The sequence below is a fragment of the Zosterops lateralis genome (assembly GCF_965231275.1).
Source record: "Zosterops lateralis genome assembly, chromosome: 24".
NCBI lineage: Eukaryota > Metazoa > Chordata > Aves > Passeriformes > Zosteropidae > Zosterops > Zosterops lateralis.
In genome coordinates this window covers 2913778-2985098 of record NC_139784.1, presented here as the reverse complement: position 1 = coordinate 2985098, position 71321 = coordinate 2913778, and the positions used below count along the sequence as shown (strand labels likewise).

The following is a 71321-nucleotide window of genomic DNA, read 5'->3' as shown; positions in this document are numbered from 1 at the left end:
TGAGGTCTCCCCAGAACCTTCTCCTCTCCAGGCTGGGCACCCCCAGCTCTCTCAGCCTTTGAGTTCTAACTCTACAGGCTGGAGGCAGAGCTGTGGGATCATGGAGATGTGGTGGGAGAGTTTCCAGGAGCATTGCAGTGAGGGAAGACAGGCTGGGAAGGCAAGGAGTGGGCATTGTCTTTTCTCTGAGAGAACTGCTGGAATTTGTGCTGTGGGATGTGCAATGAACCAGCTGACAGCAGATGGGTCGGGATTAGAGGCCACATCAGCAGTGGGGACACTCTGGTAGGGTGGCTGCTACACATCACCTGATGGGGAAGAAAAGGCAAGGCCTTCTTGGGACAAATGGGACATTTCTGGGCTCTGGTCCTCATGGGGTGCTTGAAGTGTCTCAAGTGTCTGGTGGCAGGACAGCACAGCCGACCACACACACTCAGGAGTTTTCTGCAGTGTGCTGATGCAAACCTGCTGACACAGGTGGCTGGTAGGAGCTCCTTCTTGCCAGTGAGGAAGAATTGGTGATGGATGTGAGGTGGTCGGGGTGGCCTTGGCTGCAGTGACCATGCACTGTTTGAGTTCAGGATCCAGGGGGAAGAGAGCAATGCAAAAACAGGACTGGAGCCCTGTGCTTCAGGAGAGCAGAACCTGGGCTCTTCAGGGATCTTCTGGGAGGAATCCCATGGGTTATGGTCCTGGACAGAGGAGGGGTCTAGGAGAGCTGCTCATTATCAGGGATTATTTCTTTGATCCTCAAGAATGGTTCTTCTTGACAAAGCAGTAAATCAAGCATTGTGTCAACTGTCCAAAACGATGAACAAAGTGCTCCTGCATAAACTCATACAGGGTAAATACAAAGCAACCATAAGTGCTTCTTCAGCCCCTTTTCTGATGTCTTTAACGGAGAGGTTCCTAGTGGGAAGTGCCATTTCTGGCATCCACGTCTTGTTCTTCATGCAACTGCTTCGGGCCATTGTGGACCTGAAATTGAAAGCATCTTTGTTCTTACCCAAAATCCTCCTCTGTGCTCTGAGACAAAAAGAAAAACACAATGATGAACTTAAATGGAAATATCTAAGCATAAAAGGTTCCTGCCCACTTGTTCAACTGGAGCTGGTGATCAGATGTCTAAAATGAGCTGTTTGCAAGAGCCAAGATCTCAGGCTGAATGGTGAAGAAATTGGTCTTGGAAAACAGGAGAGGTTTTTCTGCTGCTTGAGTAATTCTGGGAATCAAATTGGTGGATGTGCACAGAGTTGTCTGAGGAAAAACAGACAAGGTAGGGCCACCACGTTGTCCCCCTTCAAGAGAAGGGAGGGAGACAGTTTGTGTGTGGTGGTTCAGTTGATTTTAATCACTGTGATACGTAGTTCACACTGTGCTAGATGGTTCTACAAAAACATTTGTGGGTTTTTTCAGTGACAAATAATGTCTCCTCTTTCATGTCTTTGAGGAGCTCCTTTTGTTTTCCTGTCTCTCTACATTGCTCAACTTCTGAACATCTAATACTGTTCCAGAGGATTCTCTGCACTAAAAATAACATTATCATCCTTACTTTTCTTGGAACGTTGATTAGTTAGGATTAATATCAATAAATTTTTGCCCTGATTTGTATCTGGGGAGTAGTCACTCAGGCTTAATAACTTTATATCTATTTTCATTCTGTATTCCTTAACGCCTTCTGGAACTTCAAGCACATCTGTCCTCCATGCCTATCTGCATGCCAAAACAAAAAAAACAAACAAAAAAAAAAAAAAAAAAAAAAAAAAAAAAAAAAAAAAACCAAAAAAAAAAAAATCTGTCCATGTTTAGAAATTGTTCAGAAGATATTTTTGTTCAGCTGATGATGCTTTCATTGACTCTCTTTGCATTAATGATCTAAAGATGCTTATTTACTCCGCTATTTAATTTTTAGTATTTCTGATTTGAGTTCCATTTTTATAAAGGTCATATGAGTTTTGTCCCAATTAGATCAACCTTTTTTCCTCTTAAATATTTTAATGCTGTGAACTGATTATTTCACCACCGAGTTTGCCATTGTTTGGAGTCTTCATTTATTTGTATGTGCTTTTCAATGAGTTTCTAGGTGGGGAACATCTCGTTACAGTTGACTGAAGTTGGCTTTTAATTTGATTCTTTTCTTACTTTAATCAATTTGAATAATGGTAACTTAGAATTGTGGAGTATTATGCTAATCCTCAGATGCTGTTCTAAGACAAAAAAGCAAATAGCATGATTTAATCCTATTTGCACTGTTGTTGTTCCCAAGGATAGAGGTGTGTTTCTCATTTTTAATCAGTGGTTATAACAGCAATGTTGCTATTTCCCATTGGTAACAAGGGCATCTCCATCTGCTGCTCCCTTGACTGTGTCAAATGAGATTTCTCTTCCTTGTTGCTTGAGTTCTGCAGGAAAGCTGTGGAATGTGCTGATGTGCTGTTACCAGTCAGTTCAACCCGTGGTATGAAGAAGAAAACAAGCCCTATACACCTCCTGCCACAGGCCTGGGCACACACAGATGCTTCTCACATCCCCTGCCCTGCCTGGCAAATCTTCTCAGAACAGTCAGACCTCACCCTGCTCCTCACTGAGACCTCCCAGCCTCTTAAACAGCCTTTTTTCCATTGCAGTGGCCACAGAGACACACCTGTGCTCACAGCCCCCCACAAGCCACACATGCTTGCATTTCTTCACTTTAAAAGCTCAGTTCTGCCTTCCTTTTTGCTATCAGTGTCTTGGAACAGTGTCTTGGTTTGAAAGGCAAGTATCTGCCCTGGGAGGTGGGAACCTCCCTTGGAATGGAGAATATGACCCCCTTTCCTCCAAAAACATAAAACTTTGAAATTATGGGGCTTTCAGGAGAAGATATGGGAGAAGTAATAACAATTCTTTACTAGAATATACATAATAAGGCAAACAATCAACAACACTGGCAGGAACAGCAAACAGCCCTAGACCCCCAGTCACAGCCTTCTCCCGGCTGCGGGCACTTTCCCGTTTGGTACAGTTCCAGTCACAGCCAGCAGGGGCGCTGGTGGCTCCTGGCCAGGCAGGGTGGGTGCGCTGATTCCCCCGAGCCTGCAGGGGGCGCTGTGGCCGAGCTCAGCCGTGTCTCCCTCAGGCGATGATGGCGGCTCAGGCGACAGAGGAGAGGGGAGGTGGCTCCCTTTGCAAAACTCACGGGGAGCAGCTGGCCCCCGAGCCACTACGGGTGGCGAAATGAGCTGTAGCTGGGGTGGCAAGCTTGAACAGCAGAACTGAGCACACCTAGGTGGAAAACATAGTGTAGAAAAATCTCTGAAGCTGTGGCAGGAGCCATGGGTGGACACAGGATGTGGAGTTAAAGTGTAGCAAAAAGGCTTAAGCTGTGGCGGAAAACAGTGGGACTCAGCAGCCACGGCTGGGCTCCCACAGGCAGTGGGGGACGCTCCCTGAGGGAAGGGGGAGAGGTTCAGGGTCCCAGGTTTCCCCCAAGGCACCCGGACAGATGGTGAGGGTCCCTCCCCATGGGGTCGGGTGTAGAAAAGGTCCCAGTTCAATGGCTGCTCTTGCCAGCAGAGGCTCACCCATGGTAAGGAGAAGCACTGAAGGACAAAACTCCACAGTAGCAGCGAATTGACCCTTCAGAGAGACAGACAGACAGAGAGACAAAGGCCTGAGCCCAGCCCCTGATTCCCAGCCCAGTCTCGCAGTATCTCTGCACTTCCCCAGAGAAACCCCCCAGCTAAAGAGGCTGCATCCCTTCCCCATCCTCCCCATCCTGGCCACATCTTTTATCTCCTTAGTATCGTTGTTCACATCTCTTGGGCAACAAATGGGAGAAAAAGTCCCTGAGTGAAAGAGAAAAACAAGGGAAAAATCGTAACCTCCATCAAAAGGAAATGAGAACAGAGGGAGTCCCACTTTCCCACTTTCCATTACAAATGGGTCCCTAGGCAGGGAAAGCACATTTTGGAGGTAGTTTGTGCATGGTTGTTGGAATTCTTCCTTCAGCCCTTGCTGAGAGGTCAACACTTTCCAAAAGAAACTATCCTGGCCCTTCCAGCATAATGCTTCTTGCTCCCTGAAAATTCTCCATTTGTGTCTTAACAAAAATTTCTCCTTCTTAGGGGGTAGGGTGGGTGGTAACCAGCTCACTCTGAGCTTCTGTCCCAGCACATCCACCCAATTCCATCACACATTTACCAGAGGCTGTGTCCAAGGTATTTATTGATGGTTCAGGGATATATCTGTCAAGAAGGCAAGTTTTCTCTTAAAGGCTATGGTGGGAATTATGTTCTTCCCTGGACAGAAATATCCTACTCCTCCTTTCTGACAAATCAGAGAAAAGTTACTGGTGATGGATTCCCTGAAGACACTACAGGTGATCATAGAAAACTAGATGTTAAAAGTGAAACAGTAAATCACAACATCAGCTGTGGAGAGGACAACTAAAGGCACGGATTTGAAAAGTGAGCAAGAATATCTGCTTGGGGAAGTGCCTGGGCTGCTGACACCTACAAGAGAAGAGGGAGGTGACAGAAGAAATCCAGTGGCATTATCTTTGTGTTTGTAGCGTTTGTGAGACAGATGACATTGGCCTGGCAGGCAGTGCTGTGTCAAATGACTCTGAGATTAATCCACTGCAGAAACCCTTCCATAGGGCTGGAAGGGAGAATGACAGGGGCCCTGTGGGCAGGAACTGGGGACACAATGAGAAGAAACTGAGGAGTTGTATTGGCATCTTGACAGCACTTAGAACAGTTTGGAAATTATAGGGTAAATGACAGTTGCTGGTCTCTGGATGGAATGCAGTTGGCATGACTGGAAACCTATTCCACCATGTCTCCCCACACACACCTGCTAAGGGGGGATGGAATGGAATGGAATGAAGAGTGGGGCAGACAGAGTTGAGGCACCATGGCCAGGCTCTGTTGGAATCCTTGCAGGGAGGGGAACTTGATGGTATTTTGCAGTTGATAAACCACATTCCACCTGTCAGCCATTGGAGGTGGGGGAAGACATTGTACTGCTGAGCCAGCAGCTGTGGCAAAATCCGTCTCCTCAGATGAACGTGCTTCATTAAAGGCTAATAATAATATTAATGAACTCCTCCATCCCAAAGTTATCTCCCCTCACTGGGCACCTGCTCTGTGCTCTTTCTGGCTGTATCTTTAAAAGCAAAGCAAGAGAATTTTACAGTCATCCGTAACACAGGAATGCATGACTACAGTCACTCAAGCTCCACCTAAACACAAAGAAATAGTATAAAAATAGGTGGAGAACGGAAGAAATGTTAGGGAAGACACCATTATAGCTGCTGGGATCAGTGAATGGGCTGAGTCTGTCTTCTCCCACACTGGGACACCTATTGGGTCAGAATCCTCCTCTGTGTGCATTGAATGTTTTACTGGGGATTAGAGCTTGTCTGTGCATTCCTTCAAGGATACTTTTGCAGTCACACAATACCATCAACATCTTTGAATCTTAACCTGTCATAACTTTATATAAATAAGGAGTGTTACTCTAAAATTGTCAGTGTGAATCCTTCCTGGGTGCTGGCAGTCACCAGCAGCAGGGAACACACTTCAGTGAAGGGGAATAAACCTGCTAAGGGGTCTCCCTGAGGCTGATGGTGATTCCCTGGCTGAGTTAGTCGAGCTGCCCTCCAATCCAGCCAGACAGCCCAGGGCAGGGTCCCCTGAATTGGACACTGACAGGGGGTTGAGCACAAGGGCCTCAGCTTTCCTGGGGCACTGACAGACAAATTGAACACCAAGGGTTGAGGAAATCTCCCCACACTAAGGGTTGAGGAAGCCTCCCATTTGCATATGACAAGGCCAAAGGTGGAAACTGGGGCAAAGCCTGGGGACAACTGCCTGACCCTCTGGGTACCTGGAGCTCCTGGATAGGATGCCTCGGGCACTGTGCTCAGGAACACAGGACCATGCATGCATTTGCATAGGTCTCCTCATGTCTTCCATGAAAGCCTACACTCTTAAATAAAGAAATGAATGCTCAGTGCTCAGAAGAAGAACACCTGTGTTTATTCACATGGAGCCAGAGTTGGGAGTGCAGGGAAGGAGTTTTTCATCATGTCCTGTGAAGGTCTGTCAGGATAGACAAGAGATGGGACCACTGAGAGACATGTCAAAAGGACGATTTATTGCTATTACGTTCATCAGTCTCATGAGAGGGTAAGAACATGCTCACATCAGAAGTCACAGGTCATAATTTCTCTAGTTACAATGCCTTAAAAAGATTTATTAGCCAATAAAATACTGCTACAAAGTTCGTTAGTGTCTTTGCACCAATCGTTAATTGTTTTTATATGTTTTACCCACTGCAGGTTTTCTTAACCAATCATATAATACCACACAAACCAACATTGCTACACCTTATAACTCCTTACTATCTTTATAACTAGTTCTATAGCTAAACTTTCAACTCTAAAACTTTCCACTACCTAGCTAAATATGTTTCTGCTTACACTACAAATCCACATTCTTGCCTCTGGTCTCTAAATCTGGAAGCCTCTTCCAAGGTTTTAAATCAAACCCTGTATTCATTTTTATGTCTTGGCCTGTAGGCACAAGATTTTGGGAGTCTGTGTACCTTGATTTCCCACAAAAGTCTGTCTTAGCAGTGAAGTTCCTGGGAGGGAGCAGTGCCCCTCTTTCCTCAGGTACAATTAATTGACTGTTATGTGTCACTGCAATGTTTGTGAGACTCCCTAAACATCATGGAGTACCCAAATGTGGTTAAGTTCTGCCTTTCCATGTAAAAACTGCAGCTCTTTCAGTGCCCATTGTGTTTCTTTGTCTTGGTGTAATCACAGATGGCAACTAAGCACCACAGGGCTGCTTGCTGCTTTCCCCCTCATTGAACTGGGGAGAGAATTGAAAGGGTAAATGTGAGAAAATTCATGTGTTTAATAAATAACACTTTAATAAATAAAGCAAACATTGCATATGTGAGCAAAGCAAAGCAGGGAATTAACCAACTCCTTCCCATCCACAGCCAAGGGTTCAGCCTCTTCCAGAAAAGCAGAGCTCCATCATGCTTAAAGGTTATATGGAAATACAAATACCATCACTCAATAACTCCCCTTTCCTTCCTCTTCCCCATCTTAATATGCTCAGCATGATGTCCTATGGCCTGGCTGACCCTTTTAGTCAGTTGGGGTCAGCTGAACCATCTGTGTTCCCTCCCAAGTTTTGTTCACCTTCAGCTACTCACTGGTGGGTGGAATGAGGAGCAGAAGAGGCCTTGACTCCATGTAAGCAGTGCCCAGCAATAACTGAAAAATCCCTCAATTCTCAACACTTTCCAGCACAGATTCAAAACATAGTCCCATTCTAGAAGAAAATTAACTCTACTCCCTGCCTTTCTCCTGTCCCTTTTCCAGTCTCTGCCCCTGCCCCTGTCTGTCCCTCTCCCCTCCTGGGCTGAGCTCCTGCCTGGCCATACCTGAGGCTCTGTGGGAGCTGCAGAGCATCAGAGCAGAGCTGCCCTTCCAGTGTTTTGTCTTTGCTCCAGGGTATTCTGAGCTGGGTGGAGTCTCTGGGCCTTCAGAACAACAAATGCTGAGGTAAAAGTCTCAGGCAGGACTCATTCTTCTAAGCACCAGTATTGCAATTAGCAAGGAGGAGGATTTAGAAAGGAGGGGCTGGAGGTGCTGCAGAAATGAGAGCAGATCATCCCCATCTGCCCAAGGTTCCAAGGTTTTGTCACTCTCAGCTGGTGGGGATTGGTGGTGCAGCAAATATTGACCCTGCAGACAGTGCAGGACCCCACACAGGAGCAAGTGGATATGACCTGAAGGAATCAGTGACTCCATGGAGAGCTCCCATTGGAGCAGGGTCCTGACAGGAGCTGTGGTCCCATGCAGTGAGTAGCCCACACCAGAGGAGGTTTTCTGGCAGGACCTGTGTCCCACAGAGCAGCCACAGTGCCACAGTCTGTTCCTTAAGGGCTGCGCCACATGGAAAGGACCCATGATGGACATGATTTGAGGAATTGCAGCCAGAGGGGAGAACCTGCATTGGAGAAGTTGCTGGAGAAATATCATCTGTTGGTTGGACACCGCATTGAAGCAGGAGAAGAGGATGAGAAAAAAAAATGGCAAAGAAAACATGTTTTGAAGTGATTTCAAGCCACATTCCCCATTCCTGTACAGTGATCATGTGGATGAGATGCTTCATGATTTGTTTTTATTTCTCATTAACTTACTCTGATTTTGATTGACAGTGACTTAAATTCATTTCCCCAAGTTCATGTGTTTGCCCATGATGGCACTACTGGGACTAACAAACATTAATTGCATATTTTCCCCCTCAACCACAGAGGAGCAGGACTGACACAGCAGTTGCGGAGCCCTTGGAGGACAACCAAAGTCAACACACCACACCTTCTTGCTCCTTCCTGATCATGAAGGATGATCAGGAGCTCTGTAGCAGCCACCCAGAGCAATGTCATCTCTGCTGATCGAGCTTTCCTAAACAGCCTGTGTGGCTCCATCCGCCACAGCACTCTGGAAGCTACAGCAACACATCTCTATCATCCCATGGCTCTGCAGCCAAGGCACAGAGGAGAAATGAGGCTGTGCTGGACAGGAGCCCAGGACATGTGCACTAAACCTGCACTTCCCGAAACAGCCTCTGCAGTTCCCAGAACAGACCCTTCTGTACCATCATTGGGACCAGCCTTTTCTATCACTCCTCCCTCCACTGCCTTTCAGTGCCACCAAACCAGAGGGATGTTTCCTGCACCTGCCATTGCCTGAGAAGTGCCCTGGGGAGGAGCTGCTAGAAAGAAGTGCTGAGAGATCTGTCTTCCCCATCTGTTGGTTTTTTGTTCACTCTGCTGCAGAGCTGCTCCAGAGTGTTGCTTGCTCTACAGAAATAGGTTGCTTCATCCTCTGGTTTTGCTGCCAGGATCTGCAGTGGGAATTTGCTACTGAATTTCAAATCTCTTATCTTAAAGCGATCTTGGAAACCTTGTCCATAGGTACCATCCTCATTGTAAATCCATTCCTGAGTGCCACTTGGGCCCTGACGGTACCAGGACATGGAGTAGTAGCGCATAGACTCATCCTTCATGGTGCACTGGATGGTGACCGGATTTCCCTCTCGCACGGTCAGTTCCTTCAGCTGCTCCAAGCTGGCTGCACCAGCGAGTGAGACTGCTGCAGAGAGCAAAAATAAGCCACGATCACTCCAAGATTCACTGAAAGTCAGGGCAATGCTGGTGGGGCTTTGGAATGGCACTGGACCAGTGGGAGAACAAAATCCTCCTCTCTGAAGCCAGCTGACACAGATGGGCACAGCTGGTAGCAGCTATCAAGGCTCACAAGGAAGGAGACTCCAAATTTCCCTCCCTCCATTTCCCTGTCAGACAGGAAGCTTTGCCTGATTTTCCCCAAAGAAGCAGGGAGGATTTGCACAATGGAGAGACAAATCCCTTTGTCCTTGTCAAGACAGGGTGGTGAGGAAGCCACTCTCCTGTCCCTGGAACTGCTCTCAATGAGGCCAGCAAAGACAAAGGCTGTCGCGGGCAATGGGGCTTGGTCCCTGTGCTGCCATCCTCCAGCTGGTGTGTGCCACAGGGGCCGCAGTGGCCCAGGAGCACAGTGTCCAGTGGCAGGGCAAAGCGCTGGGCCCCAAGATGGGAGTGCAGCAGGGAGGTGGGCTGCGTGTGCCCAGGCTGCAGAGGAGGCAGCTTGGATGGAGGTGCCGAGCTCAGAGGCAGGAGAGGAGCAGGGCTGCTCTCCCCGTGCTCCACAGGCATGGCTGGGCAGCTGGAGGCGGGGAACAGGAGCGGCTGCAAGCGCTCAGCACAGCTGCCCAGAGCCCTGCAGAGCACAGGGCCACAAGGCTCAGCTCCTGGGGCCAGCAGCCCTTGCCTTCACTTACCTACAATGGGCAAGAAGCCCACGCACAGGGCACTCCACATGGCCAGGCCAGCTCTCTCTGGCCTCTCTCCACCTTCTCTCTGCCTGCACAATAGCTCTGCCCACACCTGCCCTGCCTGTGCCTCTGGCACTGCACTCAGGCCCAGTCCCTCCTGGTCCCTCCCTCTGTCTGTGACAGCACTGAGGGGGAGAGGTGGGGCAGGAGGAGCACAACTTGAAGCTCTCAATGCTCTCCTGGGGGTGTCTCTCACCCTGTGTGGTTCCCATCTTTCTTTTAATTCCTCTCCATATTCACATTTTCTGTGATCCTCTGCAAGACCCTCAGGCTTGGTTTGGAGTGGGTCAGTGGCAACACTAAATTGGGAAATACCATTCTCAAACCACAACAGCCTTATGTGGCATTCAGTGTGGGGCATGAAGGGTTGAGATAAGAACAGAACTGCCCAGAGTGGGTTGGAAACACACCTGATCTAAGCATGAGTTGTATCAGGTGTGGGGCCACAGGTGACAATGCTGCTTGGGCTGTTCCTGTGGCTGTGGTACCTCACCCTGTGTCTGTTCCTGTAGGTGCTCCTCATGATGATATTGTGCAGGGCTGGGGGCATTGACAAGGGGATTGGGAAGAGGACAGAAACTCTCAGCCTCTGGAGGTGACTCCTGTCAAGTGTGAACAGAAGGGATTCTCTCAAGGATGATCTCCCAGTGCTCCCAAGCAGGTGGAACACCATGGCCAGACACTGTATTTGTCATCAAAATAAAACAGGACGTGCAAAATGCCTGTTAGAGATGGCCACTTAAGGAAGACTGGGGTGTCTCTACTCTGTCTCCTTGCAGATTATGTTTCAATACAGGTCACAAAAGAGGAAGTGCCCTGATTGTGGGAGGCTTTGGCATAGCCAGGAATCATCTAAGGCTCTCCCTCGAGAAATCCCTGACTTGACATCTATTTTCAAAGCTTTGCTTTGGAAAGACAGACATTCCCAGGAGCACTGCACTCCCCTGTCCTGAGCAGTTTTGCAGGGGAAGATCAGGTTCCCAATATTCAGTTCAGACCATATCTGCTGACTGATACATGAGGGAGAAAGAGAAAGAGACCCTGCAATAGCAATCACATAATTAGCCATCCTCTTAATGAGTTTCTGTGATGGACATGCCCATTTCAGCTCTCTGTTGCCTCTCCTGAGTTCTTCTGCTCATATTTAAGTGGATGACTTGCTTATGGGAGGTTTTCCGAAATGCAGTAATGAAGATGTCATGGATGCAACCGCACAGAGTTCTCCTTCCTACACCCAGTCAGGGCACACATCATTCACTGCATCCTGAATAAGATCCTGATCAAGCCAACTCTGTAGCTGAATTACCACCACATTGTGGTGCTCACTTGGGTGTGCCTTGGGTTTCCTCCTGTCATTTTTGACTAACCACTTTTCATTGCCACCATTCTCCTTCCCTCCAGTATTTTCTGACATTTGGCAAGGAGAAATGCTTGTCCCAGAATTCAGCAAAACCACAGTTTCTCACCTGTGAATCCAATGCAAAATCAGACAGAAAACAGCATTGTGATCACAAGTCAGGAATGGGGACTTACTAAGAGATTTAGCCTGATCTCTACAGAACCCAGGCAGGAAGCCCAAGTGTAGGACTCCTGCAGTATTTGAGATGGAGATTCCTAAGGAATTTAAAAAGCAGTGCCGCAAATACTTCTCTGATTGTACTCCATTTCTTCTGTTACAAATCATTTCCAGCTCTAACCCTGCTTTAGTTTGAAGTTTCAAATGAAGCTTCTCTGAATCTACCTTCAGTTCTTCAGCACTTTCATCTTCCTGATCCTGGACTTTCCAAAGCCTCTGTGTCACTTAACAATAGTTTCCAGCGGCACCTGCTGGCAGGGGCAGAATGCCAATGAAGAGCAAAGAAGTTTAATTTGTGCCATGTGCAAACACAACACTTCTTGTGGGCTTTGGGTGGTTTCCTTGGTTGGTTGGGTTTTTGTGGGTTTTCTCCCTGTTTGAGCTATTTACTAGAATTCATGACATTGAAAATGTTGTGAGAACGATAAACACTTTGGCCAGAAGGTAGCAGGAGAGATCAGAGAAAGAAGTTCAGTTTACATCAGTAGATCTAATTTTACCAGGAACATTTTAGTATTTCAGGTCACAAAACAGACAGGTCAGACTATACCCAACAGATGCAGGAACATGATTATTACATTGTATTTTTAATGCTGTATAAGAAAAGAGAAGGATTTAGTGGTACAAAAAGCTATTTCATATTGCCCATATTGCTCCATTGCTCATGGAGTACTTCACTATGCTTTCTCATTAAACGTTTATTGTGCATTGTTTTGAGAGAGGTTTATTCTTTCAGGATGCTTTTAATGTTGTCTGCCACTGGAGAGAGCTCTCAGCATTTTGACTTGATCAGCAGGACAGATGTCAGATACCACACTCGATGTGTGAGACTCACCAAATGGGAGGAAAAATAAATTCAATGTGCTAGAGGTGCAAATTTTCCTGAAATGACTTCTAAAGTTTTATTGAAGTTCAGATTGTGGGTGGTCTTTTCCCTGAAACTAAGGGAAAAGCAAAAACTCCCCAACAGCATTTTTTAGTGTTTGAAAATGAAGGCATTACTTCATTCTGGGCAAGATGTGCAACAGAAATAATTTAATCCAAGCATTGCCTGGGTTGTGCAGAGAAAATCCTTCCATCACATGTGGTTTTCACTAGGTTTTTCTTGTACTTACACAGTCAAAACACAGAGAAATTAATTGGTTCAATGTTCATTGATCCCAGGTTACACAGTTTGTAGTATTTGGTTTCCTCTTGATCCCTTCACCTTCCATGATAATGAGATTCTCATTCTTTGTGCTCTTATTGATCTACTCTCAAACCAGGTGTCTCTGACCATGCCAGGGGTGATGTATGGAGCTGATGTGTGTTAATGGTCATTATCTTTTATGTACCTTTTTTGCTACTCACAGTCTGCTGGGATGTTAAGCTCATCAGGCCTTGAATGCTGAAAGAGTCCTTTGGAAAGAAACTCCAGTTCCTTTCCCCCTGGGCAAAGGTGAACAAATCCCCTGACTAAAGGTATAGAAAGAAATTTTAAACTTCTCATCATTTCCCACAATATAGGAAAGGTGTCACAGCAATACAGAACGACTGAGGTTGCAAGGGACCTGCGGAGGTGACGGGGTCTCCCCTGCTCTAGCAGGATTGTCTGGAGCTGTTTGCCATGGACCATGCCCAGGTGGCTTTGAATATCTCCAGGGACTGGAGTGGCTCAAATGCAAATGTGCTTCTTTTAAGAGGGGGTATTTCAATGTGGAGCACAGGTTCTCTACATTACATTCCTCAGCTGATGGCAGCTGGGAAAGCTGCAGATTCTGTCCTCTCCCGTGGAATTAACCACACTAACACAATCTTATTATTGGTCTGGAAATAATTCAATTTTCCAGCTTTCTTTAGCTGCAGGTTCAGCACTGCCAATGCAAAGTGAAAAGCCGCAGCTCGGTGGGGGCAATCTGGGACCCCATCATGAAATGAGGGCTTTAGGTCAGTGAAACACTCACTGTCAGAGGTGTCAGCAAAAGCAGCTTTAATACAAATTTGCCCAAGTGTGGCACAGTCCAACAGCAATGCTCACTCTGCAGCTTTACTCCATGGATGAATCAGGGACAGGAACATTAAATTAGAATTAATTTGGAAAGATTGATGCAGAGACCGGGGGCAGGAAAGGGGTAGAGCTGTAAAGGGAAGTCCCTCCCTTTGAGTCATGAGGTACAGAAAGGACCCCCCTGCTTTGTAAACTCCTTCTCAGAGGAGGTGGGGATGGATCCAATCCTAGTCCCAGACTTCATTAAGACTTTATGACTAAGGGATTATAACAGCACTTCATCATTGACCTTTCCCTCCTGTCCATCTGATTCCAGTCGTTTTGTCTAAGGGAGTATTCTCAAAATATGAATCTGCCTGAGAGTTTGGGAAAAGGTGTGAAATGCTTGAGAAAATTGTTCTGGGTGTCATTGGAAAATCAGAATAAAAATACTGAAGAACTGTTCCCACTGATTTATGTTATGGTGGTAGAATGCATTAAATAAACATTTTACTGGACTTGCATTTGCCATGTAAATTTCACACAGCTTCTGCAAGGGCTCAGGGTCTTCTCTGGGGGTCTGCAGGGCCTGAGGGTCTGACCTGACCAAGCTGAATGCAACACACCTTGCTGTGTCCTCTGCAGAGGCTCTCTTAAAGCCAGCAGGAACTCAGCCAGGGAGAGAAAAGCCTTCTTTCCCCTCAGGATGTGGTTAACTTGTTTTCTCAAAAGCAGGGGAGGGTTAATCCTGCCTGGTGTAAGTGAGTCAGAAATGGTGACCACAGCATCCTGCCTGTAGCTTGTGAGAGGGCCATGAGCTGGGGAAGGTGTGTGCTGGGCTCTCTTAGGTAAGAACCAAGTTGCCATGGGAACTATCACTCCATCAAACCACTTGATATTATTTTTCTGGTGGCCCCTTTCTCCTATCACTGAGTGCAAACCAACAGCAGTGTTTCTTCTCTGCTGATATGAGCATTTTCCTGCCTCATGCCTTCAGCAAGGACTCTCCTCACTGAGGCTTTTGAATGTGCCAGAGAGACACTTCCAGACAGAGTCTGGAAAAGGCAAATTCAGCCAGCAGGAAATCTATGTTATCAATCCCATCTTTCTAATTCATGTGGGCTTTGGGTGAGCTGATTTCAGTAATCTCCATAACAGCTTTAGAAGAAAAGGCACAGAACACCCACAGCATTTTGGCCAAGTACAACTTTATTTTCATCACTACTACAGGAACTCAAAATGCGCATAAGCTATATTTGGCAGAAGAAATACAGGCTTAATAAAGAAATGAACATTGTGTTGTTGAATTGAATCACTTCTGATTCTACACAGCTCTTCTCATCTGCAATACACACTTATTGTTATTAAATCTAACCCAAAGCTCCAAATGGCAACTGCTGGGCTTGAATTCCCTCAGCAGTAATACTCCAGTTCCACAGGCAGTAACACAACATGCCTGGGAAAGATGCTTTTCAAAGGCCATGTATCTAGAGGGAGCATTGCAGTTTTCAAAGCTATTGAAGCAGGTTGGGCACTTGTGTGCAAATGCCAGAAGAGTGGGGAGATCTGCTTAGCAGGAGGATGAGGAAAAATCCACTGTCCTCAGTTCTCAGAGGAGAGGAAACAGCAAAAGCACTTCAAACTCTTCAGTGTAAATCAGCTGGCCAGGCAGGAGTGAGCAGTATTCAATGTCTTCAGGGGAAGGTGCTGCCTTGTGTCCTGGGTGGTCTCTGTCAGCAGCTCTGCCCCTGCTTGTACAAGCCCCTTGTGCTGCTGATTCACCTTCTTTCCTGCTCTGCTTTGGGTTCCTCTTGCCTTCATTCTCTATGTCAGGAAGAGGAAAAGGAGGTTTAAACTACATGTAATGAAATTGGGCCTAAGAACCACTGTTTGGTATCTGTCAGATCAGGACAAATACACTCACAAAAGTTCAGCTGGACTATCTTTTGTGCCCCATTAAATACTTTAGTTTAAAAATCCTCCCCCTTCCCCTTGTTACTCTCACATGTTTGTATTTTGGGATGCTTGTCTTTGAATCCTTACTTGTCTGGATTTTACTCCAGGCTTTGTACTCTGCCATTTGAAATAGTCAGAGATATTTCTTAGGCTGTTCGTGTAATGCCTGAGTTTCTCTGGCAAACAAAATTTGGTTTGGTCATTGTTGTTTCCTTTTCCCCCAGAAATGTGCAAGAGCTGTTAAATGGAATCAGGAGCAGATGAATAGGCATGGTTCCTTGTGGGGCTGGGGACACACACAGGGACAGGCAGTCACTGCTGGCATGTGCTTCCCTGTTTTCTACAAACCAAGCTGTGTGCCTGCTTACCTCAGAAAAGAAACAACTTGATACTCATGAGGGTATTGACGGCAATGCTCTTTGCCAGCAGGACTCTCAAACCCAACACAGCCATGGACAGCATGTTCACTCTCTGCTCTTTGGGATCTGCTCAGTGACCAGAAAAGAGAGGAGAGATCATGGTCTCCGTTTTGATGTTGTGAACAGTGGGCAGAAAGTGGGAAAATCCACAGGAGACAGTTTAAGGGAAAGGAAGAGCAGCAAAGGAACAGACAATAGAGAAAATGGCAACAACAGGAGAGACCAGGGTCTGTCTGCATTGCTTTTTGCTTCCTGGGGCTTGTGTGTAACTGCAGGAGCAGCCTTGGAACAGCAGCTTGTGTCTGCTGAATGTGTTGTGTTCTCATTCCTCTTCCCTGGAGAAAATCCATTTCCATGTCTTTATCCCCCAAAGAGCAATGTAACTTCACAGCCTGTTTGGGTAACTCACCTTGTGCTGAGGGGTCTGTGCTGTTGCAAACCCTGGCACTGGCCCCTGTTACTGGTTCTTCAGCCACCTTTTCTGTAGCATGATAAAGAAAAGCCATTTTAAACTATATCTATGTTTTATGCAAGATTCAAGAAATGTTCATGTGACATTTCCTGCAGCAGCTCGGGGAAAGTTGGGGCTCAGGTGATATCAGTCAATAATTCCAAAATTACTTTAAGGAGGCCATTTCTCCATGGAGTTGCAGGAAAGAGAAGCATTCCTGCATTGGTTTGGTTTTACTATTTGAATGACCATCAAGACTACAAAAACTCACCCACAACATATAATAATTTATTTATTTAAAAAACCCTCACAACGCACACGATTTTTAACTTTTTTGAGGTTTTACAAAGGCTGTTCCAGCTTGTGCTGCAGCAGCTTTGCTGCCACAGGGTAAGATATTTAGTCATAAGGAAATTCACATTAGGAACAAATAGATTGTGCCTTTGCTCTTCTTTGCAAAATAAGGTCTCCTCAAATAATTAAGTAGTTGAACCCATTTCTTTCTGATACTTTGAAACATCTTTCAGCTTTCCCTGCTGAAATACCAGATGTCTTTGTCATTTCTGCTGGCTGCCCAGGGCAGTGGTGTCCAGAAGGAGAACACAAAGGCCCACAGGCCACTGTCTCCAGAAAGAAGTGACAGCTGTGCCACCAAACTGTACCTGGCTCTGTTGTTATTGTGCCCTTGTCGAATTTGGCCGTGCAGGTTACCTCTGTGCCTTTTGTCACCTTGACCACTTTGATTGCATTGTACAACCCCTCTGATGTCAGAATGGATGTGCTCTGTTTATATACAACCTCCTCAGAGGGCATCTCCAAGCTGATGTTCTTTGTCAGGAAGTTCCTTGCCAAACAAGCTGCTTTCCCAGAGCTGCCACCTTCTTCCAATTTCTTTGATTTCATCACAATGACTTGAGGCACAGAAGTTTTTGGAATGTCTGTAGAGAAAAGCATGGTTTGGACAGGACTGATTTTACTGCAGGCTTGCCCAAGTGCTGAGTGACCAAAAATTCACATATACTCCAGCTGTGACTAATTTGTAACATTCCCATTATACTGTATTTTATGTAGTTATTCTTTGCCAATAGAGGTACAAGTAACAAAAGAAGATTGCTTAAACTCACACCCAGCTGTCTTACACAAAAATTATTTATGTCGAAAGAATTTGGTAGCCAAGAAATCATTGTGGTACCATGAATTCTTTTTTTAAAGTAAATACCTTTGCCTCTAGGTCAAGTTGTATGTGAAAAAACAAGGGTGATCTCCAAAACCAATGTCAGGACTTAACTCAGGTTAGCAATTTGATTTCGAGTAAAATCATGGAACTGATTGGAATCCTCCAGGAGCCTTCCTTGCCAGGAAGGGCTCAGTTTATGAAAGGTTGTCAGACACATCCACAAACATTTATGTGTCTGATTTGACAGGAGCATCCTGAGGGGTCTCTTGGGTAAAGAGAGGTCCATTAGGCTTTTCATTTGGCGTGGTGTCTGCCTTGCAGGCAGCTCAAGAGATCCCTCAGGTCTAACATTTTGTCCATCCCAGGGCACTGCTGGAAGTTTGATCAAGGGGCTCTGATTTTACAGCCTTTCCCCATCAGCCCTATGCCACTGCTGAGGAACTGAGGTGAAAGCCACATGGTGCTCTGCCAGAACTCCATGGCTGGGCTCTCCTGATCCAACAGGCAGAACCACACACTTGTCCACACCCACAGCAACCAGAGAGCCAAGAGAAATCCAACATTGCCTTCCCAGGTGTTGTACCATGGTTGGCCAGAGCCTGTCAGTCCTGTGTATTCTGTGTTCTCTGAGAAGACCTTGAAAGGCTTTTCATGTGGTCTCCTCTCCAGGCTTTCCCAACAGCCAGAATACAAACAAGCTGCTTCTCTGCAATAACTCCCTGGGCAAGATCATCAGCAAGAAATAATGTACCCAGTGCACTTGTAGTTCAGAGAGCAGAGGATTTGTTTTATCTGACCCCAGAAGCCTCCCCCAAGTCCCACTTGTTTGCATGACCTGACCATACAGCCATGAATTCCTACCACTGCTTGCTTCTGGAAGGGATCTGGGTTTTCTGTTCTGACCATTTATTCAGACATTAAGTTGTCCTTCTCCTTCACTTCAGTCTTTTATAGTCAGAATAGGATCCGTGTATTCTAAAAAGTAATGGCCCTTGGCATTCTCAATGAATGTATAATCTGGAACAATCCAACCTGAACAAAAAAAAAAAAAAAAAAAAAAAAATCCTTCTCTGCCGTTCACTGAGCCCTGAACAGAATATGCCTGGAGTATCCCACAGTGACACTAATGGTTGTTATTTTATGTCATTTTTATTTGGGGAATTTGCAAAAGATCGGATAATGAAGTATTTGTGCTCTAAACACCCTAAAATACATATCAGTAGGTCCCAAAGGAATTCAAAATCAAAAGGGGGAAGTTGCTCACATCCTGGAAATTTTGGCATCAACTTATTAAGTATTTCAGCAGACTCAAAAGGGACTTTGATAATTAACACCCAACATGTTTTCCTGTAAAACAGAATCCCAGAGTCTCTGTTCAGCTCTGAATATATCCTGTCTTTAGAAAAAGAAAATCATGGAAGAGCATGGATGTTTTACCTATGTAAAATAACATGGGACATTCTTGCAGTACTTTAAAGACATGCACAGTTCTGAAAGACCAGCAACAATTCCAGAAGGATGCACCTGAATCTTTAGAATAACAGAAATCAACATTACAAACCCCTTTGTCAACCCAACATTCACATTCCTTTAGAAAACCTTGGGGTGAGTTGCACCTTTATCGTACATCATGAAATTCCAAATAAAGATAGGAATAACTGAGTCTTCTTATAATCTCTAATCCCCACAGTAGTCTTTTCAGAACCCACACAATCTGGGAAACAATTGTCTTTCATTCCAGGAGCTCTTGGCTATGAGGCTCTTGTGAGAATTTAAGCCCAAGGCTATTTAACCTCCTTCCTCCTCTGTCCCCAGGGCAGTGCAATTACTTCCCTGGGGACACTGTCAGTGTGGTGCCAGTGTCAAACTAGAACTCCTCAAACCAGGCAGTTCCAGATCTGTCTCCAAACTCCTCACCACTGTGAGCTCTTCACTGAGCTCTGCATTCCTGCCCCAAGTCAGGCAATGGAAGTCCACTGGAGAATTGGACACTGGACAGGAAATTGGAGCCAGAGTGCTGCCCAAAGTGGGAATCAGTTATCACATGCTAAGTAGTGCCCTGCTGATGTTTGGGGGATCATGGAATAATGGCGCTCTGCAGAGTCGGCCCAGTTGTTCCTGGGAAACCTTCCTGAGCAGATCCAAGCGGGGATTTGGCTTGAAAGCCTGGCTGGACAGCGAGTGCACTCAAGGCATGATTGAAGTCTTTCAGTGAACCCAAGTCATTGAACTACTTCTTTCACCCCCACCTCAATTTTAAAGAAAATTTTAGAAATAAAAAATGTCACTTACTTGGTACAACTGTGAGAATTGTCCCAGGTCCAAATATAAGCTGATCTGTATACACACTGCTGAGACTTATTCCAATAACTCACTCTTTCCTGATGGAGTTCAAAAGTGTTGTAAAAACAGGAGATGAAAAGCCATTAGTCCTAATTATCCATGGGTGCGATTCCATGACAGAATCCAGAGGTAAATTTACTTCCAAAATTGGAAAGCAAAAAAAGTTAATTGAGGAGTTTTCAAATAACCCGATGGAGTATGGAAACTTTATCTTCTGCCTTTCTTCTACCTTTTAGAACCCCTATGAGCTCTTTTATCTTTCCAGGGTAAAAGGCAATATAGAAACAATGTTCTATTTCTGCTCTTAATCATCACAGTCACCCATCTCCTTTCTTTCCCAAAATATCTCACCTTTTTTCCCTCTTTTTGTTTTTGTATAGGTCCCTAGGCTCTTTATATCATTGTGATACCCCAGTCCCCCAAACACAGTGATATATTTCATAGCAAAAAATGTGTCTGTTCCACTACACAAAATTTTGGACTATACAGGCAGTCACATGATTTCTTAAGTGGTTTAAGACCCAACATACCACAGGAAGAAACACTGTATGGCTTTCAAGGAAGGATCATAAATAATATCAGAAATGTTGAGTTTAAATGAGATCTTGGGGATTACATGACACTTCTGAAATGCCTGAGGGAGTTAAGCTGCATAAAAAGCAGGGAAATCATCAATACTTCTTGTGTTGGTTCAAAGCATTTCTTCCAATGCACTCTACTCCCCCTACTTCTGTTCCTTGTGCGGACTTGTGATACTGTGATGGGAGTCAAGAGATGTTCCAGGGTGTCTCTGTGGGTGTTGGGAGGAATGAATTAAAACCAGATGACTAATGAGGATGGTAAATTTCTCAAGTGACCTTCTGGCTAGGAATTACCCTTGATAGTCCAGGGTGAACTGCTTCCAGGGAACCTCTTGCATGGACCCAGTTTAGATGTCAGTGTCTCTCTTTGCTCCTGGCTGGCTGTTGCTCAAGGATTCTCTCAGGTTAGCAAGGTCATATATAAAAAAATGGAAATGGAAATAAATGTACTCTTTGTGAGTTTGTGGCTGCTCCATCTGCTACTGGTGCTGCTTCACACAGGTGGTGCTGGCTGTCATAGTTTGAAAGATGGATGTCTGCCAAGGAAGACAGGAACCTCCCTTGGAATGGAGAATATGACCCGCTTCCCTCCAAATCATTGTAACTTTGAAATTATGGGACTTTCTGGTAACGATATGGGAAAAGGAATAACAGTCCTTTACTAGTATGTGTGTGTATAACAAGGCAGAAAAACAAACAACAATGTCATTAACAACATCAGCCCCAGACCCGCAGTCACAGCCTTCTCCCGGCCGCGGGCACTTTCCACTTTGGTGCAGTTCCAGTCACAGCCAGCAGGGGCGCTGGTGGCTCCTGGCCAGGCCGAGTGGGTGCACTGATTCCCCCGAGCCTGCAGGGGGCGCTGTGGGGTGAGCTCACTCTTGTCTCTGCATGTGGGTAATGGCAGGTGGGCAGGCAGGAGAGATGGAGAAGGGCCTTCCTTTACAAACCCACAGGGCAGCCGGTCCCAAGGTGCCTCTCTGGATCATGAAATGGGCTCTAACAGGAACCTTGAAACAGCAGCCTGTAACAGCAGACATAAGCACACCCCGGGTGGTAAACAAAGTGTAGGAAAAACTCTGAAGGTGTGGTAGAAGGTGTGCAAGTCTGGGCAGACAAGGGCTATTGAGTTAAAGTGTTGTAAAAGTTCCTGAAGCAGCGGCAGACAGCAGTGGGTCTGGGCAGAGGATTGCTCCTTTGGGCAGCTCACCAGTGATGGCTGATCCCAGGGTCAGGCTGTCATGCAGAAGGAGTGGCCCAGTGTCCTCCAGGCTCCTGGCACAGCACAGAGTGGCTCTGGGCTCCCAAGTGACAAAGAGCAGAGAAACATGCTGGCAGGCCCAAGTCACCCTTCAGAAGGAAAGGAGAGGAAGAAAAACAGGCAAAACCCACAGGGCAACAGTAATTCTAGTCAGATGCCTTTGCTGTGTGGCTCCTGAGTTGAGGCTCCTGAGCCTCTGGCCCCCAACCCTTACAGGATCCCCACTGCCCCTCACCCATTATGATTCTCCCAGAGCCAGGGGACGCAGTGACCATTCTAGACACAAAAAGCCCCAAAACCATAAATAGATAGGGAATTTAAGCCATTTCCAAGACAGAAATATGGATGGATAACATGAGAGGAATGGGAAGAAAAAGTCAAGGCCTTCTTGGGACAAATGGGACATTCTTGGGCTCTGGTGCTCATGAGGTGCTTGAAGTGTCTCAAGTGTCTGGTGGCAGGACAGCACAGCCGACCACACACACTCAGGAGTTTTCTGCAGTGTGCTGATGCAAAGTTGCTGACACAGGTGGCTGGAGAGCTGGAGCTCCTACTTGCCAGTGAGGAAGAATTGGTGATGGATGTGAGTTGGTGGGGGCAGCCTTGGCTGCAGTGACCATGCACTGTTTGAGCTCAGGATCCAGGGAGAAGAGAACAATGCACAAACAGGACTGGAGCCCTTGGTGTGGGGGTGCTGAAATTGTTTCATAGGTTTTTTATTTGTAAGTTTGATGTGATTTGGACTTTAACCCTAGCCAGGTAAAGTTCTTGTCTTGGATTGTTCTTATCAGAAGTTGATAAGAGTTGCCAAGGCAACCTAATCCTCTGCCCAGAGTTTCGGTCATCCTATTGTATTTTCCCCCATCACAATGTATATTCTCCCCCACATGCCCATCATCCCCCAGGCCCCAAAACCTTCAGGAGAGGTGTCGGACAGTGATTGGTGGATCTCCCAGGACCCCATCCCAATTCACCTGATTTATTAATGTTGTATATTGCATTTGGCCTTACCCACCTGGCTTTGTTTCATTGGTCTTGTAACTTGTGTCCACCCCTGAGATTTCTGGTAAACAAAAACCCCCTGCAAACCAGGCCCGGGGTCACTCCCCAGAGGCACAGGCCTGGAACCAGGGACTGCCGCTGTGTTTCCCGAATAAAACCTTCTTCCTGAGCCTCGAGTGCCCCCTCTTTCGAACCATGGCCGTGACAGCCAAGGCGAAGGTACTGTAGAGCCAAAGACCCACGCAAAGGTACTGTTGGGCGTATCAGAGCTAGCAGGGTGGTCCAGCCAAACGCTGGACTGACCTGAGAGACAGATACGCGAAGCAACACCTTTGCTTCAGGAGAGCAGAACCTGGGCTCTTCAGGGATCTTCTGGGAGGAATCCCATGGGTTATGGTACTGGACAGAGGAGGGGTCTAGGAGAGCTGCTCATTGTCAGAGATTATTCTCTTGACCCTCAAGAATGGTTCCTCCTGACGAAGCAGTAAGTCAAGCATTGTGTCAGTTGTCCAAAATGATGAACAAAGGGCTCCTGCATAAACTCATAAAGGGAAAATACAAAGCAACCACAGATGAATCAGTCCCTATTCTGAGGTCTCTAATGGAGAGATTCTCAGTGAGAAATGCCATTTCTGGTGTTCAGGTCTTGTTCTTCATGCATTCGCTTCTGGGCATTGTTGGATCTGAAATTAAAAGGATATTTATTCTTACCAAAGTCCTCCTCTGTGCTCTGAGACAAAAAGAAAAACACAATGATGAACTTAAATGGAAGTATTGAAACATAGCAGATTCCTGCCCACTTGATCAACTGGAGCTGATGATCAAATGTCTAAAATAAGCTGCTTGCAATATTCAAGATCTCAGGTTGAATGGTGAAGAAATTGGTCTTTGAAAATAGGAGAGGTTTTTCTGGTATTTGAGTAATTCTAGGGATCAAATTGGTGGATGTGCACAGAGTTTTCTGAGGAAAAACAGACGAGGTAGGGCCACCACGTTCCCTCCCTTCAAGAGAAGGGAGGGAGACAGTTTGTGTGTGGTGAGTCAGTTGTTTTCAATCACTGTGGTACGTAGTTCACACTGTGCTAGAATGTTCTACAAAAACATATGTGGGTTTTTCAGTGTCAGGTGATGTCTCCTCTTTCATGTCTTTGTAATGCTGCCTTTTGTTTTCTTGTCCCTCTACACTGCTCTCCTTCTAAACATCTAATACTGTTCCAGAGGATTCTCTACACTAAAAATAACATTATCATCCTTGCTTTTTTTTGGCAGAGTGCACAGTCAGTGTTAATATTGCTCTGACACTTTGGAAAGAAATATTCCTGTTAGAAGTGTCACACAGAGAGGATCTGATTATTGGGGTTTCTTTTTAACACACAAAAAGAGAGTTAGAGTGAAATAGTTTAAGGTTTTCTGGGGAGCATCACTCAGGGTGATTAATTTTCAAATTATTTTCATTCTATATTTCCTAAGTCTTTCTATACCTTCAAGCATTTCTCTCCTCAAAGCCAATTTGCCTGCCAAAGAAAAAAACCTGTCCACATTTAAGAATTTTTCAGAAGTTCAGGAATTGGTGCTTTAATTGACTCAGTTTGCCTTTGTTATATTTGACTGAAGTTGGCTTTTCATTTCATTTTTATCATATCCTAATCATATTGATTAATGGTAGCCTGGAATTGTGGAGCATTTTCCTAATTCTCAGATGCACACAAAAAGCAAATAGCATGATTTCATCCTGTTTGCACAATTGTTGTTCCCAAAGATAACAGTGTGTTTCTCATTTTCAGCCACTGATTTCATAGCAGTGCTGCTGTTTCCCATTGATAACGCAGGCACGTCCATCTGCTGTTCCCTTGAGTGTGTCAAATTGGTTTTGTCTCCTTACTCCTTGAGTCCTGCGGGAAAGCTGTGGAATGTGCTGATGTGACACTTCAAGTCTGTTCCACCTTTGGCATTGTCATCAAAACTACAGGAAAAACAGAAACCCTCTGTCATGGTCGGTGTCCTGGGAGTATCCTCCCAACCTACCTCGGCTGGCCCTGGCACCGGTGACAAATAAGGTACGGCTCGGTATGCAGGCAAACCTTGCCAGTCCTGTGAGCTCTTGGTTAAGCGTCAGCAAAGCGTGATTATGGTGAAGAAGAAAGGAGGCCTCTGTTGAGGGGTCTGCCACAGAAGTTTATTGGTGCCCCAAAAGAAGCGATCTCAATCTCAGGGAGTCGCCTCAGCAGAGTGCACAGACTGCCCTGTGACAACAGCTTTTATGCAGGGGAGGAGAAAGGGGAAGGGTTAGGGAAGGAACCAGTCCTTGAGGGGAAGAAGGGAACCTCTTGGATCCTGGCTAATCACATGACAGTCTCCCTGGAACTTTCTAGGGAGAGGCCTTAATGAGATTGACAGGACCTGGGGGTTATGTAACAAAAAGATTGACAAATAACTGTAACTTGGAGTAAACCATATAGGGATGAACTTTGGGGGTACATAGAACAAACTATTAACAATATTCATTTAACAAATGAAACTTAAAAACACACCACTACATCTCTCGATTTACTTTTTATTGAAATGCAGAGAACTGGATCTGGGGAGCAAGATACTCTGAACTGGGGTACCAGTCCCCAAACCAGGGCTGATTAGTGGGCCAATTGTCAGGGAAAGAATATCCATCCTCCTGGAGTGAGATGGCTTCTTCCGAATCCTCTTCTTCCATAGTTGCACTGGGCACCATCACCTGGTTGATCTTGGGGAGGAGTAGTGGCATTTGAAATTAACTTAAAAATAAATGCTTAATTAAACCAAAACTAATTGAAATAATAACAACAATCAACAAAATTAAAAGTCTAGTCTTCAACAATGATCCTGCCCAACCAAAGAGTCTTCATTTTTGGAAAAGCCCACTCAGCCTGTCCTCAGTCTCTTTCTTTATTTTGCTGACCATGTTCTTCACTTTGTCGATGGTTTTTGTGGAAGTCCTCAGTCTTTGATGAAAGAATAAAACAACAAAGCCCCTCAAATTCTTCACAGCAATGTCCATCTAAGAAGGAGCAGCTAATCGATGGCTGCCCTGCTCTCTAAAGTCATCTGCCTTGTTATTTCCTCGTCTGACAGGAGGTCGGCCAATGCATTGGATGTCAAATTCACCTGCCTCACCACCCAGCATTCCAATTGCCCTGTTTTACCCATGCTTTTGGCCACTGAGACCAAGGGCAGAAATACCATGACAGCTGTTGCCTTGGCCCTGGACCCATGGATAATCTCCAAACTACAGTCTGGGTCAAGACATGCCAGATCTCTTTTGGACTGCCGAATTTTTGGTATAGTTTTTCTGCTGCCAATCTGTAATTTGGATCTTATTGGGTGTGAAGAGGCCCAATCGGCCTAGAGTACAAGGATCTCCAGTCAGGTGAGAGGGGATGCCTGGCCACGCCCGGTCACCACAAATCAAGAAAACACCTTTGGGGAGGGCAAGGTGTTTGTAACTGATAGTGAAGGCCATCTTTACATGGGCAATCCGATCGCACTACGCTCCGGCCATGTAAACGTCTTTAACCTGAAAGATGGAGGAAAACAACTTATCTTGCCCTTTGGGGGAAGTGAAAACAAACTGAACACAAAAGGATGCCTCAGAGGAGCCGAGGATTTCCAGCTCCTGCGGCTCTTCTGACAGCTGGGATAACTCAGAGGCCCAGTCCCTCCATAACACAAGTGGGTTTAAAACGGGGAGAGCCACTTTGCGTTCCACGCTGTGCTCTAGGAATGAACGAAAAACCTGACCGAGGGCCTTATTGTTGGCATCATCTTTCAGCCTAAGAAGGAGTGGTAGAAACTTCTCCATCTTTAACAAGATTCCCCACAAGAGAGGTAGACATCAGGTCGGTGGTGGTGAATGATGAGAGGCAAATGTGGTCTTGCCCCATGGACAACCCACACATTTGCCTTTGGCTGAGGCACGATCCATCTGTCGGTCGGTGTCAGGAGGCTGGCGAGCAGGAGCAGCTGCAGAAACTGAGCAGCAAGGGAACCTCCATCTGGGTCAGGATCATGCCTGGTACACCTATTAAGAACTTGAAATAATAACATAATTAGTTTGGAGCCAGATAGGTAGGGGTAGAGAGAATTCTTCCCAGGACTTTGTTTTCCATTTCCTTCTCTGGCAGGACACTACAGAGACTTGCGACACCTTTACTTCAGAGACCTTGGGGACATAGGGCCTCAACCACTTGGGCGGAATCCATCTCAAACCTGTGGGGATGGACATGCTGGCCTATCCACGTCCCCACGTTACCAAATCATGAGGTCCCTCTGTCCTTCCGGTCTCTGGGTCCTGGATCAGGACCGGCGGTTTAGCCTTCAGAGCCAGCTGGTAACTTCCCCCAAAGTGACGGATGATTGTCAGGTTCAAGGTCTCGTACGAGAAATTTAGGAAATTGATGGTGAACAATGTCTTGGCAAATGAGATTGAGGGTGACTCTACTTTCAAAACCTACTGTTGTTGGTCTAGGACCCTTTTCAGATCTCGGTGGGTCCTCTCCACCACGGCTTGACCTGTTGGTGATTGGGGATGCCCTTTTTGTGTTCCACTCCCTATTGCTGCAGGAAGTTGCAGAATTTCTTGGATTGATAAGTGGGCCCATTGTCAGGCCTTTGGGATACCCATTAAGGAGAAAGCATGGATTAGATGTTTTATTGCGTCCCAGGATCCTGGCTAATAACACGATGCTCTCCCTGGAATGTTGTAGATGCAGGGAGAGGCTCTGATGTGATTGACAGCACTGGGGGGTTATGAAACAAAAGATTCACAAGATGACAAAGAATAAAAGCTGTAAACACCTCATGATAAACAATTTCTTCCATGTAACTGTTGGGGGTTAGGTTTGCTCCTTTTTTACTTTAAAGAATTTTTTCCCCGTAAGTTACCAAGGAGACTAAGTGTTGGATTCTTAAAGAGTACTTGACCAAAACAAAGAGATGGCCAAAAAGCTCAGTTGAGGAGTTTTTTTCTTATCTGTTGTAACTCCAGAAGGGAGGAGGCAACTGCCTTCCCTGATAACAAGCCAGCTGTTAAAAACCGGGTGGGGTATTGTCTCTTATCGCTGCTCAGTCTTTCACTACCCCCATGGGAATATCTCCTGTTAACACACCATTAAAGCTCACCAATGGCATGACACATTTCATCATCCTATTGTGAGATGCTCTACCAGAGAGCAGAAGGCAAACCATTTCTACCGAGATAAAAAGGAGCCACAGGTGTCACCAGGCATTCCAGTGTTTCCCACGGGACTCCCAAAGGAAGGCTGGACCCACATCGGGACCCCTGGCTCCACAGGACCATCTATTTCAACAGAATCACATCTGTCACTCCAGGAGGGCTGACTTTGGAACTTTGGACATACAGTGCCCTGACTAACAAGGTGTCAGGTTGTATTTCTGACTCTGTCAGGGGGTTGTGGTGTTTTTTTTTTGTTTGTTTGTTTTTTTTTTGTTTTTTTTTTTTTGGTTTTGGTTTTGGTTTTGGTTTGGTTTTTTGGTTTTTTTTGGGTTTTTTTGTTTTTTTTTTTTTCTTCCCTGGGATTCCTTCCTTGTTTGTTTGCTTATTCGTTTGTACTAAAACATTTGTATTTTTTTTTTTTTAGCAAAGAACTGCTATACCTATTCCCAAAATCTTTGCCTGACAGCCTTTTAATTGCAAATTTATAATTTGAAAAGGGGGAGGGGGGGGCTTACATTCCAAGGGAGACTCCAATCTTCCTTGGTAGATACCTTTCTATTCAAACCAAGACAGTAACTTTTCTGCATGTTCTTTTTGTGTCAAACTGTTACCCTTTGGCCCCTTTGCTTCAGGCTCTGTTAAAAAGTCTGTCGCCATCTTTCTTTGAAGCCCTCTTTGTTTAAGTGAGTCATGTTCAATATTCACCCCTTCTGTGATCCTGTGAAAGATTCTCAAGCACATTCACATCTCTGCAGCTGATATGGGCATCATATGACTCATCAATGAAGAGAAATATAGAGAGGTTTAGAACCACAGAATAGTTTGAGTTGGAAGTGAAATTGAAAGGTCATTTAGTGTAACCCTCCTGCAACAATCAGGGATGGTTTCAACTTTAACAGGTGTTGGAGGTTAAGATGTTTTCTTTTCCTTTTCTTTCTCTCATGGATTTTTTCTCCATTTTGTTGCCTAAGAGATGATAACAACAATACTTTAAGAGATAAAAGATGTGACTGGGAAAGGGAGGACAGGGAAAGGTGCAGTTTGTTACCCTCTTAACTGGAGGGCTTTCTCTTGAGATGTGCAGAGCTGAGCTCAGCTCCTCCCTGGCACTGGCTCGGGGGATTGGAGAAGAGAGTCATAGTCTTGGTGTCAGGCTGCTGCTCTGGGGAAGATTCACAACCACCACAGAGTTCTGTCCTCTACTGCTCCTCCTACCATGACTGAGCCTTTGCTCATTAGAGTGACTGGAACTGCACCAAAGGGGAAAGTGCCCACAGCCAGGAGAAGGCTGTGACTGCGGGTCTGGGGCTGTGTGTTGTTGTGGCTGCTGTTGTTGCTGTTTCTTTAAGGTCTTATATACACTAGTAAAGAACTGTTATTCTTTGACAGAAAGCCCCATCATTTCAAAGTTAGAATGATTTGGAGGGAAGAGTGTCATATTCCCCATTCCAAGGGAAATTTCCACCTTCCTTGGCAGCAGAAGTCTTTCAAAACAAGACAAATAGGTTGCTCAAGCCACACTAAAACTGATATTAAATGCTTTCAGGTTTGGAGCAGGTACAATTTCTTGGGGCAATCTGTTTCATCACAGTAATTAAAAAATATTCTTCTATCTATTTTGCCTGAATCTGTCATCTTTTTATGTAAAGCTGTTACCCCTCATCCCATCAGAGCAGCATATATTAGAAAGTCTTTCCCCATCAATTTTTAAGCCTTCTTTGTTTAAAAGAAGCATTTTTCGATTTCACCCTTCTGTGATCCTGTGAAAGACTCAGTCACAGGTGCAATCACATCCCTGCAGGAGATATTTGCCTCAGGCAGAGGAGAAAACTTCCTTTGAAATGTCTGTAAGTTCCTTGCCACAGGACCCTGTTTAGTTGCATTCCAAATTCCTGTGCAATGATTGGGTAGATGAGAGGTTTTTCAATGTGTTTTTTTGTCATTATTCTACTGTCATTTGATTAACAAAAAATCTCTCCAATCCATGTATTTGCCCATGGTGGCTGTCCTGAAATATGTCCCTGCCCTTACCTCAACACACAAGCCCAAACTGCGTGATTTTCCCCATCTAATTGAAGAGCAGGAGCACTAAGAGAGAAGCTTACAGAGTACCAGGAGAACAACCAATGTCAACTCAAAACACCCTTCTCAACACTTTCTTCCTGATCAAGTGCTCTGTAGCAGCCCCTCAGAGCAGTCATCTCTGCTGATCTGGCTTTCCTAAACAGCCTGTGTGGCTCCATCCACCACAGCACTCTGGAAGATACAGCAACACATCTCCATCATCCCATGGCTCTACAGCAAAGGCACAGAGGAGAAATGAGGCTGTGCTGGACAGGAGGCCAGGCAATGTACACTAGAGCGGCACTTCCCGAAACAGCCTCTGCAGTTCCCAGAACAGATCCTCCTGCACCATCAATGGGACCAGCCCTTTCTACCACCCCTCCCTTTACTGTCTTTTAGTGCCACCAAACCAGAGGGATGTTTCCTGCACCTGCCATTGCCTGAGAAGTGCCCCAGGGAGCAGCTGCTAGAAAGAAGTGCTGAGAGATCCGCCTTCCTCATCTGTTGGTATTTGGTTCACTCTGCTGCAGAGCTGCTCCAGGGTGATTCTTGCTCCACAGTAATACATTGCTGCATCCCCTTGCTTTGCTGCCAGGATCTGCAGTGTGAATCTGTTCTTGGATTCATCAAGTGATCCCTTAAAGCGATCTTCAAAACCTTCTCCATAGGCATAACTGCCCCAGCAAATCCATTCCAGAGTGCCCTGTGGGCCCTGACGGTACCACAACATTAAGTGGTTGGTCATATCACCTTCCCTCATGGTGCACTCAAATGTGATTTCATTTCCCTCTTGCACAGTCACTTCTCTGGGGTGCTGCTCCAAGGTCACCTGCCCAGTGACTGCTGCAGGGAGCAAGAACAAGCCATGATCACTCCAAGATTCAGCAAAAGTCAGGGCAATGCTGGTGGGGCTTTGGAATGGCACTGGACAAGTGGGAGGACAAAATCCTCCTCTCTGAAGCCAGCTGACACAGATGGGCACAGCTGGTAGCAGCTATCAAGGCTCACAAGGAAGGAGACTCCACATTTCCCTCCCTCCTTTTCCCTCTCAGACCAGAACCTTTGTGTGATTTTCCCCAAAGAAGCAGGGAGGATTTGCACAATGGAGAGACAAATCCCTTTGTCCTTGCCAAGACAGGATGGTGAGGAAGCCACTCTCCTGTCCCTGGAACTGCACTAGATTAGGCCAGCAAAGACAAAGGCTGTCGCGGGCAATGGGGCTTGGTGCCTGTGCTGCCATCCTCCAGCTGGTGTGTGCCACAGGGGCCGCATTGGCCCAGGAGCAGAGTGTCCGGTGGCAGGGCAAAGCGCTGGGCCCCAAGATGGGAGTGCAGCAGGGAGGTGGGCTGCGTGTGCCCAGGCTGCAGAGGAGGCAGCTTGGATGGAGGTGCCGAGCTCAGAGGCAGGAGAGGAGCAGGGCTGCTCTCCCCGTGCTCCACAGGCATGGCTGGGCAGCTGGAGGCGAGGAACAGGAGCGGCTGCAAGCGCTCAGCACAGCTGCCCAGAGCCCTGCAGAGCACAGCACCACGCTCAGCTCCTGGGGCCAGCAGCCCTTGCCTTCACTTACCTACAATGGGCAAGAAGCCCACGCACAGGGCACTCCACATGGCCAGGCCCGCTCTCTCTGGCCTCTCTCCACCTTCTCTCTGCCTGCACAACAGCTCTGCCCACACCTGCCCTGCCTGTGCCTCTGGCACTGCACTCAGGCCCAGTCCCTCCTGGTCCCTCCCTCTGTCTGTGACAGCACTGAGGGGGAGAGGTGGGGCAGGAGGAGCACAACTTGAAGCTCTCAATGCTCTCCTGGCTGTCTCTCACTCTTTGTGAGCAAGAACAGACTGTTTGTTTGGCAGGAAATGCAGTGGTGGCCAAAAGGTGATGTGTCCCTGAGGTGCCAGCCCTGGCTTTCTCTCAGGAAATCTCACAGGCTGCCACTGGGACTTTGGAGCAGACTGGGGAGGCTGTCATCTGGTTCTTCCCCTGGCCCCAGCTCTGCTGAGCTGCTGCTCCCACATGGGACACCCCAGGATCTCAATATGGCTTGGACAGGGCACCCTTAAGCCAAAGTGCTCCTCGCCCTGCTCCCTGCACTCTGGCCCAGCACCCTACTCGCTCCCAATGATGACACGTCTCCAGCTGCCTCTTCCTGTCACAGCCCTCCCACAGCCCTGCCCATCAGCAAAGGCAACCCAGGAGTCTGCAGGGACCAGGCTGCTCAGCAGAGCCAGGACACTCCCTGCCCTGTGTCCTTCTCCCCAGCAGGAACCCAGGGCTCTCCCTGTGACCACAGGAGGGGACAGCTCTGAGTCCTGACAGTGTCATTGTCCTGACTGCCACCCTTCTGGGGAGCACTGCCCGACTCCACACAGTCCACCACCACAGACTGAATTCATTCCCTCCTCTCTCTTTTTCTGGGTATTTGGATACAGTCCTCTGTGGAAGAGATCTCCAGGACAGGGGTGGAAAAGAGGACTTGGAGAGGGTAGAGGAGCCCTCCTAGACTGGAGGTTTGAGGCTGGGGAAAGAGGCAGTGGGATGCAGGCCCAGGGGGAAGCAGGTTGTCCTGGACACATGGGGCTGCTCCAGCATGTCAGTGGTTACCCTGAGATTAGCTCAGTTGTTTAGAGCAAGGCCTTAATAGTCCCTAGGTCAGTGTTTTGGTCCCTGTACATGGGTCATGCACTTAAGAGTTGGACTCGCTGATCCTTGTGGGTCCCTTCCAACTCACAATATTCTCTGGTTCTGTGATATGCCAAGTTCCCTAGGGACCAAAGCCCATGGAATACTGGCCTGGTTTGGAGGAAAACAGACTGAGGGGCTGCTTCATCCTCCTCTCAGCTCAGTAAAGAGGATCCTCCTCAAATGGTGTAGGATGTTCTCCCTGGTACACAGTGAAGGGACGTGGGAATGGTTCAGAGCTGCATGAGAGGAGCAGGTGAAGAGTGGTGAGGGAGGTGAAGGGTGGATTTCAGGAAGTGTTCCTTTACTGAGAGTGGTCCAGCTTTGGAACAGGAATCCTGGAGAGCTGGTCAATGCCCCCATCCTGACAGTATGTAAAAGGAATTTCAAGAACACCTATGCTTTACAACAACAGGCTTTATATTTGCTTGAGGCCTGGAATGGTCAGGCAATTGGACTAGGTGGTTGAAATAGTCTTTTTTCTCCCTTCTCCCTACTTTTCTCCTCTCCTCTGCAAGCCCCCAGGACCAATGGGACCCTAATTCTCTGACCCCAGGCACAGCCCACTCACTGACTCTCACCTTGCATGGCCTGGAGCCCACGTGAACATGCAGGAGGGGAGGAAGCTGATGTACTTCAGGCACAGCCCAAGTGTTTCTCGCTTTCATCCCTCCAGGTGCAGTTACAGAGTGCACTGTCCCCCAGCTCCCGCCCACTGATGGTCAGTGTCCCAGAGCTCTCGTCAGCCTGGCAGGAAAACCTCCTGTGGGCAAAAGGGGCTGTGTGGCTGTAGGAGCCTCCACAGGCCTGGCACTGCAGCAGGTACTGCAGAGGTTCACCAGGATGCTGCTGATACCAGACCACATAAATATAGCAGGCTTTGGAGCTGTAAGTGCAACAGAGGGTGCCAGTGTTCCCTGCTGGCCACCACACTGCAGAGCTTGTTGCCTGGATCTCATCACCTCCAAATGCACCTGAAAGAAAATCAGGCCCAGTGCTTTGCTCTCAGTGGTGCAAGGAGATGGCCTCCAAAAGGGTCAAAGGAAGCTGGCAAAGGTATTTCCAAATCCGAGATGATTTGCGTGTTCCACTTAAGAAGGGGACCAAGGAAGGCAGAGATGGACTGGAGCCAGACCAGGCTGACTGCATGACAGAAAAACCTTGAACCTCCTCAACAGAACAGAACATTGCAATTGGGACTCAGGTGAAGGAAAGCCTCAGTGTTGGGAAAGGAGCTCTTTATAAAGAGCAGGATCACTTATGGTACACAGGGAAGGGCCCATGATTTCTTAGGAACAGCCCTGAACCACTTTGGAATTCTCCATCTCCATATTTCGTGGGTGCTGAGCCAGACCCGAGCTGGTTTGTGCTAAAGCTCAGCTGGGTTTCCTGTCCCCGTGTGAACAGCACAGAAGTACCGGGCAGAGTCCCGGGGGTGCAGGGTCAGCAGGGAGAGATAAGCCTTGAACTGGGAATTGTCCCGGGAAATCCTGGCCCTCCCCTGCACTGACTGGTCAAAATAAAAAACTGTTGGATCAGAACCAATAATGGACACCCACTCCAGGCTGTCTCCAGGAGCCTGACGGTACCACCAAATTCCTCCACTGCTAAAGATGAATCCGGATCCATGGCAGGAGAGGGTGACGGAGTCCCCGGGCACTCGCAGCCCTCCGCCGGCCTCCTGCAGCCTCAGCTGTGCCCAGAGCCCTGCGCAGGGAGAGCGCAGCCATCGGGCACGGAACGAGCACGGACCGAGGCCTTGTCCCGGTGTCCCGGTGTCCCCGGCCCGGCACAGCCACAGCCGCCAGCCCCGGCCCGCAGCCCCTGGCCCTGTGTCTGCCCCGGCCCGCAGCCCCTTTGTGTTCCCGACCTCGCCTCTGCTCCTGTCCTCTCCCCGTCTCTGTTCCCTTGTCCCGCTCCCTGTTCGTGCTCCTGCTCCTGCCTGTCCCTCTCGCTGTGGCTCCTTCCCCCGGGCCGGGCTCGCTGCCCTCCCCGCCCGGCTCTCACCTGCGGGCCACAAGGCCAAGGCCAAGGCCAGCAGCCCCGGCCACAGCCCGGCCGCCATCGTGCCCGGCCCCGGCTCCGCGGCAGCCGCACAGGAGCCGAGCGGAGCCGCGCTCGGGCCGCTCCCGCCCGGCCCCGCCTCGCCGGGGCAGCGCCGGCGCCTCTGCCCGCCCCGACACACCCGCCCCGGGCCCCGGCGCCGCCGCCCCGCCGGGCGGGACAAGGGACCCCGCAGGAAGGGACGAGACACAGCGGCGTGTGAGGCTTTATTTTCTCTTTGTCAGCAAAGAGCGTTATAGACACAAGGCTCTTTAACCTCTTGCCCATCAGTGCTTAGGGGCATTTTTTGTTTCTCCCACTGACTCCCCGGAGAGTGGCTGGGCTTGGGCGATAAGCTGGGATGGGACACAGGAGCACCACTAATGACAACTGAGCAAGGGCGTATTCCACATAATAATACGTGGATCTCTGAAATAAAGCTCAAGGAATGGAGGAAAGGGTACATTTGGAGTGACAGCTTTTGTCTACCCAAGGAATCATTGTCTGAGAGAAAGACAATGTTTCCTTACAGTTCCTCAAAAAATCTGCCTGTTGATGGAGAACTAGGACATAAAATCTTTATTTCTCTTGTCTCGCAGACTCAGCTTTCTTTGCTTTTCATCTGATGAAGTGGAACTTCTCTCCCAGTTAAAAAGGCTCTCAGAGCAGACCATGTTTATTGTGGAGAAGCAGAAGCTGGTCGGGGTTGTCATTAGTGTACAGAAACACGAGGACATGGCCAGGCTCTTCTCAGTGATGCCCACTGAGAGGACAATGCTCAATGAGCACAAACGAAAAATCACAAGTGGTTCTCACGGAACATCAGAGAGAAACACTGTTTCACAATGTGAGGCTGCCCAGCCACTGGTGCAGGCTGCTCAGGCACCTTCTGGATGTTATATGTGTGTATTATAAAATTGGCTTTTCGCAAGATGTGTGCTATATGATTAATAACATAGTAAGGATATAAAGGTATAAGTTTATTTCTGCTATTGGTAAGACTAGATATAAAGGGAGTAGTTGGTGTAAGTTTGCTTAAACTGTCTGTTTGGTTGGGATAACATCCAGTGAACATGTAAAGAAGACTCTGCTACTGATAACACCAACTATCAGCATCTACCACCCGCAGAAGGCACAGACCAAGGCCCAAGCTGGACGTGATAAGAAGGACACAGCCACGAAACACGCATGCTCTAAAAAGGCGGACCCAAGGAGGGACCGTGCAGAGCAGTTCCTGGAATATGGAAACTAGTTTATGGAATTTCATATATCAATATAACGGGAAGGGTATTTAACGAGTGTCTCTGAGAAAGCAAGCTGTGGACTTGGCTGAATGCCAAGTCACCCGGCCGGCCGTTCTTGGTTTTTTCTTATCTCCTAATTGTCTTAATTATTTTATTAAACATATTCCTTAAAATTTACTAAAAAGTGAACCTCGTTTTTCACATGGAGTCTCCACGCTTGGAGATATTCACACACTGTTTGGTCACGACACGGGGGAAGTGGAGCCTGTGGAGAACCGAGGCTGGAGGGGGCTGAGTCTGAAGCACAGCAGCTCTTCTTGTGAAGGAACCGTGGCAGAGCCATTTGACTGAGAGTGAGGGAGAAAGGGAACAAGAGGCAGTACAGATGGAGAGCAGTGATTCATGGTTAAGAAATGATCCCACACCTGATTTCCTGTTGCCCTTTGCTCTCTGGAGAGAAGAGGCAGAGAATTCAGGAATTCTGCAGCTTTGAGGATGAGCCTGGGAGCAAACAGGGATAAAGTGGGCATTTTGTACTTGGTCACAGTTCTACTCTTGATCAAATTGGCAATCAATCAGAATCCCTGCAGTGTGCAGTAAAGGCCAGGAATACCTGTGGTGCACAGTGATGGCCCCTGACTTCTTGGAAACAGCCTTGAGAGCCATTGGCTGCCGGGCCCTGCAACTCTCCCCTTCCCGACATCTAACTCAACCTCTGCCAGACCCAGGAAGGTTTGTGTTAAAGCTCGTCTGCATTTCCTGTCTCCGTGTCACGGCACAGAAATACCGGGCAGAGTCCTGAGCTCGCAGGGGCTGCAGTGAGAGAGAAGCCTCGGACCGGGAATTGTCCCGGGAAATCTTGGCCCGACCATCCACTGCTGCTCCGTACTTCATTGTGGTGCCCGAGGGCATGCTGATATAGGATATCCACTCCAGGCTGCCTCCAGGTGCCTGACGGTACCAGACAATACCGTAATTGCTAAAGGTGAATCCGGAGCCGCGGCAGGAGAGGGTGACGGAGTCCCCGGGCGCTCGCAGCCCTCCGCCGGCCTCCTGCAGCCTCAGCTGTGCCCAGAGCCCTGCGCAGGGAGAGCGCAGCCATCGGGCACGGAACGAGCACGGACCGAGGCCTTGTCCCGGTGTCCCGGTGTCCCCGGCCCGGCACAGCCACAGCCGCCAGCCCCGGCCCGCAGCCCCTGGCCCTGTGTCTGCCCCGGCCCGCAGCCCCTTTGTGTTCCCGACCTCGCCTCTGCTCCCGTCCTTTCCCCGTCTCTGTTCCCTTGTCCCGCTCCCTGTTCGTGCTCCTGCTCCTGCCTATCCCTCTCGCTGTGGCTCCTTCCCCCGGGCCGGGCTCGCTGCCCTCCCCGCCCGGCTCTCACCTGCGGGCCACAAGGCCAAGGCCAAGGCCAGCAGCCCCGGCCGCAGCCCGGCCGCCATCGTGCCCGGCCCCGGCTCCGCGGCAGCCGCACAGGAGCCGAGCGGAGCCGCGCTCGGGCCGCTCCCGCCCGGCCCCGCCTCGCCGGGGCAGCGCCGGCGCCTCTGCCCGCCCCGACACACCCGCCCCGGGCCCCGGCGCCGCCGCCCCGCCGGGCAGGAGCAGCGCCGGCCACGCCCGGGCCGCGCACACGGAGCAGCGCCGCTCGCTCGGACAGCGCCTTCGGCCACCGGCACCCGAGGGCTTCGTGCCCGACGCGCCCAGAAATTCGCCCTCGTGGCTCAGAAGGTCCCTGCCATCCGCAGCTGCCTCGGGCCAAAGGCTGCCAGCAGCCCAGGGAGGTGATGGCCCCTCTCTCCTCGGCACTGCTGAGGCCTCACTTCAGTACTGGTGGCACGTCTGGACTGCCCCAGGAGAGGGAGTTGGATCTGCTGGAGAGAGGCCCCTGAAGGGCCGGGAAGGTGATAATGGCACTGGAGGAGCTCGTGCGTGAGGAAAGGCTCAGAGGGCTGGGACTGTTTTCCGTGGAGAAGAGGAAACCTGAGGTTGGGGCGGGGGAGATGTTCCCTCATCAAGGGATAGAAATACAGAGAGGTTTAAACCACAGAATAGTTAGGGCTGGAAGTGAAATTTAAAGGCCATCTAGTCCAGCCCTCCTGCTATGATCACAGATGTCTGCAAGTTGATCAGGCTGCTCAAGCCCTGCCCAGTCTCTTTTCAGGTTTGGAGCAGATACAATTTCTCAGCACCATCTTTGTCATCACCCGAAATTTAAACAATTTCTTTTTTGCATCTACCTTTTTGTTTCAACCTCTTACCCTTTGTCCAGTCACTGCAGGCTGTGTAAAATAGTCTTTCCCCATGTTGCTCTGAAGTCCTCTTTGTAGAAGTGAGGCACCTTCAAAAGTCACTCCTGTGACCCTGTGAAAGGCTCTCAGGCACACTCATGTCTGTGCAGCTGATGTGGCCCAGGGAGAAAACTGACTTTGCCACCTCAGTCAGTTGTTTGTCACCTGAGCAGGGACACAAGGAGGCTGAGAAGGGAATCACAAAGGGAATTTATTGTTTATACTTTGCCTACGGTGTGCTCTCACCTAGTCCATGGCAGATCCTGGTACAGAGAAAAGCAGCTCAGATCTGTGCCTGATCAGCACCTCTGGCTCACATAATCCCTGAATACTTGTCCTGTACTGGATCCCTACACCCTGGTCCTGTGCTGGTGGTGCAAACAAGTGGACAGTGGTGCAGGAAAGTTCATTCTTTGGAACTCAGGCCCCATGCAGACACTGGAATTAGTCTTGGATTCTGGCTGATTCTACTTCTGGACTTCGTTCAGTGTCTGGTTTTATTGAAGGAGAAATCATCTACTGATTTTCTCTTGTCATGGGGCACTCTGAGCTGGGAAGAGCTGTCTAGAGGTGGGTGATCAGGACCAAGCAGCCCTGAGGAAAGAGCACAATATCTCAGGCACTGCTTCTTCTTGTAAGCAGGAGAATATTGCATTAGCTCTTACCTTTTTCAGCTTTTTTCACTGAGGACTTCCAGAAATAAGTTGTGCTATATGGGTTTTGAGGACAACCCTGTGTCCTGCTCAGGCTGCAAATTTCAAAGCTGGAAAGGCACAGGGAAAACTGCAAATGACAGAAAAGAGATTTGGAGTGGGTAAATGAGATATACAGAGAGGAGTGAGGAGAGCTATTCAGCATGGGTTTGTTTTCTGTATTTCTGTTGTTTGCTGTCTTGGTGGTGTGTGTTCTCGTGTCACAACTTAGGGTGTGTTGTTGTTCTGTGAGGCTGCAGACACAGGTCCCGGTCCCCAAACTCCCTCATAAAGGCTCTGTCTGGCCATCAGACCTGATGCTGTTCTTTCTGGAGAGCCAGAAGGGGCATAAGGAAAGTGAAGCGGAGGAGGAGCCAGATTTGCTGCTCCTCTGTGCCAGTGGAAAGTCAGGATTTCAGTCTTGATGTTCTTTGGTTTCTTAATTTTACTTTAATTATTCAACTCTCTTTATCACAACACACATTTCCCCAGTCCACCGTTTTGTTTCTCTCTCCATGTCAGTGAGGGTGACTGGGTGAGCAGCTGTGTGGGGCTGAGCTGCCTGATGGGGCCACGGGCAGTAGGTGCCCAGAACCTTGTCCTGTTCAGTTCTGAATGTCCTCAAGAATGGAACTTTCAGTGTCTCAGGTATTTCAACACAGTGTCAGATCCCCCTCAACATTTTCTTCTCCATGATAAATGGAGAACCCAGATCTCCCAGGCTCTCCTTATATGTCAGCTGTTCTCTTCCTTGTCTTCATCGCCCTTCACTGCATTTGTTTCCCTCTGTCCAGGTCCTTCCCACGCCTGGGAGCCCAGCAGGGGACACAGCAGTCCCCAGTGTCAGCAGTGCTGAGCTGAAGACGATTCCTCCCCAGTGAGCAAGGAGTCAGGTCAACATGCCAGGAGGCTGCATGGACAAAGGAGGCTGGGGAAAGGTGGTCCCACTGCTGAATGGGATGGGGACCAGGTGACACAGGACATGGGACAGGGCTGATGTTCCTGAATGCTTTATTCACCTCAGGCTTCAGTAGCCAGATCAGCCTTCAAGAATTCTGTATCCCAGATCCCAGGGGGAGAGGCTGCAACAAGGAAAATGTTCCCTTGCACAATCCATGTCAGGGAGCCCTTCTGTAGTCCACAATAAAAGACTTTGTCAAGAAGGTTCACAGGGAAATCATTGCTGAAAGCACAAATGGATGAAGAATGCAGAACATCCACTCTCTCCTCACTCAGCGAGAAAATTTGTCTCCTTGTTGGAGGTTGTAAATGTGTCTAAGTACAATTCCCACTTCCCAAGTCAAGGCTGAGAGTCCCTGAGGAAAGAGGGCTGGAAGGAAAGGCAAGGCACAGAGGCAAAATGAGGCTGTGCTGGACAGAATCCCAGGACATGTGCACTAAACCTGCACTTCCCGAAACAGCCTCTGCAGTTCGAGAACAGATCCTCCTGCACCATCAATGGGACCAGCCCTTCTACGACACCTTCCTGCCACTGCCTTTTATTGCCACCAAGCCAGAGGGATGTTTCCTGCACCTGCCATTGCCTGAGAAGTGCCCCTGGGTGCAGCTGCTAGAAATAAATGCTGAGAGATCTGTCTTCCCCATCTGTTGGTTTTTGGTTCACTCTGTTGCAGAGCTGCTCCAGGGTGATTCTTGCTCCACAGTAATAAGTTGCTGCATCCCCTTGCTTTGCTGCAAGGATCTGCAGTGTGAATCTGTTCTCGGATTCATCAAGTGATCCTTTAAAGCGATCTTGGAAACCTTCTCTGTAGTTGTAACGGCCACTCCAAATCCATTCTGGAGCACCCTGTGAGACCTGACGGTACCACAACATTAAGTAGTTCCTCATATAACCTTCCCTCATGGTGCATTCAAATGTGATTTCATTTCCCTCTCGCACAGTCACTTCCCTGGGGTGCTGCTCCAAGGACACCTGCCCAGTGACTGCTGCAGAGAGCAAGAACAAGCCATGATCACTCCAAGATTAACCAAAGGTCATAGCAATGCTGGTGGGGCTTTGGAATGGCACTGGACCAGTGGGAAGACAAAATCCTCCTCTTTGAAGCCAGCTGACACAGATGGGCACAGCTGGTAGCAGCTCTCAAGGCTCACAAGGAAGGAGACTACACATTTCCCTCCCTCCTTTTTTCCTGTCAGACCAGAACCTTTGTCTGATTTTCCCCAAAGAACCATGCGGGATTGCACCATGGGGGAACATATCCCTTTGTCCTTGTCAAGACACAATGGTGAGGAAGCCACTCTCCTGTCCCTGAAACGGCTCTAGATGAGGCCAGCAAAGACAAAGCCTGTCCCACGCAATGGGGCTTGGTCCCTGTGCTGCCATCCTCCAGCTGGTGTGTGCCACAGGGGCCGCAGTGGCCCAGGAGCAGAGTGTCCAGTGGCAGGGCAAAGCGCTGGGCCCCAAGATGGGAGTGCAGCAGGGAGGTGGGCTGCGTGTGCCCAGGCTGCAGAGGAGGCAGCTTGGATGGAGGTGCCGAGCTCAGAGGCAGGAGAGGAGCAGGGCTGCTCTCCCCGTGCTCCACAGGCATGGCTGGGCAGCTGGAGGCGGGGAACAGGAGCGGCTGCAAGCGCTCAGCACAGCTGCCCAGAGCCCTGCAGAGCACAGGGCCACAAGGCTCAGCTCCTGGGGCCAGCAGCCCTTGCCTTCACTTACCTACAATGGGCAAGAAGCCCACGCACAGGGCACTCCACATGGCCAGGCCCGCTCTCTCTGGCCTCTCTCCACCTTCTCTCTGCCTGCACAACAGCTCTGCCCACACCTGCCCTGCCTGTGCCTCTGGCACTGCACTCAGGCCCAGTCCCTCCTGGTCCCTCCCTCTGTCTGTGACAGCACTGAGGGGGAGGGGTGGGGCAAGAGGAGCACAATTTGAAGCTCTTGGGGCTCTCCTCGGGATGTCTGTCACCCGGTGAGGTTCCCATCTTTCGTTTAAGCCCTGTCCATATTAACACTTTTTGTGACCCTCTGCAAGATCCTCAGACTTTGTTTGGAGTGGGTCAGTGGCAACACTTAATTGGGAAATACCATTCTCAAACCACAACAGCCTTATTTGGCATCCAGTGTGGGGCATGAAGGGTTGAGATAAGAACAGATCTGCCCAGAGTGGGTGGGACACAAATCTGATCTAAGCATGAGTTGTATCAGGTGTGGGGCCACAGGTGACAATGCTGCTTGGGCTGTTCCTGTGGCTGTGGTACTTCACCCTGTGTCTGTTCCTGTAGGTGCTCCTCATGATGATATTGTGCAGGGCTGGGGGCATTGACAAGGGGATTGGGAAGAGGACAGAAACTCTCAGCCTCTGGAGGTGACTCCTGTCAAGTGTGAACAGAAGGGATTCTCTCAAGGATGATCTAGCAGTGCTCCCAAGCAGGTGGAACACCATGGCCAGAGACTGTAAAACTGTATGTGAAAAATGCCTGTTGGAGATGGCCACTTAATGAGGGCTGGGTTGTCTCTACTCTGTCTCCTTGCTGGTTATGTTTCAATACAGGTCACAAAAGAGGAAGTGCCCTGATTGTGGGAAGATTTGGCATAGCCAGGAATCATCTAAGGCTCTCCCTAGAGAAATCCCAGATTTGATATCGATTTTCAAAGCTGTGCTTTGGAAAGACAGACATTCCCAGGAGCACTGCACTCCCCTGTCCTGAGCAGTTTTGCAGGGGAAGATCAGGTTCCCAATATTCAGTTCAGACCATATCTGCTGACTGATACATGAGGGAGAGAAAGAAAGAGACATTGCCCTTGCAGTCACATAATTAGCCATCCTCCTAATGAGTTTCTGTGATGGACATGCCCATTTCAGCTCTCTGTTGCATCTCCTGAGTTCTTCTGCTCAGATTTAAGTGGATGACTTGCTTATGGGAGGTTTTCCGAAATGCAGTAATGAAGATGTCATGAATGCAACCCCACAGAGTTCTCCTTCCTACACCCAGTCAGGGCAAACATCACTCACTGCATCCTGAATCAGATCCTGATCAAACCAACTCTCTAGCTGAATTACCACCACATTGTGGTGCTCACTTGGCTGTGCCTTGGGTTTTCTCCTGTCATTTTCAACCAACAACTTTTCATTACCAGCATTCTCCTTCCCTCCAGTATTTCCTGACATTTGGCAAGGAGAAAGGCTTGTCCCAGAATTCAGCAAAACCACAGTTTCTCACCTGTGAATCCAAGGCAAATTCTGAAAGAAAACACCATTGTGATCACAAGTCAGGAATGGGGACTTACTAAGAGATTTAGCCTGATCTCTACAGAACCCGGGCAGGAAGCCCAAGTGTAGGACTCCTGCAGTATTTGGGATGGAGATTTCTATGGAATTTAAAAAGCAGTGCTACAAGTCCTCTGATTCTACTCCATTTCTTCTGTTACAAATCATTTCCAGCTCTAACCCTGCTTTAGTTTGAACATTCAAATGAAGCTTCTCTGAATCTACCTTCAGTTCTTCAGCTCTTTCATCTTCCTGATGCTGGACTTTCCAAAGCCTCTGTGTCACTTAACAATAGTTTCCAGCGGCACCTGCTGGCAGGGGCAGAATGCCAATGAAGAGCAAAGAAGTTTAATTTGTGGCATGTGCAAACACAACACTTCTTGAGGGCTTTGGGTGGTTTCCTTGGTTGGTTGGATTTTTGTGGGTTTTCCCTGTTTGAGCTATTTATTGGATTTCATGAAATTGAAAATGTTGTGAGAACGATAAACACTTTGGCCAGAAGGTAGCAGGAGAGATCAGAGAAAGAAGTTCAGTTTACATCAGTCGATCTAATTTTACCAGGAACATTTTAGTATTTCAGGGTACAAAACAGGTAAGACTATGCCCAGCAGATGCAGGAACATGATTATTACATTGTATTTTTAATGCTGTATAAGAAAACAGAAGGATTCAGCAGTACAAAAAGCTATTTCATATTGCCCATTCTCATGGAGTTCTTCACGATGCTTTCCTGTGTAACGTCTTGGAAAGAGGTTTATTCTTTCAGGATGCTTTTAATGTTGTCTGCCACTGGAGAGAGCTCTCAGCATTTTGACTTGCTCAGCAGGACAGATGTCAGATACCACACTCTTATGTTTGAGGCTCACCAAAGGGGAGGAAAAATAAATACGATGTGCTAGAGGTGAAAATTTTCCTGAAATGACTTCAAAAGTTTTATTCAAGTTCACATTGTGGCTGGTCTTGTCCCTGAAACTAGAGGAAAAGCAAAAACTCCCCAACAGCATTTTTTAGTGTTAGAGAATGAAAGCATTACTTCATTCTGGCCAAGATGTGCAACAGAAATAATTTCATCCAAACATTGCCCAGGTTGTGCAGAGAAAATCCTTCTATCACATGTGGTTTTCAGGAGATTTTCCTTGTACTTATACAGTCAAAACCCAGGGAAATTCATTGGTTCAATGTTCATTGATCCCAGGTTACACAGTTTGTAGTGTTTGGTTTCCTATTGATCCCTTCACCTTCCATGATAATGAGATTCTCGTTCTTTGTGCTCTTATTGATCGTTTCCCAAACCAGGTGTCTCTGACCATGCCAGGGGTGATGTTTGGAGCTGATGTGTGTTAATGGTCATTATCTTTTATGTACCTTTTTTGCTACTCCCAGTGTCCTGGGATGTTAAGCTCATCAGGCCTTGAATGCTAAAAGAGACCTTTGAAAAGAAACTTCAGTTCCTTTCCCCCTCGGCCAAGGTGAACAAATCCCCTGACTAAAGGTATATAAAGAAATTTTAAACTTCTTATAATTTCCAAAAGTATGAGAATGGTATAACAGCAATACAGAATGACTGCGGTTTGAAATGGATGTCTGGAGGTGACGGGGTCTCCCCTGCTCTAACAGGATTGTCTGGAGCTGTTTGCCAAGGACAGTGTCCAGGTGGCTTTGAATATCTCCAGGGACTGGAGTGGGTCAAATGCAAATGTGCTTCTTTTAAGGGAGGGTATTTCAATGTGCAGCACAGGTTCTCTACATAACATTCCTCAGCTGATGGCAGCTGGCAAAGCTGCAGATTCTGTCCTTTTCTGTAGAATTAACCACCCTAACACAATCTTACTATTGGTCTGGAAACAATTCCATTTTCCAGCTTTCTTTAGATGCATGGCCTGCATTGCCAATGCAAAGTGAAAAGCCACAGCTCAGTGGGGGCAATCTGGGACCCCGTCATGAAATGAGGGCTTTAAGTCAGTGAAACACTCACTGTCAGAGGTGTCAGCAAAAGCAGCTTTAATACAGATTTGCCCAAGTGTGCACAGTCCAGCAGCAATGCTCACTCTGCAGCTTTACTCCATGAATGAATCAGGGACAGGAACATTGAATTAGAATTAATTTGGAAAGATTGATGCAGAGACCGGGGGCAGGAAAGGGGTAGAGCTGTAAAGGGAAGTCCCTCCCATTGAGTCATGAGGTACAGAAAGGAGCCCTCTGCTTTCTAAACTCTTTCTCAGAGGAGGTGGGGCTGGATCCAATCGTAGTCCCAGACTTCATCAAGACTTTATGACTAAGGGATCCTAACAGCACTTCATCATTGACCTTTCCCTCCTGTCCATCTGATTCCAGTCATTTTACCTAAGGGAGTATTCTCAAAATATGAATCTGCCTGAGAGACTGGGAAAAGGTGTGAAGTGCTTGAGAAAAGGGTTCTGGGTATCATTGGAAAATCAGGATAAAAATTTATGCTTATGTTATGGTGGTAGAATGCATTGAATGAGCATTTTACTGGACTTGCATTTGCCATGTAAATTCCACACAGCTTCTGCAAGGGCTCAGGGTCTTCTCTGGGGGTCTGCAGGGCCTGAGGGTCTGACCTGACCAAGCTGAATGCAGCACACCTTGCTGTGTCCTCTGCAGAGGCTCTCTTGAAACCAGCAGGAACTCAGCCAGGGGGAGAAAAGCCTTCTTTCCCCTCAGGATGTGGTTAACTTGTTTTCTCAAAAGCAGGGCAGGGTTAATCCTGCCTGGTGTAAGTGAGTCAGAAATGGTGACCACAGCATCCTGCCTGTAGCTTGTGAGAGGGCCATGAGCTGGGGACCGTGTGTGCTGGGCTCTCTTAGGTAAGAACCAAGTTGCCATGGGAACTATCACTCCATCAAACCACTTGATATTATTTTTTGGTGGCGTCTTCCTCCTATCACTGAGTGCAAACCAACAGCAGGGTTTCTTCTCTGCTGATATGAACATTTTCCTGCCTTATGCCTTCAGCAAGGACTCTCCTCACTGAGGCTTCTGAATGTGCCAGAGAGACAATTCCCTGCACTGAGTCTGGAAAAGACAAATTCAGCCAGCAGGAAATCTCTCTTATCAAAGCTGTGTTTCTAATCCCTGGGAGCTTTAGGGGAGTTGGATTTCAGCAATCACTATCCCAGCTTGAGAAAAAAGAGCACAGAACACCCACAGCATTTTGGCCAAGTACAACTTTATTTTCATCCCTACTACAGGAACCCAAAATGCACATGAGCTATATTTGGCAGAAGAAATAGAGGCTAAATAAAGAACTGAACATTGTGTGGTTGAATTGAATCACTTCAGATCCTACACAGCTCTTCTCATCTGCAATACACAATTATTGTTATTAAATCTAACCCAAAGCTATTGGAGCTATCTAAATCTGAGAGCTATATGGCAACTACTGGGCTTGAATTCCCTCAGCAGTAATACTCCAGTTCTCCAGGCAGTAACACAACATGCCTGGGAAAGGTGTTTTTCAATGGCCATGTATCTAGAGGAAGCATTGGAGTTTTCAGTGCTATTGAAGCAGGTTGGACACTTGTGTGCAAATGCCAGAAGAGTGGGGAGATCTGCTTAGCAGGAGGAAAAGGAAAAATCGACTCTCCTCTGTCCTCAGAGAAGAGGAAACAGCAAAAGCACTTCAAACTCTTCAGTGTAAATCAGCTGGCCAGGCGGGAGTGAGCAGTATTCAATGTCTTCAGGGGAAGGTGCTGCCTTGTGTCCTGGCTGGTCTCTGTCAGCAGCTCTGGCCCTGCTTGTTTAAGGCCCTAGTGCTGCTGGTTCACCTTCTTTCCTGCCTTTCTTCGGGTTCCTCTTGGCTTCATTCCCCATGTCTGGAAGAACAAAAGGGGATTTAAACTACATTTAATGAAATTGGTCCTTTGAACCACTGTTTGATAGCAGTGTGCTCCCTTACCTCAGAAAAGAAACAACTTGATACTCATGAGGGTATTGACGGCGATGCTCTTTGCCAGCAGGACTCTCAAACCCAGCACAGCCATGGACAGCATGTTCACTCTCTGCTCTTCAGGATCTGCTCAATTGACCAAAAATGAGGGGAGAGATCACGGCCAGGGTTTTGATGTTGTGATCTTGGCAGAAAGTGGGAAAATCCACAGGAGACAGTTTAAGGAAAAGGAAGAGCAGCAAAGGAACAGACGATAGAGAACATGGCAACAACGGGAGAGAGCCCAGGGTCTGTCTGCATTGCTTTTTGCTTCCTGGGGCTTGTGTGTAACTGCAGGAGCTGCCTTGGAACAGCAGCTTGTGTCTGCTGAATGTGTTGTGTTCTAATTCTTCTCCTCTGGAGAAAATCCATTTCCATGTCTTTATCCCCCAAAGAGCAATGTAACTTCACAGCCTGTTTGGGTAACTCACCTTGTGCTGAGGGGTCTGTGCTGTTGCAAACCCTGGCACTGGCCCCTGTTACTGGTTCTTCAGCCTCCTCATCTGTGGAATGATAAAGAAAAGCCATTTTAAACTATATTCATGTTTTTTGTAGGATTCAAAGAAATGTTCATGTGACATTTTCTGTAGTAGCTCGGGGAAAGTTGGGGCTCAGGTGATCTTACTCATTAATTCCAAAATTACTTTAAGGACACAATTTCTCCATGGAGTTGCAGGAAACAGAAGCATTCCTGCATTGGTTTGGTTTTACCATTTGAATGACCTTCAAGACTACGAAAACTGACCAACAATTTACAACGATTTATTTCGTTAAAAAACCCTCACAACGCACCCGATCTTTAGCTTTTTTTAGGTTTTAGAAAGGCTGTTCCAGCTTGTGCTGCAGCAGCTTTGCTGCTACAAGGTAAGATATTTAGTCATAAGGAAATTCACATTTGGAACAAATAGATTGTGCCTTTGCTCTTCTTTGCAAAATAAGGTCTCTCCAAGTAATTAAATAGTTGAACCCATTTTTTTCAGGTGCTTTGAAACATCTTTCAGCTCTCCCTGCTGAAATACCAAATGTCTTTGTCATTTCTGCTGGCTGCCCAGGGCAGTGGTGTCCAGAAGGAGAACACAAAGGCCCACAGGCCACTGTCTCCAGAAAGAAGTGACAGCTGTGCCACCAAACTGTACCTGGCTCTGTTGTTATCGTGCTGTTGTCGAATTTGGCCATGCAGGTCACCTCTGTGCCTTTTGTCACCTTGACCACTTTGATTGCATTGTACAACCCCTCTGATGTCAGAATGGATGTGCTCTGTTTATATACAACCTCCTCAGAGGGCATCTCCAAGCTGATGTTCTTTGTCAGGAAGTTCCTTGCCAAACAAGCTGCTTTCCCAGAGCTGCCACCTTCTTCCAATTTCTTTGATTTCATCACAATGACTTGAGGCACAGAAGTGTTTGGCATGTCTGTAAAGAAAAGCATGGTTTGGACAGGGCTGATTTTACTGCAGGCTTGCCCAAGTGCTGAGTGACCAAAAATTCACATATACTCCATCTGTGACTAATTTGTAACGTTGACATTTACTGTCTTTTCTGTAGTTATTCTTTGCCAATAGAGGTACTAGTAAGGAAAGAAGATTGCTTAAACTCACACCCAGCTGTCTTACATGAAAGCTATAGGTGTCAAAAAAATTTAGAAGCCAACAAATCATTGTGGCATGATGAATTCTTTTTTTAATGACAATTTGTTTATCTCAATCACAAATCATATGTGGAAAAACAAGGATGATCTCAAAAACCAATGTCAGGACTTAACTCACATGAGCAATTTGATTTCAAGTAAAATCATGGAACTGATTGGAATCCTCCAGCAGCCTTCCTTGCCAGGAAGGGCTCAGCTAATAAAAAGTTGTCAGACACATCCACAAAGATTTATGTGTCTGATTTGACAGGAGCATCCTGAGGGGTCTCTTGGGTAAAGAGAGGTGCATTAGGCTTTTCATTTGGCGTGTTGTCTGCCTTGCAGTCAGCTCAAGAGATCCCTCAGGTCTAACATTTTGTCCATCCCAGGCTACGGCTGGAAGTTTCATCAAGGGGCTCTGATTTTACAGCCTTTCCCCATCAGCCCTATGCCACTGCTGAGGAACTGAGGTGAAAGCCACATGGTGCTCTGCCAGAACTCCATGGCTGAGCTCTCCTGATCCAACAGGCAGAACCACACACTTGTCCACACCCACAGCAACCAGAGAGCCAAGAGAAATCCAACATTGCCTTCCCACGTGTTGTACCATGGTTGGCCAGAGCCTGTCAGTCCTGTGCATTCTGTGTTCTCTGAGACCTTGAAAGGCTTTTCATGTGGTCTCCTTGCCAGGCTTTCCCAACAGCCAGAATACAAACAAGCTGCTTCTCTGCAAAAACTCCCTGGGCAAGATCATCAGCAAGAAATAATGTACCCAGTGCACTTGTAGTTCAGAGAGCAGAGGATTTGTTTTATCTGACCCCAGAAGCCTCCCCCGAGTCCCACTAGTTTGCATGACCTGACCATACAGCCATGAATTCCTACCATTGCTTGCTTCTGGAAGGGATTTGTGTTTTCTGTTCTGACCGTTTATTTGGACAGAACGTTCTACTTCCCTTTAGTCTTATAAACTCACAGGAGGATCCTTATATTCTTAATAGTCGTGGGCCGTAGCATGCTCAATAAATGATTAATCTGGAATAATCCTACCAGAACCAAGAGACAAATATTCTCTGCCCTTCATTGAGCCTAATCAGAATATGCCTGGAATATCCTCCAGAGACCTTAATGGTTGTTATTTTATATCATTTTGCTTTGGGGAATTTGCAAAAGATTGGATAATGAAGTATTTGTGCTCTAAATACCTTAAAATACATATCAGTAGCTCCCAAAGGAATTCGAAACCAAAAGGGGGAAGTTTTTTACATCCTGGAAATTTTAGATTCAACTTTGTAAGTATTTCAGCAGACACAAAACAGACATGGATACTTAAGGTTCAATGTATTTTACAATCAGAATTTTACAAGCAGAACCCCAGAGTCTCTGTTCAGCTGTGAATATATCCTTTTTTTAGAAAAAGAAAATGATGGAAGAGGATGGAAAGACGAGGTCTGTCTTCAGAATGGTAAATTTGCATTCCTTTGTCCCTTTGGAATTGGAACTGCAGAGAGATGATTCCCAAACACACATTTATTCCCATGCAACATATCCTACAGATATGAACAGATATTAGGCAGCACCCAAGGCAATCCCACATCATTCTGGAAGGAGAAGAGGTGGTTTTAGCTATGTAAAATACGATGGGAAATTTTTGCAGTACTTTAAAGACATGAAAACTGCTGAAATGGCAGCAAGAATGCTAACGGATTGCACCTGAATCTTTAAAATAACACAGATCAACATCACAAACCCTCTGCCACCTCAACATTCACATTCCTTTAGAGAACCTTGGGGTGACATGCACCTTTATCATCCACCATGGAATTCCAGATAAAGATAGGAGTAACTGAGGCTTCTTATAATCCCTGCTCATCACATTGGTCTTTTCAGAACCCACACAACCAGGGAGACAATTGTCTTTCATTCCAGGAGCTCTTGGCTATGAGGCTCTTGTGAGAATTTAAGCCCAAGGCTATTTAACCTCCTTCCTCCTCTGTCCCCAGGGCAGTGCAATTACTTCCCTGGGGACACGGTCAGTGTGGTGCCAGTGTCAAACTAGAACTTCTCAAACCAGGCAGTTCCAGATCTGTCTCCAAACTCCTCACCACTGTGAGCTCTTCACTGAGCTCTGCATTCCTGCCCCAAGTCAGGCAGTGGAAGTCCACTGGAGAATTGGACACTGGACAGGAAATTGGAGCCAGAGTGCTGCCCAAAGTGGGAATCAGTTATCACATGCTAAGTAGTGCCCTGCTGATGTTTGGGGATCATGGAATAAAGGTGCTCTGCAGAGTCAGCCCAGTTGTTCCTGGGAAACCTTGCTGAGCAGATCCAAGTGGAGGATTTGGCTTGAAAGCCTGGCTGGACAGTGAATGCACTCAAGGCATGATTGAAGTCTTTCAGTGAACCCAAGGCTTTAAATTCCTTCTTTCACCCCCACCTTAATTTTAAATGAAGTTTTATGAAGAAAGAATTGTCACTTACTCGGTATAACTGTGAGAATCGTCCCCGGTCCAAATATAAGCCTAGTTGTATACACACTGCTGAGACTTATTCCAATAACTCACTCTTTCCTGATGGAGTTCAAAAGTGTTGTAAAAACAGGAGATGAAAAGCCATTAGTCCTATTTATCCATGGGTGCGATTCCATGACAGGATCCAGAGGTAAATTTACTTCCAAAATTGGAAGGCAAAAAAAGTTAATTGAATAGTTTTCAAATAACCCGATGGAGTATGGAAACTTTATCTTCTGCCTTTCTTCTACCTTTTAGAACCCCCATGAGCTTTTTATCTTTCCAGGGTAAAAGGCAGTAGAGAAAGAATGTTCTATTTCTGTTCTTAATCATTACAGTCACTCATCTCCTTTCTTTCCCAAAATATCTCACCTTTTTTCCTTCTCTTTTGTTTTTGTTTAGGTCCCTAGGCTCTTTATATCATTGTGATACCCCAGTCCCCCAAACACAGTGATATATTTCATAGCAAAAACTGTCTCTAATCCACTGCACAAAATTTTGGATTATACAGGCAGTCACATGATTTCTTAAGTGGTTTAAGACCCAACGTACCACAGGAAGAAACACTGTATGGCTTTCAAGGAAGGATCATAAATAATATCAGAAAGGTTGAGTTTAAATGAGATCTTGAGGATTACATGACACCTCTGAAATGCCTGAGAGAGTTAAGCTGGATAAAAAGCAGGGAAATCATCAATACTTCTTGTGTTGGTTCAAAGCATTTCTTCCAATGTGCTCTATTCCTCCTACTTCTATTCCTTGTGCAGACTTGTGATACTGTGATGGGAGTCAAGAGATGTTCCAGGGTGTCTCTGTGGATGTTGGGAGGAACGAATTAAAACCAGAAGACTCAGGGGGGTGGTAAATTTCTCAAGTGACCTTCTGGCTGGGAATTACCCTTGATAGTCCAGGGTGAACTGCTTCCAGGGATTCTCTTCCATGGACCCAGTTTAGATGTCAGTGTCTCTCTTTGCTTCTGCCTGGCTGTTGGTTAAGGATTCCCTCAGGTTAGCAAGGTCATGGAAATAAATGTACTCTCAGTGAGTTTGTGGCTGCTCCATCTGCTGCCTCTGCTGCTTTACAGAGATGGCGGTGCCTGTCTTAGTCTGAAAGACAGATGTCTGCCAAGGAAGACAGGAACCTCCCTTGGAATGGCGAATATGACCCTCTTCCCTTCAAATCATTACAACTTTGAAATTTTGGAGCTTTCTGTCCAAGAATAACAGTTCTTTAATAGTATATATAAGACCTCAAACAAACAGGAGCAACAGCAGCAGCAACAACAAACAGCCCCAGACCCTCAGTTACAGCCTTCTCCCGGCCGCGGGCACTTTCCCCTTTGGTGCAGTTCCGGTCACAGCCAGCAGGGGCGCTGGTGGCTCCCGGCCGGGCAAGGTGGGTGCACTGATTCCCCCGAGTCTGCAGGGGGCGCTGTGGGGTGAGCTCAGTCTCATCTCTGCATGTGGTTAATGGGGGGTGGGCAGGCAGGAGAGATGGAGAAGGGCCTTCCTTTACAAACCTCCAGGGCAGCTGGTCCCAGAGTGCCTCTCTGGATCACAAAATGTGCTCTAGCAGGAACCTTGAAACAGCAGGCTGTAACAGCAGATGTGAGCACACCAAGAGTGGTTATGAAAGTATAGAAGAAACTCTGATAGAGTGGTAGGTGGTGTGGTGGTCTGGGCAGTCAAGGGCTGTTCGGTTAAAATGTTGTAAACGTTTTGGAAGCAGTGGCAGACAGCAGTGGGTCTGGGCAGGAGATTGCTCCTTTGGGCAGCTCACCAGTGATGGCTGATCCCAGGGTCAGAATGTCATGCAGAAGGAGTGGCCCAGTGTCCTCCCGGCTCCTGGCACAGCACACACTGGCTCTGGGCTCCCAAGTGACAAAGGAGCAGAGAAGTAACCTGGCAAGCCATAGTCCCACTTCAGAAGGAAAAGAAAGAAGGAAAAACAGGCAAAACCCACAGGGCAACAGTAACTCCAATGAGATGCCCTTGTTGTGTGGCTCCTGATTTGAGCCTCCGAAGTTGAGCACCCCCACCCAAGGAAGCAGCAGCCCCTGGCCCCCAATCCTCACGATGCTCTCCCTGGAACTTTTTAGATGCAGGGAGAGGCCCTGACGGGATTGACAGAACCAGGGGATTATGAAACAAAAAATTCACAAGATGACAAAGAAAAAAAGCTGTAAACACCTCATGATAAACAATTTGTTCCATGTAACTTTTTTGCATATTTTTTTTGTGTCAAACTTTTACCTTTTGGCCCTTTTGATTCAGGCTCTGTTAAAAAGTCTGTTTGCCATCTTTCTTTGACGCCCTTTTTGTTTAAGTGAGCCATGTTTAATATTCACCCCTTCTGTGATCCTGTGAAAGATTCTCAAAGACATTCACATCTCTGCAGCTGATATGGGCCATCATATGACTCCTCAATGTAGAGAAGTATAGAGTGGTTTAGAACCACAGAATAGTTTGAGTTGGAAGTGAAATTGAAAGGTCATTTAATGCAACCCTCCTGCAACAATCACGGATGGTTTCAACTTTAACTGGTGTTGGAGGTTAAGAGTTTTCCTTTTCATTTTCTTTCTCTCAGGGAATTTTTCTCCCTTTTGTTACTTAAGAGATGATAAGGACAATGCTTTTAGAAACAAAAGATCTGACTAAGATAGGCAGGACGAGGAAGGGTGCTGTTGGCTAACCTCTGAACTGGAGAGCTTTCTCTTGAGATATGCAGAGCTCAGCTCAGCTCCTCCCTGGCACTGGCTGTGGGAATTGGAGGAGAGACAGTCATAGTCTTGGTGCCAGGCTGCTGCTCTGGGGAAAATTCACAACCACCATGGACTTCTGGCCTCTACTGCTCCTCCTGCCATGGCTGAGCCTTTGCTCATTAGAGTGACCTTTGAAATGGTTCCTCTTCTACAACCGATCTCACTGGGAAGGACACTCACCATCAATTCGGGTGACACAGGAAACCTGGAACCCTGACATTGTACCCCCTCTGGAGGGAGAATCTCCCAGGTGCTTGTGGGAGCCCGTCTGCCATTGCCCAGCCTTGCTGCTTCCTGTCACTGCTTCAGGGATTGTTGCTACACTTTAACCTGATACCCGATGTCCATGCTGTCCGCCCCACATCCCGCTGCTCCTAGAACAGCCGGGAGTTTTTGTTCCTGTGTGCCACCCTTGGGGTGTTCACCTATGCCATTCCAGCTGCTGCTCCGAGGTCCCTTGTACAGCTCATTTTGCCATCTGGAGGGGCACTGGGACTGGCTGTTCCTGTGGGTTTGTAAGGAAGGCACTTCTCCATCTCTCCTGCCTGCCCACCCGCCATAACCCACATGCAAAGATGAGACTGAGCTCACCTCACAGCGCCCCCTGCAGGCTCGGGGGAATCAGCGCACTTGGCCTGCCTGGCCTGGAGCCACCAGCGCCCCTGCTGGCTGTGACCGGAACTGCACCAACGGGGAAAGTGCCCACAGCTGGGATAAGACTGTGACTATGGGTCTGGGGCTGTTTGTTGTTGATGCTGCTGTTGCTGCTGATTATTTGAGTTGTTATATGTACTAGTAAAGAATCATTATTCCTTTTCTCATTACATTGCCTGAAAGCCCCATCATTTCAAAGTCAGAATGATTTTGAGGGAAAAGGAGTCATATTCTCCATTGCAAGGGAAGTTCCAACTTTCCTGAGCAGGAACCTGTCTTTCAAACCAAGATAAATAGGTTGCTCAAACTACACTGAAACTGATCTTAAATGTGTTGAGGTTCAGAGCCAATTAAATGTCTTGTGGCAAACAGTTTTATCACTTTAACTTAAATAAAAAATCTTCCATCTATCTTGTCTGAATGTGTTATCACTTTATGTAAAACTGTTACCCCTTGTCCCATTACAGCAGCCTGTATTAAAAAGTCTTTTCCCATAATTTTTAAGCTTTCTTTGTTTAAAAGAAGCCTTTTTCAATTTCATCCCTTTTGAGATGCTATGAAAGACTTAGTCACAGCTGCATTTTCATCTCTGCAGGATGTATTTGCTTCAGGCAGAGAAAAAAACTTCATTTGCAATGGCTGTAAGGTCCTTGCCGTGGGAGGATGCCTAGACCAGAATGACCAAGAGAAGTTACTTTTTTATTACTTAGAAAGACATATGGCCTTGGAAAGAAGGCCAAGAACAAGCATTCTCATTTGACCTGTGTAGTCATTGCTTCCTGCAGCTTGAAAGTCTATTCCTGGCCACAGGAAGTTAATGTGGGCTGCAATCCTGGGCAGAGTAGATGGGAGGAAGTTCAACTGAGAAATGATGTCTAGAAGCTCTTTCTTTCTTTCTCCCTTGCAGAAACCAAAGGCCGGCACTGGAGGACTGCAAGGGATTTGTGTGACAAACTTCCCTGCCAGAAATTTCTTGTCTGTACTAAATGAAACCAGATCTCCCATCTGTTCCCTTCCTTGTCTTCATGGCCCTTCACTGCATTTGTTTCCCTCTGTCCAGGTCCTTCCCACGCCTGGGAGCTCAGCAGGGGACACAGCAGTCCCCAGTGTCAGCAGTGCTGAGCTGAAGAGGATTCCTCCCTGGTGAGCTAGGAGTCAGGTCCACATGCCAGGAAGCTGCATGGACAAACGAGACTGGGGAAACATGGTCCCACTGCTGAATGGGATGGGGACCAGGTGACACAGGACATAGAACAGGGTTGAGGTCCTGAATGCTTTTTTCACCTGAGGTTTCACCAGCCAGACCAGCCTCCAGGAATATCCATTTCCCAGAGACCAAGGGAAGATGATGGAGCACACAGTATCTACTCCTGAAAAACCCATGGAAGTGAACTGTTTTCTAGTCTATAACAAAGGACTTTGTCAAGAAGGTTCCCAGGGAAGTCACTGCAGAAAGAACAGTGTAATGAAGAGCACACAATATCCACCTTCTTCTCATCCACCAAGACCTTTTCTCTCACTTTAGAACACTGTAAATGTGGCTAAGCAAGATTCCCACTTCCCAAAGCCATGCTGAGTGTCCCTGAGGAAGGAGGGCCAGGAGATAACCCTGATGTGCACAATGAAGACCATGGTAGTGCAGGTCATGTCAAGTGATGGTGGAGCAGATATTGACCCTACAGCCCATAGAGTTCCCCACACAGAAGCAACTGGATATGTCCTGTTCAGCTCTGAGACTTCATGCAGAGCTCATGTTGGAGCTGGCTCCTGACAGGACCTGTGGTCTCATGGAAGAAGTAGCCCATGTCACAGCAGCTTTTCTGTGACAACCTGCAGGTACCCACACTGAAGCAGTCTGTTCCTGAAGGACTGCACTGTGAACTACAGACCCACACTACAGGAGTTGGTGAAGAACTGCAGTCAATGCAAAGGACTGAAGTTGAAAACTTCCTGGAGAATTGTCTCCTCTGGGGTGGACTCAACACTCTGGAGAAGGAGAAAAGCAGGAGGAAGAAATGGCAGAGGAATAGAGTTATTAACTGATGGTAGCATTCCCCATACCTGTGCAGTGATTGGGTACATGAGAGGTTTTCCAATGTGTTTTATTCTTCTCATTATCTTATTCTGATTAGATCCACCAAAAATGAAATTAGTTTCTGCAAGTCCATGTACTGTCCCATGTTGGCACTCCTGCAACATGTCCCTGTCCTTATCTCAACCCACAAGCTTCAATTTCATCATTTTCCTCCTGTCCAATTGAGGAGTAGGGGCTCTGAGACAGCAGCTTGCTGAGCACCTGCTCACCACAGGACAACCAAAGTCAGCTCACCACCCCTTCTCAACTCCTTCTTCCTCATCAGGATCTCTGTAGCAGCCACACAGAGCAATGTCATCTCTGCTCATCTGGCTTTCCTAAACAGCCTGTGTGGCTCCATCCACCACAGCACTCTGGAAGCTACAGCAACACATCTCCATCATCCCATGGCTCTGCAGCCAAGGGACAGAGGAGAAATGAGGCTGTGCTGGACAGGAGCCCAGGCAATGAGAACTAAACCTTCACTTCCCCAAACTGCCTCTGCAGTTCCAGAACAGATCCTCCTGCACCATCAATGGAACCAGCCCTTCTACCATCCCTCCCTCCACTGTCTTTTATTGCCACCAAGCCAGAGGGATGTTTCCTGCACCTGCCATTGCCTGAGAAGTGCCCCAGGGAGCAGCTGCTAGAAAGAAATGCTGAGAGATCTGTCTTCCCCATTTGTTGGTATTTGGTTCACTCTGCTGCAGAGCTGCTCCAGGGTGGATCTGCTCCACAGTAATAAGTTGCTGCATCCCCAGGCTTTGCTGCCAGGATCTGCAGTGTGCTCCTGGAGCTCTCCACTGATCCCTCAAAGCCAAACTGGAAACCTTCTCCATATTCATCATCCTCAGAGTAAATCCATTCCAGAGCACCCTGTGGGCCCTGACGGTACCAGGACATATAGTAGTTGCTCATATCATCTCCCCTCATGGTGCATTCAAAGGTGATTTCATTTCCATCTTGCACGGTCACTTCTCTTGGGTGCTGCTCCAAGGTCATCTGCCCAGTGACTGCTACAGAGAGCAAGAACAAGTCATGATCACTCCAAGATTCAGCAAAGGTCAGGGCAATGCTGGTGGGGCTTTAGAATGGCACTGGACCAGGAGGAGAACAAAATCCTCCTCTCTGAAGCCAGCTGACACAGATGGGCACAGCTGGTAGCAGCTATCAAGGCTCACAAGGAAGGAGAACACACATTTCCCTCCCTCCTTTTCCCTGTCAGACAGGAAACATTGTCTGATTTTCCCCAAAGAACGTGGAATGATTTGCACCATGGGGGCGACAAATCCGTTTGTCCTTGCCAAGACAGAATGGTGAGGAAGCCACTCTCCTGTCCCTGAAACGGCTCTAGATGAGGCCAGCAAAGACAAAGGCTGTCGCGGGCAATGGGGCTTGGTGCCTGTGCTGCCATCCTCCAGCTGGTGTGTGCCACAGGGGCCGCATTGGCCCAGGAGCAGAGTGTCCAGTGGCAGGACAAAGCGCTGGGCCCCAAGATGGGAGTGCAGCAGGGAGGTGGGCTGCGTGTGCCCAGGCTGCAGAGGAGGCAGCTTGGATGGAGGTGCCGAGCTCAGAGGCAGGAGAGGAGCAGGGCTGCTCTCCCTGTGCTCCACAGGCATGGCTGGGCAGCTGGAGGCAGGGAACAGGAGCGGCTGCAAGCACTCAGCACAGCTGCCCAGAGCCCTGCAGAGCACAGGGCCACAAGGCTCAGCTCCTGGGGCCAGCAGCCCTTGCCTTCACTTACCTACAATGGGCAACAAGCCCACGCACAGGGCACTCCACATGGCCAGGCCCGCTCTCTCTGGCCTCTCTCCACCTTCTCTCTGCCTGCACAACAGCTCTGCCCACACCTGCCCTGCCTGTGCCTCTGGCACTGCACTCAGGCCCAGTCCCTCCTGGTCCCTCCCTCTGTCTGTGACAGCACTGAGGGGGAGAGGTGGGGCAGGAGAGCACAACTTGAAGCTCTCAGTGCTCTCCTATCTGTTTCTCACTCTGTGTGGTTCTCATCTTTCTTTTAAGCCTTCTCCATATCCACACTTTCTGTGACCCTCTGCAAGACCCTCAGACTTGGTTTGGAGTGGGTCGGTGGCAACACTAAATTGGGAAATGCCATTCCCAAAGCACAACAGCCTTATTTGGCTTTCAGTGTGGGGCATGAAGGGTTGAGATAAGAACAGATCTTCCCAGAGTGGGTGGGACACAAATCTGATCCAAGAATGAGTTGTATCAGGTGTGGGGCCAGAGGTGACAATGCTGCTTGGGCTGTTCCTGTGGCTGTGGTACCTCACCCTGTGTCTGTTCCTGTAGGTGCTCCTCATGATGATATTGTGCAGGGCTGGGGGCATTGACAAGGGGATTGGGAAGAGGACAGAAACTCTCAGCCTCTGGAGGTGACTCCTGTCAAGTGTGAACAGAAGGGATTCTCTCAAGGATGATCTAGCAGTGCTCCCAAGCAGGTGGAACACCATGGCCACAGACTGTAAAACTGTATGTGCAAAATGCCTGTTAGAGATGGCCATGTAATGAAGGCTGGGGTGTCTCTACTCTGTCTCCTTGCAGATTATGTTTCAATACAGGTCAGAAAAAAGGAAGTGCCCTGATTGTGGAGGGCTTTGGCATAGCCAGGAATCATCTAAGGCCCTCCCTAGAGAAATCCCACATTTGACATCTATTTTCAAAGCTGTGCTTTGGAAAATAGAGATTCCCAGGAGCACTGCACTCCCCTGTCCTGAGCAGTTTTGCAGGGGAAGATCAGGTTCCCAATATTCAGTTCAGACCATATCTGCTGACTGAAACATGAGGGAGAAAGAGAACTTGCCCTTGTAGTCACATAATTAGCCATCCTCCTAATGAGTTTCTGTGATGGACATGCCCATTTCAGCTCTCTGTTGCCTCTCCTGAGTTGTTCTGCTCAGATTTAAGTGGATGAGTTGCGTATGGGAGGTTTTCCGAAATGCAGTAATGAAGATTTCGTGGATGCAACCCCACAGAGTTCCCCTTCCTACACCGAGTCACGGCACACATCACTCACTGCATCCTGAATAAGATCCTGATCAAACCAACTCTGTAGCTGAATTACCAACACATTGTGGTGCTCACTTGGCTGTGCCTTGGGTTTCCTCCTGTCCTTTCTGACCAACCACTTTTCATTACCAGCATTCTCCTTCCCTCCAGTATTTTCTGACATTTGGCAAGGAGAAAGGCTTGTCCCAGAATTCAGCAAAACCACAGTTTCTCACCTGTGAATCCAAGGCAAAATCAGACAGAAAACAGCATTGTGATCACAAGTCAGGAATGGGGACTTACTAAGAGATTTAGCCTGATCTCTACAGAACCCAGGCAGGAAGCCCAAGTGTAGGACTCCTGCAGTATTTGGGATGGAGATTCCTAAGGAATTTAGAAAGCAGTGCTGCAAGTGCTTCTCTGATTCTACTCCATTTCTTCTGTTACAAATCATTTCCAGCTCTAACTCTGCTTTAGTTTGAAGTTTCAAATGAAGCTTCTCTGAATCTACCTTCAGTTCTTCAGCTCTTTCAGCTTCCTGATCCTGGACTTTCCAAAGCCTCTGTATCACTTAGATCATTTAGCAAGAGTTTCCAACTGCACCTGCTGGCAGGGGCAGAATGCCAATGAAGAGCAAAGAAGTTTAATTTGTGCCATGTGCAAACACAGCACTTCTTGAGGGCTTTGGGTGGTTTCCTTGGTTGGTTGGGTTTTTGTGGGCTTTTTCCCTGTTTCAGCTATTTACTGGATTTCATGAAATTGGAAATGTTGTGAGAACGATAAACACTTTGGCCAGAAGGTAGCAGGAGAGATCAGAGAAAGAAGTTCAGTTTACATCAGTGGATCTAATTTTACCAGGAACATTTTAGTATTTCAGGTCACAAAACAGACAGGTCAGACTATGCCTAACAGATGCAGGAACATGATTATTACATTGTATTTTTAATGCTGTATAAGAAAACAGAAGGATTCATTGGTACAAAAAGCTATTTAATGTTGCCCATTCTCTAGGAGTCCTTCATGTAACCCATGTAACCTCTTGGAAAGAGGTTTATTCTTTCAGGGTGCTTTTAATGTTGTCTGCCACTGGAGAGAGCTCTCAGCATTTTGACTTGCTCAGCAGGACAGATGTCAGATACCACACTCTATGTTTGAGACTCACCAAAGGGGAGGAAAAATAAATACGATGTGCTAGAGGTGCAAATTTTCCTGAAATGACTTCAAAAGTTTTATTGAAGTTCAGATTGTGGCTGGTCTTGTCCCTGAAACTAGGGGAAAAGCAAAAACTCCCCAACAGCATTTTTTAGTGTTAGAGAATGAAGGCATTACTTTATTCTGGCCAAGATGTGCAACAGAAATCATTTCATCCATACATTGCCTGGGTTGTGCAGAGAAAATCCTTCCATCACATGTGGTTTTCACTAGGTTTTTCTTGTATTTATACAGTCAAAACCCAGGGAAATTCATTGGTTCAACGTTCACTGATCCCAGGTTACACAGTTTCTAGTACTTGGTTTCCTATTGATCCCTTCACCTTCCATGATAATGAGATTCTCATTCTTTGTGCTCTTATTGATCTTTTCCCAAATCAGGTGTCTCTGACCATGCCAGGGGTGATGTTTGGAGCTGATATTTGTTAATGGTCATTATCTTTTATGTATCTTTTTTTGCTACTCCCAGTGTTCTGGGATGTTAAGCTCATCAGGCCTTGAATGCTGAAAGAGTCCTTTGAAAAGAAACTTCAGTTCCTTTCCCCCTGGGCAAAGGTGAACAAATCCCCTGACTAAAGATATAGAAAAAAATTTTAAACTTCTCATAATTTCCCACAGTATGAGAATGGTGTCACAGCAATACAGAACGACTGAGGTTGCAAGGGACCTGCGGAGGTGACTGGGTCTCCCCTGCTCTAGCAGGATTTTCTGGCACTGTTTGCCCAGGACCATGCCCAGGTGGCTTTGAATATCTCCAGGGACTGGAGTGGCTCAAATGCAAATGTGCTTCTTTTAAGAGTGGTCAGTGTGGAGCACTGGTTCTCTACTTAACATTCCTCAGCTGATGGCAGCTGGCAAAGCTGCAGATTCTGTCCTTTTCTGTAAAATTAACCACCCTAACACAATCTTATTATTGGTCTGGAAATAATTCAATTTTCCAGCTTTCTTTAGCTGCATGGTCTGCATTGCCAATGCAAAGTGAAAAGCCACAGCTCAGTGGGGACAGTCTGGGACCTCATCATGAAATTAGGGCTTTAGGTCAGTGAAACACTCACCTTCAGAGGCATCAGCAAAAACAGCTTTAATACAAATTTGCCCAAGCGTGGCACAGTCCAACAGCAATGCTCACTCTGCAGCTTTACCCCATGGATGAATTAGGGACAGAACATCGATTTAGAATTAATTTGGAAAGATTGATGCAGAGACCAGGGGCAGGAAAGGGGAAGTCCCTCCCGTTGAGTCATGAGGTACAGAAAGGGCCCCCTGTTTTGTAAACTCCTTCTCAGAGGAGGTGGGGATGGATCCAATCGTACTTAGAGACTTCATCAAGCCTTTATGACTAAGGGATTATAGCAGCACTTTATCATTGACCTTTTCCTCCTGTCCATCTGATTCCAGTTGTTTTGTCTAAGGGAGTATTCTCAAAATATGAATCTGCCTGAGAGAGTGGAAAATGGGTGAAGTGCTTGAGTAAAAGGTTCTGGGTGTCATTGGAAAATCAGGATAAAAATACTGAGGAACTGTTCCCCCTGATTTATATTATGGTGGTAGAATGCACTAAACGAGCATTTTACTAGACTTGCATTTGCCATGTAAATTCCACATAGCTTCTGCAATGGCTCAGGGTCTTCTCTGGGGGTCTGCAGGGCCTGAGGGTCTGACCTGACCCAGCTGAATGCAGCACACCTTGCTGTGTCCTCTGCAGAGACTCTCTTGAAGCCAGCAGGAACTCAGCCAGGGGGAGAAAAGCCTTCTTTCCCTTCAGGATGTGGTTAACTTGTTTTCTCAAAAGCAGGGCAGGGTTAATCCTGCCTGGTGTAAGTGAGTCAGAAATGGTGACCACAGCATCCTGCCTGTAGCTTGTGAGAGGCCCATGAGCTGGGGACCATGTGTGCTGGGCTCTCTTAGGTAAGAACCAAGTTGCCATGGGAACTATCACTCCATCAAACCACTTGATATTATTTTTTGGTGGCCTCTTCCTCCTAACACTGAGTGCAAACCAACAGCAGGGTTTCTTCTCTGCTGATATGAGCATTTTCCTGCCTCATGCCTCCAGCAAGGACTCTCCTCACTGAGGCTTTTGAATGTGCCAGAGAGACACTTCCCTGCACAGAGTCTGGAAAAAACAAATTCAGCCATCAGGAAATCTCTGTTATCAAAGCTGTGTTTCTAATCCATGTGGGCTTTGTGTGACTTGTATTGCAGCCATCTCCATAACAACTTCAGGAAAAACTGTACAGAAAACGCACAGCATTTTGGCCAAGTACAAACTTTGTTTCTGTCATTAGTGCAGAAACCTCAGGTGCATGTGCAATACATTTGGCAGAAGAAATACAGGCTTAATAAAGAAATGAACATTGTCTGGTTGAATAGAATTACTTCAGATCCTACACAGGTCTTCTCATCTATAATACACATTATTTGTTATTGAAGCTATCTAAACCTGAGAGTTATATGGCAACTGCTGGGCTTGAATTCCCTCAGCAGTAATACTCCAGTTCCACAGGCAGTAACACAACATGCCTGGGAAAGGTGCTTTTCAAAGGCCATGTATCTGGAGGGAGCATTACAGTTTTCAAAGCTATTGAAGCAGGTTGGGCACTTGTGTGCAAATGCCAGAAGAGTGGGGAGATCTGCTTAGCAGGAGGATGAGGAGAAATCCACTGTCCTCAGTTCTCAGAGGAGAGGAAACAGCAAAAGCACTTCAAACTGTTCAGTGTAAATCAGCTGGCCAGGCAGGAGTGAGCAGTATTCAGTGTCTTCAGGGGAAGGTGCTGCCTTGTGTCCTGGGTGGTCTCTGTCAGCAGCTCTGGCCCTGCTTGTGCAAGGCCCTTGTGCTGCTGGTTCACCTTCTTTCCTGCTCTGCTTTGGGTTCCTCTTCCCTTCATTCCCCATGTCTGGAAGAACAAAAGGGGATTTAAAGTACATTTAATGAAATTGGTCCTATGAACCACTGTTTGATATCTGTGGGATATCAGGACAGAGACACTCACAAAAGTTAGACTGGACTATGTTTTGTGCCTCTTTGGATACTTTAGTTTAAAAATCCTCCCTCTTCCTGTCTTTACTCTCACATGTTTGTATTTTGGGATCTTTGAGATCGAATATTTATTTGTCTAGTACTCAAGGCTTTGTACTCTGCCATTTGAAATAGTCAGAGATATTTCTTAGGCTGTTCAGGTAACAACTCAGTTTCTCTGGCAAACAAAATTTGGGAACTGGCCTCCAAGAACTGAACTTTAAAGACAGAAAAATTCTGTTTCCTTTGTCCTTTAGGAGGCAGAGTGGTCTTGTCTTAATTGCTTTTTTGTGGGGGAATTGGTTTTCTTGTGTATGGTTTGGTCATTGTTGTTGCCTTTTTCCCCAGAAACCTGCAAGAGCTGTTAAACGGAATCAGGAGCAGATGAATAGGCATGGTTCTTTGTGGGGCTGGGGACACACACAGGGACAGGCAGTCACTGCTGGCATGTGCTTCCCTGTTTTCTACAAACCAAGCTGTGTGCTCCCTTACCTCAGAAAAGAAACAGCTTGATACTCATGAGGGTATTGAAGGCAATGGTCTTTGCCAGCAGGACTCTCAAACCCAGCACAGCCATGGACAGCATGTTCACTCTCTGCTCTTCAGGATCTGCTCAATTGACCAAAAATGAGGGGAGAGATCACGGCCAGGGTTTTGATGTTGTGATCTTGGCAGAAAGTGGGAAAATCCACAGGAGACAGTTTAAGGAAAAGGAAGAGCAGCAAAGGAACAGATGATAGAGAACATGGCAACAACGGGAGAGAGCCCAGGGTCTGTCTGCATTGCTTTTTGCTTCCTGGGGCTTGTGTGTAACTGCAGGAGCTGCCTTGGAACAGCAGCTTCTGTCTGCTGAATGTGTTGTGTTCTCATTCCTCTTCCTTGGAGAAAATCCATTTCCATGTCTTTATCCCCCAAAGAGCAATGTAACTTCACAGCCTGTTTGGGTAACTCACCTTGTGCTGAGGGGTCTGTGCTGTTGCAAACCCTGGCACTGGCCCCTTCAGCACCCTGAATGACCTTCAGGACTACAAAAACAGTCCCTCAAAATATAAAATGTGATTGATTAGAAAAAGTTCCAAACAGTCCACACTTTTAACTTGTTGTTGGTGTTAGAATGGCTGTTCCTGGTTGTGCTGCAGGAGGTTTGCTGCTACAGGGTGAAATACGTAGTCATAAAGAAATCCACGCTTTAAACAAATCAATTGTGTCTTTCCTCTTCCTCACCAAGGTATTAAACTGTAGAAACCATTTCTTTCACACACTTTGAAATATCCATCATCTCTCCCTGCTGAAATACCAGATGCCTTTCTCATTTCTGCTGGCTGCCCAGGGCAATGCTGACCAGCAGGAGAACACCAAGCACCACAGGACACTGTCCCTAGAATTACATTGCACCTGTGCCACCAAACTGTACCTGGCAGTATTGTTATCACGCTGCTGTCGAACCTGTCCGTGCAGATCAGCTGTGCTGTCGAAGCAGATGTGTTCTGTTCCTTAAAAGGCATCTCCAAAGTGCTGTTCTTTGTATGGAAAACTGTTGGCAAAGGTGTTGTTTTCCTAGTGGTGCCACGATCTTTTGATTTAGGTGATTTCTCCACAAGGACCTCTAGAACATAAGGTTTTGGATTGTTTGTGAAAAACCCCTTGGTTTTGGCATGATTGATTTTACTGCAAGATTATCTGAGTGCCGAGTGAGCAAAAATTCATATATACTCCAGCTGTGACTAATTTGTAACATTCCCTTTTACTGTATTTTATGTCGTTATTCCTTGCCATGAGAAGTGCAAGTAATGAAAGGAAATTGCTTCAACTTGCATCAGCTGTCGTACAAGAAAACTATTGATGTCATAAATATTTTAGAAGCCAACAAATCATTGTGGTACCATGATTTCTTTTTTAAAATGAACACCTTTGCCTCTTTATTATGGCATTTATGGAAAATCAATGGGGATCTCAAAAATGAATGTCAGAACTCAACTCAGATTAAGAATTTGGATTAGAGTAAAAATATGGAATTGAACAGAACCCTCTAGCAGCCTTCCTTGCCACAAAGGGCTCAGTTTATGAAAGGTTGTCAGACACATCCACAAAGATTTATGTGTCTGATTTGACAGGAGCATCCTGAGGGGTCTCTTGGGTAAAGAGAGGTGCATTAGGCTTTTCATTTGGTGTGGTGTCTGCCTTGCAGTCAGCTCAAGAGATCCCTCACGTCTAACATTTTGTCCATCCCAGGGCACTGCTGGAAGTTTGATCAAGGGGCTCTCATTTTACAGCCTTTCCCCATCAGCCCTATGCCACTGCTGAGGAACTGAGGCGAAAACCACATGGTGCTCTGCCAGAACTCCATGGCTGGGCTCTCCTGATGCAACAGGCAGAACCACACACTTGTCCACACCCACAGCAACCAGAGAGCCAAGAGAAATCCAACATTGCCTTCCCAGGTGTTGTAGCATGGTTGGCCAGAGCCTGTCAGTCCTGTGCATTCTTGTTCTCTGAGAAGACCTTGAAAGGCTTTTCATGTGGTCTCCTCTCCAGGCTTTCCCAACAGCCAGAATACAAACAAGCTGCTTCTCTGCAAGAACTCCCTGGGCAAGATCATCAGCAAGAAATAATGTACCCAGTGCACTTGTAGTTCAGAGAGCAGAGGATTTGTTTTATCTGACCCCAGAAGCCTCCCCCGAGTCTTACTAGTTTGTATGACCTGACCATACAGCCATGAATTCCTACCACTGCTTGCTTCTGGAAGGGATTTGGGTTTTATATTCTGACAATTTATGTTTTGTCTTTTATGTTATGACAGTTTTTTTTGACAGAAATTTGTACATCTCTTTCACTTTAGTCTTATAAAGTCACAAAAGGAGCCCTATATTATAAATAATGTCCTGGGCCATGGCATTTTCAATCAGTGTTTGATCTAGAATAATCCAGTCTGAACCAAAAGAAAATCCTTCTCTGCCTTTCAGTGAGCCTTGAGAGAATATGCCTGGAGCATCACACAGTGACACTGATGGTTGCTATTTTATGTCATTTTGACTTTGGGGCATTGTCAAAACGAGTATTAACCACAACAATAATAACGTAACAATAATATAATAAAAAATAAAATATATGTATAATACATAGCATATATAACATACATAAGATACAGAACATACGGAACATATATAATTTAGAATTAGGCTATTATATTAAGACTATGTATCTTCATGTATGCATGTTAAAATGCATATTAATATCTCCCAAAGGAATTAAAAACCGAAAGGGGGAGGTTGCTTACATCCTGGAAATTTTGGTTCAAATTCTTAAGTATTTCAGCAGTCTCAAAAGAGTTTGAGGACAAATATATAATTTCTCAAACATAACAGCAGAGTCTCTGTTCAGCTCTGAAAATATCCTGTCTTTAGCTAGAAAGGGAAAACCATGGAAGAGCATGGAAAGAAGAGGCCTTTCTTCAGAATGGTAAATTTGCATCCCGTTGTCCCTTTGGAATTGGAACTGCCCTGAGATTGTTCCTAAATACACATTTATTCCCATGTAACATATCCTACAGATATGGACAGATAGTAGGCAGCACCGAAGGCAGTCTCACATCTTTCTGGAAGGAGAGCAGATGGTTTTAGCTATGTAAAATAATATGGGAAAATTTTGCAGTACTTTAAAGACATGAAAACTGCTGAAAGAGCAGCAAGAATGCTAATGGATTGCACCTGAATCTTTAGAATAAAACAGGTCAACATCACAAACTCTCTGCCACCCCAACATTCACATTCCTTTAGAAAACCTTGGTTGACATGCACCTTTATCATATGTCATAGAATTCCAAAAAAAGATAGACATTACAAAGGATTCTTATAATCCCTGCTCATCACATTGGTCTTTTCAGAACCCACACAATCTGGGAAACAATTGTCTTTCATTCCAGGAGCTCTTGGACATGAGGCTCTTGTGAGAATTTAAGCCCAAGGCTATTTAACCTCCTTCCTCCTCTGTCCCCAGGGCAGTGCAATTACTTCCCTGGGGACAATGTCAGTGTGGTGCCAGTGTCAAACCAGAACTTCTCAAACCAGGCAGTTCCAGATCTGTCTCCAAACTCCTCACCACTGTGAGCTCTTCACTGAGCTCTGCATTCCTGCCCCAAGTCAGGCAGTGGAAATCCACTGGAGAATTGGACACTGGACAGAAAATTGGAGCCAGAGTGCTGCCCAAAGTGGGAATCAGTTATCACATGCTAAGTAGTGCCCTGCTGGTGTTTGGGGATCATGGAATAATGGTGCTCTGCAGAGTCAGCCCAGTTGTTCCTGGGAAACCTTGCTGAGCAGATCCAAGCTGAGGATTTGGCTTGAAAGCCTGGCTGGACAGCAAGTGCACTCAAGGGATTATTGCAGATGAAAATCCTTACAGTGAACCCAAGCCTTTAAATTCCCTTGTTCACCCTCACCTTAACTTTAAATGAAGTTTTAAGAAGAAAGAATTGTCACTTACTTGGTATAACTGTGAGAAGTGTCCCGGGTCCATTCAGAGTCTGTCCTCACACTGCTAAGGCTTAGTCCAATAAATCATTCTAATCTCACAATGTTCAAAAGTGTTGTGAATCGAGATGAAAAACTAGGTAGTTGGCCTATTTATCTATAAGTGCAAGTCCATGACAGATTCCAGAGGTACATTTATTGTGTAATCTGGAAAGGCAAGAAAAATTACATGAATAATTCAATGATATCAGTTAGTTGGATGAGAACAGAATTCTCAGCTTCTCCCTTTCTTCTATGTTTTAAGATCCCCATGAGCTCTTTTATGTATCTAGGATAAAAAGAAATATAAAAAGAATGTTCTGCTTCTCTTCCTAAACTTTTCAGTCACCTCTCTCCTTTCTTTCCCAAAATATCTCACCTTTTTTCCTTCTTTGGGTTTTTATACTGGTCCCTGTGCTGTTTATATCATTGTGATACCCCCAAGCCCCCAAACACCATGAGGTATTTCATAGCAAAAACTGTCTCTGTTCCATTACACAGAATTTTGGGTTATACAGGCAGTCACATGACTTCTTCAGTGGTTTAAGACTCAACGTACTACATGAAAAAACACCATATGGCTTTCAAAGAATCTGAAATAATATCAGAAAGGCTGAGTTTTACATGAGAACTTGGGGATTACATGACACCTCTGAAAAGTCTGAGGGAGTTAAGCTGGATAGAAAGCAGGAAAATTATCCCTACTGTTTTAGTTATTTCAAAGCATTTCTGAACCTTTTTCTGACTTGCAGCAAGCTGTCCACTTTTTCCCCTTTGTTTCAGTGCTCAGAAGCAGGAGGAATGTGCCCTCTGGGCATTTAGAATTGGTGCCTGGGAGTCCTTTAGTACCTTAGAAAGTCTTCATGCTGTTTTAGGTAAGAGGAGAAAGCAGGCAAAATGATTGTTCTTTGTTGTGTAAAGGCACTGAAATCTTGGGAATGAGGATCAAAGAGTGAAGGATTGTGTTGATATTGCACAGGCTGGTTTTTGGTAGCAGGGGAGGGTCACAGAAGTGGCTTCTGTGAGAAGGTGTTAGAAGCTTCCACCATGTCTGCCAGAGCCAATCTCTGATGGCTCTGAGGATGGACATCCACAGAGTGATAACAGTGAGTGATAACAGTGCAAGACTCTGTGCTGCTGGACCAGCTGTAACCCTGCCATGGACTTGACCTGAAAATACTTTCAAAAGACTGGCCAAACTTATTGCAACTACAGTCTATGACCTCTACTTCTCTTCCCTGTGGTACTAGTGACAGGGCAATGGCAGACCTGGGAAGCAGCAGGATGGCTCTGGCAGTGGTGTCCTAGAAACCTAGAAATAAAACAACACACTTTGGAGACAGTATTAGTATAGGAGGTACTGTAAAGGCTGGTCTTCAGTGGGGGCCTCCAAGGGGCAGATGTGGAAAAATGCCCACCCTGCAAAGGGTGAATACAATTTTATAGGTTTAGCAATGTAGCATAATTGACTAGAATACCCAATTAGAAGCACGAATGATTAAGTAATTCCCCCCTTTTTTTTCCAGCCTTTCTGTATGTTGTGGTTTGAAAGTAAAACGAGTGAGAGGCTCAAAGTCAGAAATATAATTTAATATGAAAAAAGGTAAAAAGGTAAAAATAAAATAAAATAAATGCAATAACACAAAGGATCACTGACAGAGTCAGAATACAACCTGAGCAGGATGGTGGAAGCAGTCCAGGTGAGGTGCTCTTCCTGAAGCAGTGATCCTGTAGAAAAGTCTGGTAGCTCTGGTCCTCTGGGAATCCAGTGGGGAAGTGCCCCTTGCACTGTCCCAAATCCCAGCTTATATCCAGGTGAGAATGCTTGGCTCCTCCCCCTGGGCAGAGCATCTCACAATAGGATGAGGAGTTGTGAAGTGGGTCCTCGATGGCCCATTAACAGAGATAACCTCTGGAGGGAGTTACCTGTGACTCATGGGCCGGGCGTTGATGGGCCATTAGCAGAAGACACCCCAAAGGCCATTAGCAGAAGAGGCAGGGGCTTGGGAACACACTAGCCCACCTGGTTTCAACAGTTCATGAAGATGGTGATAGAATAAATACTTTGTGTACATCCTACACTGCAACCCAGGACACTGTAGCCTCCCCTTAAGATAGGAACTAAACTTTGTTTACGAAAATATGTCAGGGGAGGGTATTTCATCCTGGGCTCCCAGGAAGAACCACGATAGGATAGGGCCTTGGATCCCCAGGATTTGGAGCCTCTAAAATGTGTTTTGTCTTTCTGCAAAGGGTTGGGAAAGGGTAGGGGAAAGTACTGGAGGTAACTAGGAACTCTATAACTATTCAGCAATAGTCTACAGACCTACAAATACATATCAAGGACATATAAAACCAAAAATCATTCTGGCATCAGTATGGTTGGAGTAATGGGTCAAAAGCAGAAGTGGGAACTGTAATCTAGTGAGAAAGCAGTGGGAAATGTGGGTAGGAAACGTGAGTAATGGTATGAACAAGACTGCCCTAATAATAGGAAAAAAACAAAGGATTGAAAGGGATGTGTTACCCCTGCCCTTTGAGGGGCAACACATTGCAACGTGTGTGTGGACCCTCACAGAGGACAGCAGGTAGCAGCAGGGTCAAACATGGAAGACTTTATTATCTGACTCCAATAGCTTATATACATTCTGTACAGAGTGCCAAGATTGGCCCAAGGAGGTTACAACCTCCTGACCTGATTGGTTACTCTTACTTTCAATCAAGTTCTCTCTCAGAGAACAACTATGTGAAGCATACAGATAAGTTCTAAGAATACAATATTGTTTATGTGAAGCAGCATGAGAATGGTGCTGCAAAGACTCAGACACTCGAAAGCAAGAAAATCAGGGGCAACATCTCACCAATTTACCATTAAAAAAAAGAAAAAAGGAAAAAATGA

At 46.9% G+C, this 71321-nt stretch overlaps 1 long non-coding RNA gene and 3 gene segments (V, D, J or C); all 4 read right to left on the bottom strand.

Moving 5' to 3' along the window:
- Positions 1-14713: 14713 nt before the first annotated feature.
- LOC310918618 (T cell receptor delta constant-like) lies at positions 14714-51206 on the bottom strand. The segment is given in 5 exons: positions 51164-51206; positions 48196-48471; positions 47491-47562; positions 47030-47146; positions 14714-15310 (listed from the first exon to the last, which is right to left on the bottom strand).
- LOC310918820 (immunoglobulin heavy variable 3-48-like) lies at positions 36108-37346 on the bottom strand. The segment is given in 3 exons: positions 37289-37346; positions 36697-36988; positions 36108-36174 (listed from the first exon to the last, which is right to left on the bottom strand).
- Positions 51207-57377: 6171 nt separating the features above from the next.
- Positions 57378-58465, bottom strand: LOC310918819 (T cell receptor delta variable 2-like). The segment is given in 2 exons: positions 58426-58465; positions 57378-57697 (listed from the first exon to the last, which is right to left on the bottom strand).
- A 5968-nt stretch (positions 58466-64433) lies between these two features.
- LOC310918624 lies at positions 64434-68913 on the bottom strand. Its single transcript, XR_014591697.1, has 4 exons — positions 68802-68913; positions 68397-68590; positions 65329-65520; positions 64434-64523 (listed from the first exon to the last, which is right to left on the bottom strand). It is a non-coding gene; the product is annotated as an uncharacterized lncRNA (long non-coding RNA).
- Between the last annotated feature and the right edge of the window lie 2408 nt (positions 68914-71321).